General features: G+C 49.3%; 1 long non-coding RNA gene across 1 annotated transcript; it reads left to right on the top strand.

The window, feature by feature from the left end:
• Positions 1–25,603: 25,603 nt before the first annotated feature.
• On the top strand, positions 25,604–26,923 carry LOC119086774. Its single transcript, XR_005090128.1, has 3 exons — positions 25,604–25,828; positions 26,246–26,375; positions 26,500–26,923. It is a non-coding gene; the product is annotated as an uncharacterized LOC119086774 (long non-coding RNA).
• Positions 26,924–72,089: the final 45,166 nt, after the last annotated feature.

The following is a 72,089-nucleotide window of genomic DNA, read 5'->3' as shown; positions in this document are numbered from 1 at the left end:
CAGCTAACAGCACACGCTGCTCTTGCAGAAGACCTGAATTTGGTTCTCAGTATCCACAGGTAGCTCAAGAACACCTGGAACTCCAGCTCCAGGGGCTCCAACACACTCTTCTGGCCTCCCAGGGGACCCACACAAACAGACACACCCTCATAAAATAAGTAAATGGTGATCGCATTGGGTGTGTTAAGTGGGTAGATGTCCTGGGCTAAAACCAGAGGCATCTGCTAGCAAGCTTCTTCCCTTAGTCTGTGTCTTGGGCATCTCTGGTGGGTTGTTCTGGTCAGGGTATTGTGGTGGCTAGTGTGACAGCCGTGGGGAACTCTGAGACACAGCCCTGCAGTCTAGCAGTAGAGACTCAGCGAAGCCCAGGAATGATCAGCATGTTTCTCTCTTATGTGGGCTGTATAAGTTATCAGAGACTTCTTCCCGCTGGCTGTCTCAGCCCCAGGGCCTGGTGGGAAGGATTCCTTCTGACTCAGGGTTTAGAGGGTTCATTCCATGGTCACTGGGCTCCTTTGTTTCTGGGTTTGTGAGGCAGGTCAGAGAGTCTTCATGGTAGAAAAGAAGCAGAGTAAGGGGCATATAGGAAGAGACCAGGGCAGGGATACAGTCACCAAGGACATGTCTCCACTGACCTACTGTCCCTTAGTAAACCCCACTCCTGGTAACACCACCATAGTACAGATCTGCCATGAGATGGACTAGGTCAGACTCCTGAAGACCTGGGTCTCTAGAAATGCTGTCACAAACGCCCAGGGCCGAGCTTCACTCTCTCCCAGGCCCTTCTCAATCCAATGGAGTTGACAGTCAAAGGAGCCATGACACTTGGTGACTTGAGACAGCTTGAATCTGGGGTGGGGTGGTTCAGTGGGTAAGGGTTCTGACAGCCGAGCCTGATGACCTGAGTTTGATCCCTGGAACCTGCATAGTGGAAGGAGAGAACCAATTCCCACAAACTGGCTTTTGACTTCCACACATGCATTGTGGCAGGTATGTCTCCCTCCGGCCCCTGCAATAAATAAACCAACTTATTTAAAAACAACTTGAATCTGTTATACTCCTCAGAGAGTAAAGTCTGAACTTGAATCAAGGCGCTTCCCTGGTTGGTCCTTCCCAGCCCTGCTCCCTTCTTCTCAAGCCTTGTCTTCCTCACCATGAACCTGTCATTCTGGTCTCCACAGTCTTGCTCTGAGGCAGGCACTTGCTGTGGAATATTAGATTAAAATGTGTTACATGTTTATGCTGTGGAACATTTGTTTAATGATGCAAAGATGTGCTGCATTCTTTTATGTTGCATTTGTTTAACTCTGTGAAGCTCTGTTACTTTGCCTGTCTAAAACACCTGATTGGTCTAATAAAGAGCTGAACAGTCAATAGCAAGGCAGGAGAGAGATTGGTGGGGCTCATGGGCAGAGAGAATAAATAGGAGGAGAAATCTAGGAGAGAGGGAAGAGGATAAAAAAGCCCAGAGGCAAAACATAGTTAAAGAGAAACTGGGTAAGTTAACTTAGAAAAGCTGGCTAGAAACAAGCCAAGTTAAGGCCAGCCATTCATAAGTAAGAATAAGTCTCCATGTATTTATTTGGGAGCTGGGTGGCAGATCCCCAAAGAGTAAACAAACAAAAAAACAACAGCAGAACAACTATAGGCATTGGTGATTACATGAGGTCCAACAGATAACCCAGGGATCTCCCATAGAAAGACTTTTAATTGAATTGAGCTACAAACTTCTGCTTACTACATAGAGTAGCAGAGATCAGAATACTGATATCATTGTGGACATTATTCAGCCAACCACAAACTTGCACCCAGTACCGAACCTCAGCTCCAAGTAGGCTGTTTATGGACCAGGTGTCATTTTGCTCTTAAAGTACAACAGCAGCTAGTTATGATGATGAGTCTGAAAGATGGGACGCTGCAAAGGTCATGCAGTGTCTGTGGTCCTGGGAGGTTAATGGCAGAGTCTGTTTCCTTAGATGCTGGGGCCAGTGTCTGTGGAAATCACAGCCTGGAGATGGTTGGCTGTGGGGTGAAGAGCCAGCCTGTAGGTGGGGCCAGGCAGGGGGAGACAGGATGTTTAGGGCAAATGATTTCAGACACAGGTAAGGAAGTATTTGGAAGTAGTTAGATTTGGGTAAAGAACCCACCTGGAGGGCAGGAATGAGTGAGTCTCAGGCTGCTCAGGACACCAGGTGGTGGGGGCTGGTTTCCTGCATGTTGCTCTGGTCCACCTGGCCAACTGCAGGCACTTTTCGAGAAAGTCTGGAGGGCAGAGCTTGTGTGGAGTTGTCGTCCTATCCTGAGGTGTGTCCCCTGAAGTGCCAGGTCATGCTGAGCTCAGGGCAGGCCTCTGCCAGCTCTCTGCTGGCCTTGGAAATCCCGTGTGGCCTGGAGCTGGCTCAGCTGGAGAGGGGTAGTCTGGGAAGAGATGTCAGTCTCTTGCTTTGAGAGAAACGCCAAGGGTCTGAGGTGTCCTGAAGGCCACTTCAGATGCCCCATCTTCTCTTTCTCGTCCGGGTTGACAGGTTGTGGCTCCAGGCTGGGGTGTCTGTGGGACATCATTGCTGTCACTGCCCAATGCTCCCAGTGACAGGCTTTCCATCTATCATATAGGCGACTGGAACCCTCATACCAAGCCCACATCTTAGACTCGATGGAACCGTGGGCTGCCTGCAGCTGCTGCATGGCGAAGAGCCCCCTCCAAGAGCTCTGGCAAAGGCGAGAAGGGAGAGCGTGTGAACCCCCTGGAGTTGAGCCCACGCAGGGCAACTGGAGCAGCTGTTTTTCCTTCCTCCCTTCCCTCTCTCCCCTCCTCTCCCACACCCACTTTTCCTTCTCTCCCCCGCTTTCTGCTTCCCCTTTCCCTCCCTCCCTTCTCACTTCCCTCCCTTCCTTTCTTCTTTCCTTCCTTCCTCCCTTCTCTGTCCTTTTAAAAGGAAGATGGATCCTCTGGGTATAGCCCAACATTCCTTAGCAACTGCAGCCACCGCCCAGTACCACTCACACACACAGACAGGGGCCTGCCCACTGCCCGGTCCCCGGGCTCTTTCACACAAGTCCCCATTCCGTAAAGCCTCAGGTCCCAAAGTGGGTTCAGAATGTGAAGGGAACCATGGGTAGGTATCTTTTTCAGCTCTACAAACATCATTTGGTGTATAAAGGAAGGGAGTGATGGAGGGAGGAAGGAAGAATAGGATCAGGGCAGAAAAGAAGGGGTAAAGGAAAGAAGGAATAGAAGAAAGAGAGAAAGAAGAGGCAGAGAGAGGGAATGGAGCGAGGGAGGGAGGGAAGAGGGAAGGGCAAGTGCAGCATGTGCTGGTTGGATGTGGCACCTGCCAGATGTTGCTCTGCAGCCACTTCTGTGTGCTGGGACTCATGATGGATGCCACGCGCAGTCCATTTACTTAACGAATGCGTACCAAGCCCCTGTGCTGGGTACTCTGGTGACACACAGCTAAATAATAGATCGGGCGTGCCCCTGGGTGCTTTCAGTCTGGCCGGGGGTGAAGGTCTGAGCACAGCTAATTTTAACTCAGGGAAAGAAACAAAGTGGCACCCTCAAGTGGGAAGCTGGATCTGAGCCCAAGCCCCAGGCTAGCCACTTGGCACTTTTTCATTCTTGATTGGCTTTGTGGGATGGTGGGAGGTGAGGAGACGTGGGCAGCAGGGCCGTGTCTGCATTACCTTCCCACCAGTGACTCACTCTGAGGAAGGGGGTAGGCTACAGCACCATCCGGTAAATACCAGTTGAGTTGCTGTCTTGGGAGAAGCAGGCACGGGGTGGCCTGGGATGACAAGGTCCCTCAGCGGCCCCATGCTGCGCTCCCATGCCATCTGCTCCTCTCTGTGCAGGACCGTTCACACTTGTGAGCACAGGCTTACCTGGAGATGCATTCATGGTGTGTCCCCCCCCCCCATTTCTGAACCTTCCTGTGAGTGGTGTGTGTGTGTGTGTGTGTGTATGTGTGTGTGTGTGTGTGTGTGTGTGTGTGTGTGTGTGTGAGAGAGAGAGAGAGAGAGAGAGAGAGAGAGAGAGAGAGAGAGAGAAGCTTGGGCTGGGGAGATGACTTGATCAATAAGTAAAGTGTTTGAGGACTGGCCTCATTCCCCCAGAACCTATGTGAAAAATCCAAACACCGTGGCTCACTTTTATAACTCAGTGCTGAGGAGATGGAGACAGACAGACCCCTGGAGCTCACTAATAATCCAGCCTAGGATAATTGACAAATTCCCAAGTCAAGATGGATGGTTCCTGCAGGGCACTTGAGGTTCACCTTTGACCTCCACAGTCACAAACATATGCACTCACACATGAACATGCATGCACACACCTATTGGAGGGGCACATTCTCTCTCGGAGTTTCCCTCTTGGCTCTCCGATAGGCAGGTTCTTGCTGAGGAGCCATAATCATTAGCAACAAAGCCAAGGTCCGCTGCCATGAGGGTGACGGTACTTGACAGGATAGGGCCAAGATACCGAAATGGGGTGACAAAGCACAGCTGGCGTGCACAGGACCCTCGTGAGCACCCCACCCGCCATGCTCTCCACTGGCCCTAGAGCCAGGTCCAACTTCCCGACATTGGTAATGACTCTTGGCTCTTGGCAGGGTTTAGAGTTAGGATATCTGTCCTTGAGGTTGTCAGTAAGGAGTTGGAAGGTGGAAGGCACTCCAGGTCCCAGTGAGACCAGCTCAAGGGCCATGGAGGGAAGGCAGACAGATCTTCAACTGTCTGCCTCTAGGCTGCATTAAATGTTTAACTCACCCCTCTCCATACTTCTGAGAAGTCTTGATGGATTATTGCATGGCCAGGAGCAATGCCTGGGATACTCTCTGGTTTCCCTGAGGCTACATGCTTGGTGGATCACCTGGTAGGTTCAGGTCCAGTTCTGCCTGGGTCCCTGCCACCCCTACCTTAAGGCACACACGGTTTCTGAGAAAGAGAAATGCTCAGGCCAGCACCTAGGCATCAGATGTTCATGTTGGAACCACTAGGATAACCTTCCCCACCCATAAATTCAGAATACTTACATGTTCATGTAAGTAACCCCTCACTCATGCATCCACTAAGCTAGATTTAGCTGGAAAGTCAGCTTGGGGGTCAGAGCAAGTCAATGAGCTGGACAACACCCTAACCCTAAACAACCCTAACCCAGAGGTGCTCAAGACATAGGTCCCCACCCAGAACTGTGAGATTTATACTGGGGACACCTGTCTCCTATGAAGGGACTTCTATTATTACAGGATAGGGATACAAAGACATTTGAGTCTGAATTGAGAGTCCACATTAAGTTACAGGTGACTGCCTGGAGAGAAGCACTTCTCACAGAGCATCCTCACATGCATTTTACAGAGAGCTTTAAAAGACAAAGAACATAGAAAAACTACATCCTACTTGGTAGTTGGAAGGGGAAGTAAAGCAAGCAAACAGTTTAACAGAAGCCAAAACCATGCAGTTAGCTGGGGCATTTCAACCTGGAGTTTCTAGAACAGGGTTGGGTACTTTCCCAGGGATTTTTCACAGTGGGGGTAGTAAAGGGGGGGCAGTTCCTGATTAAATCAAAGCTGGTTCTAGCTGAAACAAGATGGAGGAACCTTTGCCCTGTCACACTATATTACACTTTGTTTCCGTTGGGATATCTGTGATGTTTTGCCTTTCCTGATGTTTGTAGAGGCAGTGGAGCTATTAAATTAGGCATGTGTAGCTCAGATGCACTCTTGCCTGTACCTGAGTGACTTCCTACTAGAAACACTTAACTAAAAGTCTTTCTTGACCTCAGCTCAGGGAGCATGTCTGGAGCAGCCTTCTTCTGCCAGTGAAGGTAGGGACAGTCAGGGAAGTGTCTTATTGTTCTCACCAAAATGGAAGACAGCTCAGAGGGAGGACTCGCCCAGGGTCTCCCAAGGGTGAGCTGGTGTCCTCAGTGGTCACCAGCTCCTTGTGGTTCTTGGGTCCTCCCTTCCTAACCTCTCATTCTCATTCCACTGTGGGGTCTCCCCAGTAACAGCCTTGTGTTGTCCTCAAATCTTTGGATCGAGTTCTGTTTCTAAGAGACTCAGTAGAAGCAGTCACATGGTAATATTAGGGAGACAGAATCTGAATACAGTTCTCCAGAGCTCACACACAACCTAGACATTGGCCAAAACACATCACCAGTGGTCAGAGTGGTCAATTTTCTCTGTAAAGAAGGCACGCAGTCCTAGGACAACCAGGAACCATGCCATATTGGGCTTTTGAAGTGCCAGTCTTTCCAGGATCTATATCATACTGATGAGTACCTATTTCTTCTGAATTGAAGCATTCTTCCCTAGAGGGAGTAGAGAGGCTCATAAGACTTAGAAATCTAATGAGGTGTGTAAGGAATAGGAAGCTTGTGAAAGCTACGAGATTCACAAGGCGCCTCCCTAAATATGAAGAAATACTAAGTTGCTAGAGAGAGCGCACTCTTCGGAGAAGCTGCCTGAAAAGTGGGTAAGAGGCTCCAGGGACTCAGCTTTCACGAGTGGTCATTTGTGCCAGGTCAGGCCTTTTGGTGATGAGGTTGCCTTTGAGCATACATATTCATGTAAGAACCCCTCATTCATGCATCCATCAAGCTAGCTTTGTCTGGAAAGTCAGACTTGGGGATCAGAACGAGCCAATGAGCTGGACAACACCAGGAGACCGAAGATGCCACAGGCCCTTGTTCGAAGCTTCACAAAAAGCTGAGTGACCCAGAGTGAAGAGGAACCTGAGGGATAAAAAGAAGCCCCATCTCCAGGTCTAAGACATTGTCTCCCCAACCTCTGAAGGCTCTGTGAGGGGTCACTGAAGTCCTCTGGGATAGGAAAAAATGAAGATAATTGGAAGAAGGGAAAAGATGGCTGGACTCATGTTCAAGTTTATATACAGTAAAGTCATACTCGCCCTCTCAATCCTCCCAATCTATATAGTCTGTCTTGCTCCAGCTCTCTGCTTATCATCTCATAGGCTGGGGCTGATAATTTATTCATCCGCCCATCAGTCAATGTGAGGCCCCAACACACAGATGCTTTGGCTGTCTGACTAATGACCATGCTTTCCTGGTTTGGAGGAAGGACAGAGGCTTTCCCCATCGGGCCCCATGAAGCTCTAACATGTAGACAGGGCTGGGTTTATAATCTGCCTGTATTCACTGACTCCTTGGAGGATGAGATGATCTGTTCAGTTGGTAAAGAGTTTGCATGAAGATCTGAATTCCAGAACCTATGTACAAAGCTTGGTATGCTGGAACATGCTGGAATCCCAGTGTTTGGGAGACAGTCAGGTGGATCTCTGGGGTTCACTGGGTAACCAGCCCAGCCTCTTTGGCAAGCTCCAGATCCCAATGAGAGACTGTGTCTCAAAAACTCAAGGATGACTCCTGGGGAATGACATCTGAGGTTGACCTCTAGCCTAGACCAGCTCTCACACTCTGTCCCTCCAATGCACAGTCACATACCAGCACACAAGAACCCTCTCCTTGGGTCACCATTCTCTCTGTATAGATACCACCTCACCCAGAGCAGTGGGGATGTGAGGGATGACAACTTGGCTACGTTGAGAATCCCAGGGATGCTGGGTGCCTGCCATATCATGTGTCATTCCTTCCCACAGATGAGGAAATGGGAGACAATGTGCTAGATTCCCATTACTGGGTAGGTGTCCCAACGGTTGTCTCATACCCTTTCTAGTTTGTTCTCTGTTTGTTAGGCCTCTGAGCATATTGCAGACCTGATATATCTCTTTTCCCTGTGCTCCCGGTGTGGAGGGGGAAAGAGACACCTCGATAATCAGGAGCATGTGGTGTGATGAATACTATGATTGGTGAGGCATGGGACACCCTGGACTGCAGAAGGAGGCCTCCTTGCATCGTCTGGTGCCTGTGATTAATGGAGGAACACTTGCCGGGAGTAATGACATTTAAGCCAAGCTGAAACCTGAAGATGCCATGTGAACTTTCTCTGGGGAAATGTCAACAAATGGCTACTCACCCAGGATAAAGCGCCAACCACAGCCTCAACTAATGACTCCATTTGAGTTTAGCTTGATGGGCCAATGAGTTTATTGAGCTTAGTTACAGAGAGTGGGTGAGGGGTTACTTGCAGCAGCAAGGGTGACCCCAAAGCAGCCACACCCCCAGAAAATCCCATCTTGGCTTGGATGATGATCTCTCCAATGCTGTATGATAAGGTCCCCTGTTAACTGAACACTTCAGTTAACTTTTCACCCATATGCTATAGCATCTTCTAAGACCATATGAAACTGGGGCAGATTAGATGCCACCAGCTGGCAGGTGCAAGAGAGGAAGGCTGGAATCAAAGGTGAGGGTCCAACGACTCCTCCCATAACTTCCTATGAGGGCCTGTCAATAGACCTGACACTGGGGGTCTCTTTTAGGGGGTCTCAGCTGCTCTGATGAAGATGGCAATGGCTTCAGAAGGCAATATTCTGCAACAAATGGTGAGTGGGAATTATCACACAATATCTGCAACAAATGAGGGACTTGGGGATACAATGATAAAATTGGGAGAGAAATATTCCACACACTGGGAACAGAATAGGGAGAAGCATGGTGGTGTGAAAAGAATACAAAATACTGAAGGACTTGAAAAATTCAGTGTGGTTCCCTGACACAGTTTGCATTCAGACTGGGACAATGAGACATAGCACAAGGAAGGGCATTCCTGTGCTAGCTTTAGATCCTTTTTTTTTTTTATTTTTTTGGTTTTTCGAGACAGGGTTTCTCTGTGTACCTTTGCGCCTTTCCTGGATCTCGCTTCGTAGACCAGGCTGGCCTCGAACTCACAAAGATCCTCCTGCCTCTGCCTCCCAAGTGCTGGGATTAAAGGCATGTGCCACCACCGCCCGGCCTAGACCCTTTAAGAGAAAGGACCATGTCTTTTGTCCCTCTTGTGAGTTAATTGAACATCTCAGGGCTGCACATAACCACTTGAAGTTTAATGTTTGAATGAACAAAACTCATGAGGATTAAAAATGACATGCATTCCTAGAAGCCCCTAAAAATTATCAAGCCTTTTTATTATTGACCTAGGGCACAGCAAAACACAATTTCTTTTGGTATATTCGTGTGTGTTGTTGTGCGTGTGTGTGGGCACACGTGTGAGGGTGCATGTGCATGTGTGAGCATGTGGAGGCCAGAGGCTGATGCTGAATGTCTTTCACAGTTACTTTCCACCTTATATATTGAGGCAAGGTCTCTCACTTGAACCCAGAGCTCAAAGACTTGGCTAGTCTAGCTAGTCAGTTTGCTCCAAGGATCCTCTCTCTCGGTATCTCACATAGCGATTGAAGGTGGGCTAGCATACCTACTGGGTATTTACATGAGTGCTGGGATTTGAACTCTGGGCCTGACACTTGCTCAGCAAATGTTACCTATTGAGCCATCACCCCAGCCCAAAGACAGCATTTAAAAATCCCACAGCATTTGAGGTGGATTCAAATTTTGCTAATGTTGACTCTTTTGGTTGAGGGAAGTTGTGGTGATATATTGTGTATCCTAATAAAATTTGCCTGAAGATCAGAGAACAGAACAAGCCACTAAACATAGAGGCTGGGCAGTGGGGCACACACCTTTAATCCCAGCACTTGGGAGTCACACACCTTTAATCCTAGCACTTGAGATCTCACACTTTTAATACCGGTATTTGGGAAGCACACATGCTATTAATCCCAGCACTAGGAAGGAAGTGATGGCTGGGCAGAGAAAGGTATATAAGGTGTGAGGAGACAGGAACTGAGATCTTTTCAGGCTGAGGAGTCCTAGAGGTAAGACGTGGTAGTGGCTTGTTCCTCGGTCTCTCTGATCTTTCAGCAATTACCCCACTATCTGGCTCTGGGTTTTAAATTATAAGACCATTTAGCAATTCGAGCAACAGGAAGTATTTTCCTGCCCCTCTGTGAACCTTGTCCTTCCCCTGCATTTCTGGTTTGTTCTGAGAGGGTCAGTGGTCCCCAGTCCTCAGCTGTCCCCTCCAGCTGTCACCTAGTTATTCCTGTGAATAGTCACCCCAGGGTGGCTGGAGGACCTCCTGAGCACTCTGAACGTTTGCAGGTTTGACTTGAAGAATCCATTATGCCAAGCCCAAAGATGGGGTCAGAAGAGGGATCAACACCAGGTCTGGAGTTCACAATCACCTGCCTCAGTCTTGTTTCCTGATGTGGTGATAAAATGTGCTCAAAGCAACCTCAAAGCTAGAGGGCCAGAGCCATCTAAGCCCTCTGACACCAGACTTGGAGCTGTAGGATCTGGGGTTTGTCCAGCTGGCTTTCAGTCTTGGTTTGGTCCAGTGTTTCCTCATTAGGCCCCCATCCCTCTCTTTTGGACAGTAATGTATATTCTGTGCCGTTATATGTGAGAATCACGTAAGTTGCCTTTTTATTTTATAGTTAAGAGATTGCCTTGAGGATCAGAGGAAAGGTTGGACTTTGAACTTTTGACGTATTGAACCTGAGAAAGACTATGGGAGCTTTCAAAAATCAGACTAAATGCATTTCGCATCATGATATGGCCACAAGCCTGTGGGGACAGGGAGTAGGGTGCAGTAGTTGGAATGAGAATGTCCCTGCATGGTTTAAATGAGAATTGTCGGTTTGGTCCCCAGTTGGTGGCACTGTTTGGGGAGGTTATGGAGCCTGTGGAGGTGGGTTACTGGGGATGGCTGTGGGTTTCTCTCAGCGCGCTGGCCCTGCTTCGTGGTTGCATCCGAGGATGTGAGCTCTCAGCTTCTCGCTTTGGTTGTCTGCTGCCATTTCCCCGGTGTGATGAGCTCATTCCCCTGGAACCATGGTGCAAATAAGCTTTCTTCTCTAAGTTGCTTTTGGTCATGATATTTTAATCATGGCAACAGAAAGTAACTAACACAGAGAAGAGGGTTCAATTTTCTACCAGGATTCAGGTTCCTGTCTATCACAGCTAGGCAGTCACAGCAGCAGGAGCTTGGGGGAGTTGGTTATATTACTTCGATTATCAGGACAGAGAGCAATGGATGCCTGTGCACTGTGTCCAGCCTACTCCTCCATGCATACAGTTCAGAATCCCTTGCCTAGGGAGTGTTGCCACCCACAGAGGATGGGTCTTCCCACATTAACACAGGCAAGGTTCCCACACCAAGACTCGCCCACAGGGTAACCTAATCTTGACACTCTCTCTCACTGAGAGTCCCTTCCAGGTGACTCTAGACCCTGTCAAGCTGACAGTTAAAAACTATAGCACCACCATTAATCTTTATGGTCAGGGACCCTTGCATTGCTCGGATGCCCAAACACACCTACGCCTGCTCTGAGCACAGTGCAGTCTCAAGTCTTCGTCAGTGATGCCTTCTGCTTTCCTTTTGTTACTTTTTTCCAGTTTTCAGTCATTCTCCCTAATGAAACTATCAGGCAGAACTAATCCAACATCAGCCTAATTAATCAACATTTGGCAGTCTATAACTACATTCTCTGGTCCAAATGACTTGTGACAACTTTCTTAATACAAAACCAAAGCACCCACAGGGAAGGCGGCGGCACCTCTGGTTGCCAGGAGATCCCAGCTCTTTAATTCATCTCATAGAGTTTAATAAAGTTCCAATAAACCTTTCACCCTCAGGTGTGAAAGAAAGCGTTTTGCTACCCGAAAATGTCATTCTTTTATTTTTAACACAATAAAGGGGCGATATCTTTGTGGTCTGGGTATGCTTTAGGAAGAGCTCTTCCTGTTTGGAGACTAGCTAACCCTCCCAGGAAACCACGCAGTCAGGCTCTTGGGTGCTCTGGGCTCAGGAGAGTGGTCCTCAGACAAGGAGTTCAGTTCATTCAGGGCTGAGGTTCCTTCCAGAAGGGAGAGTCAGTATGAGAACTTCTCACTTCCTTCCTGTGCATCGCTTTCTCATCACTGAATGCTGTCAGCTGCCCGATGACACCCTCTTACACAGCGTCCTTGGGCATGAGGGGATCCTCTGAGTCTGTTTCCTGCTGGGAAACTGAACTGCACAGGCTGAGTAAAGTATAAGCAATAGGTGTTTATCTGACGTGTGTTTGAAGGCCCAAGCTTGAGGGTCCACATCTGGGGAGGGGTCTCTTCTCTTTCCGAGTTATGTAAGGCCATTTAAATGCTAACATATAGCTTGTTAGTGTTGTTTTCTGAGACAAAGTCTTTCTGTGTAGTCCTGGTTAGCCTCAAACAGACATCCACCTGCCTCTACCTCCAGAGTGTTGAGAATAGAGGTAAGTAGCACCATGTCCGATCATGAATGCATATAATGTATGTTGAGCATATTTTGCCCTATACCCACCCCCCTTCTTGCCACTGGTCCTCTGTTGCCCCAGACATTTCTGTCATCAGTACCACACTGTGTCATGTGATCATGTGAATCAATAAGGTTCAGGAGCCATAGATAAGAAGAATACGTGCTGGGCGGTGGTGGCACATGCCTTTAATCCCAGCACTTGGAGGCTGAGCCAGGCGGATCTCTGTGAGTTCGAGGCCAGCCTGGGCTACAGTAGTGAGTTCCAGAAAATGCACAAAGCTACACAGAGAAACTCTCTCTCTCTCGAAAAGAAGAAAAAGAAGAAGAGGAAGAGGAAGAAGAATAGGTGAGGTTTGTCTTTCTGAGGCCAACTTCACTGGCAAGGGCCTTGTTGACTTTACATGACAAAGGACGGAGAGGTACAGGACAGGGAGGAGACCCAGACAGCAGCCCCCTCCCGGGGACTCACTCCTGAGACTACTGCACTCCTGGCATAGTGGCCTCTTAAGTCCCCAACTCTTACTACTATGATCATCAAAATTAAATTTCAATGTGAGTTTAGGAGGGGGCCTCCATCTTAGTAGCAAGGGGGAAAATTTGTTTCTTCATTCAGTACCAGAATTTCTTCCTGCTCCCAGCCAGGAAGTGGGCTCAGAGGTTGGGGAGGAGAAAGACATGGTTCCTGCCATGATGATCACCTTAACCAACCCTTCCAGGGCCCTCTCCATCCTGCTTCAGTTACCCTTTCTCTGCGGTGGACCTGTGAGAACTGTACCACCTGCGTCCCAGTAAGCTTTGGCCACCAATCAGAGGCAGGGTCCTGGAGAGGAGATGGAGCTCAGAAAGTTTAGTTGACTGGTTTTTTCCCTGCTGGTCTGGAGGCGGGTGAAGTCTACAGTCATCTGCCCAAGGCCACAGCCCCCAGCCACCCCAGGAGAGACCCAGCACTCGGATCTCAGCACCCAGCCTCTCTTCTTGTCCCATCAGCCTAGGAGAAAATGTGAGTCCTTACTTCCTGGGGATGTCTCAACCATCAATAACCGTTTACCCCACGAGAACACGGCATCCGTTTCCTGCTAAGACGCTGACCAGTATCTTTAGCTTTATTGAACATCTAAGGCAGTGGCCACTGATCTAATAATTACACAAATAATTAGCTACACTTATACTCTGTGTTATAGAGGGTGGACAGGTGCTGAGAGAGAGCGAGATTCAAGGCATCTGCTTTACTGCAGGAGAGGAGGAAGGACTTCCCTGAAGCCTTCTGTGTAAGCTGAGCCGCCAGGGTCCTCATGGGGCCACAGGCTGAATGAAGATGCAGCCATGCTCTAGGCGGGGGGTGGGGGGGTGGGGGGTGGGTGGGGGGTGGGGGTGTGTGTAACTTGTGGTGGCCCTAAGGGCAGAGAAAGTACTCAGTACTGAAGAAAGACTTGGAGGACACCAGTGTGGATGGAACCTTCTTGAAAAGGCAAAAAGTGACTGTTGTGGAAGGCCCATGGGTCAACAGACAGAGGAGGGGAGGGCAGGGAGCCTGACCTGGCTGGGGACCCAGGCTGGACCAGGCTGAAGCAAGCTGGCCCTGTGGACACGGAAGATAAATGCTACTGGTGAGATCATGAAATACAGCATTGATCTGAAAGTGGGCACCTCCTTAAACCATGCACACCTCGGGGCGTCACCCTAGGAGCGGTCTCATGGGTCTGGATCGAGCGCCCTGCACCCATGGGTAGGTCCTGACTTCTGCCGTCATCATCCCCTTCTTTCCCTTTGCCTGAGCTTTAATCTGTGTTAAATCTCTTCTGCTGTGTACACGTGTGTGTGCTGGGGAAGGTTTTCATGCACACATGTGTGAGGCCAGAGCTTAACTTCAAATGTTGTTTCTCGGGAACTATCCACCTAGGTTTCTTTTTTTGTTTTTGTTTTTTGTTTTTTGAGACAGGGTTTCTCTCTGTTGCCCTGACTGTCCTGGAACTCACTCAGTAAATCAGGATGGCCTCAAACTCAGAGAACCTCCTGCCTCTGCCTCCTGAGTGCTGGATTAAAGATGGGAGCCACCACCTTCCCCCCTCCCCCCCTCGACACCACTGCCCAGCTCCACCTAGGTTTTTGAGATGGTGTCTTTTTTTTTTATTTAAAAGGTTTTTTTTTTTTTTCCATTTTACATGCCAACAACAGTTTCCCCTCCCTCCTCTCCTCCTGCTCCCCCCACTTCCTCCCCCACCCCCATCCACTCCTCAGAGAGGGTAAGGCCTCCCATGGGGTGCCAACAAAGCCTGGCATATCAAGTTGAGGCAAGACCAAGCCCTCCCCTCCGCATCAAGGCTTAGCAAGGCGTCCCTCCACAGGGAACGGGCTCCAAGAAGCCAGTTCATGCACTAGGGATAAATTCTGGTCTCACTGCTAGGGGCCCCACAAACTGCTTAAGCCACACAACTGTCATGCATGTTCAGAGACCCTAACTTGGTCCCGTACAGGTTCCCCAGCTGTCAGTCCAGAGCCCATGAGCTCCCACTAGCTCAGGTCAGTGTGGTCTTCTGTGGGTTCCCCTTCATGATCCTGACCACCTTTGCGCATAGATTCCCCCTCCCTCTCTTTGACTGGACTCCAGGAGCTCGGCCCAGTGCTTGGCTGTGGATCTCTGCATCTGCTTCCATCAGTTGCTGGATGAAGGTTCTACAATAACAATTAGGGTAGTCACCAATCTGATTAGAGGGGAAGGCCAGTTCAGGTGCCCTCTCCACTATTGCTTGGAGTCTTAGCTGGGGACATCCTTGTGGATTCCTGGGAATTTCCCTAGCACCAGATTTTTCCACTTTGGAAATCAGTATGGCAGTTTCTCAGAAAAGTGGGAATCAATCTACCTCAAGACCCAGCAACACCACTCTTGGACATATGCCTAAGGCATACTCAGTCATCCCACAAGGACACTTGCTCAACTATGTTCATAGCAGCATTATTCATAATAGTCAGAACCTGGAAACAACCAAGATGCCCCTCAACCAAAGAATGGATAAGGAAAATGTAGCTCATTTACACAATGGAGTACTACTCAGTGGTAAAAAACAATGACATCATGAAATGTGTAGGCAAATGGATGGAACAGGAAAAAACCATCCTGAGTGAGATAACTTAGACCCAGAGAGACAAACATGGTATGTACTCACTCATAAGTGGATATTAGGATAACCAGGCTACAAGCCAGAGCTCCGGAGAAGCTAGGTGACAAGGAGGACCCTAAGAGGGACATGCTTGGATTGCACTAGGAAGGGGAAAGAGGTAAGTTCAGCTGGGAGGCTGGGCAGGGGCTGAGGGGAGGAATATGGGGGAGGAGAACATGAGGGAAAAGGTCGACTTGGAGGAGGAACAGAGAGGGAGCGCAAGGAAAGAGTAACTTGATAGAGGGAGCCATTGTGGGTTAGGGAGAGCCAGCACCTTTTCCTAGGCTGCCGCTCACGAAGCAGGCCAGCGAGTCCCTGGGATCCGCCTACCTGTCTTTGCCCTCTCCTCCCCGCACTGGGATCACAAGCACATCTTTCTAATGAAAGTTCTGGGCATTGAACCCAGGTCCTCTGGCAGCAAGGACTTTACCAGCCAAGCTGTCTCCCCATCCCAACGCTGTTTCTCGATAAACTCCAAGTTGGCTTCAAAAAAGAAAGAAAAAAAAATGGAAGCAACAATGTCTGGGGCCAGGATGGGAAGAGACATACTGAGCAGAGGTACAAACTGGAGCAGAGAAGACACGCATGATCACGACAATGTCACTCTTGTCCCGTCAATACTGGACGACGCAGACGGAATCTCCAACGGAGGAGATTCCTCTGAGCCTTTGGCATCCGTCCCGAGTTTTCGATAGGGCTTCATCGCCCCTGCCCGGGGGGCAGATATGTGGTCTCCAGCCCTTTCTACTGGTGGAACTGGTACCACATGGCTCACCTCACCGCTCGTGAATCAAACCACCGACCTGTCCAGTGGCCACAGCACCTGGGCAAATGAGGAGACTACCACTAGGCATCCATCCCAGTGCCCAGAGATCCCGAAGGGCAGACCGATTTGAGCACTGTGTGACCTTCTGTGGAGAACCCTGGTCAGCTGACCTCCACTACGGGTCTATGGGAAGCCTCGGTCTGCACTCTCAGAGCTTGGTGGGCGGATGTCAGCTCTCCTGTGAAGGATGGAGAAGTGTTTAACCTGAAAATACGTTTTTTTAAAAACGTATTTATTGTTTTGTTTGATTATAAAATTAACAAATGTAGGCAGCAAATTTTTCTAACAATACAGAAATGCGTAATAAAGAAAGTTCCCATCATACAACTTAATGTGGAAGTATATATAAAATGGAAGGCTTCCTATAACTCATGAAATAACTGTTTGCTGAAAATTCGGTTTATATTTTTTCCACTCTTTCTATGCATATTTTAACATATAAATATGTAATTACTTTTAACAAAAGTGATATACTGCATTTGGTACTCTGTGGCTTGCTTTTGTTTCTTAACAGTGCATCACAGAGACAACATAGAAATGTCACTGGATACAAATGAGCCTTATTGTTTTCAGTGACTGAAGAGTATTCCCGTGTGAACATGCCACAAATCATCCAGCTGATCACTTATTGATAAGCACTGCTGATTTCTCTTCCTAGGGTAAACCTGCTGAATAAAGGCCCTTCAACATACACAACATGGCCCCGTGCTAATGTTCTGCAGGGCATGTTCTTAGAAGAAGAATGGCTAGATTAAAGGATATGCACATTTTACAATTGAATGGATCTTGGGATCTTGCTGAATTGTGTACTCTGGAAAGTTGGTCCAATTTGTACTTGTATTAACAATGTATGGTAGTGCTGGGTTTCCATTACCTTGGCCGATGAGCTGCCATTAGTCCTTCCCATAAATTTAAATATTTAAAGGGGAAAAACATTACTTCTTCTCTCATCTAGGGAGGTGACTGTGTGTTTCTTTCACAGTGATCCGGGATCGGCTTCTTGGTAGTAAAATCTCCTTGTTTTGTATGCAGCCTGGGAGGATTGGGGGATGGGCCTAGAAAGCAGAACTCGGGAGCAATGTAGTCAGTAGCAATTTATTTAATGTTTTGTCTGGTTCATAGATTTAACTTGGCTCACAGTTCCAGAGGTTTTTAGCCTGTAGTCTGAGTCCATGGTAAAACAGAATATGGCGACTTTGGGAGTGTGCGCGTGTTTGCCTCATGGGCAGGAATTTTGTAGTCAAGGTCCCCACTTCCTTCCTGGTTGCAACTGATGCTCATACTTGGCTCCTAAGGCCTGCCTGGTCCTTTCACATTACAGCTGACTTTTTCAAAACCTGTAGGAAGCTGTCTCTGGCTGCAACAGAGGTCACAGTACAAAGGGCTGAGTGTCTGGTTATCTTTGAGTCTGAGATTTCATGTCTAAGGATTCCCCCCCTGGGGGGCAGTCTGCATTTGTCCTCAAGGTAAGACTTTTAGCTGGTAAAGGCTTAGAACACCCATCCCTGGAGCTCTAAAGGACCCAACCCACACCACTGCCTCCAGGTTGTGGGAAGCTCCCAATGCACACCTCTGCCTCTAGGAATTATGGGATGCTCCCAATGCACACCTCTGCCTCCAGGAATTGTGGGAAGATCCCAATGCACACCTCTGCCTCCAGGAATTGTGGGAAGTTCCCAATTCATACTACTGCCTCCAGGAATTGTGGGAAGCTCCCAATGCACACACACCACTACCTCCAGGAATCGTGGGAAGGCTCATCAATAGATGGAGAGCTTGGGAGAAGAGGAGCTTCTATCTTCTTTTAGGGGACAGGACATACATACTCAGATGTCCATCCACACACATACATGTGACACCTGCCCCAGATCCCCCCACACTCTTCACACACTCCCAAACAAGCATGCATATGCGGGTATCGGTGCACACATCCATATATATGTATATACCTCTATACCTCCAACACATCCAACAGCACCTCCGCCCCCAGCAAAAAATAGCACGGTGGCTCAGACAGTCATGCTGCTGCCAGCAAGCCTCTCCTGGATCACAGGGCAACTAGACAGAGCCTTTTGGCTGCGCAGAGCCCGAGTATGTGGTCTGAGAGGGGCCGTAAGTACAGAGGTGGGGGCACTGAGGGAAGAGAACGTGAGGTTAGAGGAGCCATCACTCCTCTGAGGAAGAAGGCAGGGAAGGGGGTAGAGTGGGTCTGGGGCTCTGAACGCTGGCAGCTGTCGTGAGCCTGACAGCCATGTGCAGGGCTGGCCCCATGAAGCCGTTTTGGAAATGTTGCATCTTCTCAGGGGACACTGTGTTCCTGGTTTTACAAGCAAGACATCATGGGTCTCAGTGTTAGCAACTTGCTGCAGATGACGGGGGTCAGGGGCCCCAGGAGGGTGCTCTGCAACCGTACACTGTCATCTGATCAGCTAACAGTTGGGGACACTTAGATGGGCCCCAGCACCCAGGAATTCTATGCACTTCCCTGAACAAGAACAGGGCAGGGGAGTGACAGAGGCGGGCAACAGGAATGCGTGTGAATGCCTGAGTGGCCAGGGATGAGTGGGGACAACCCGGTGACAGGCTGACAAGAATTCTCAGCACGATGGCCGTGTCTGCTCAGCCCTTGGTGTGGTACCAGGCAGAGTGGAGAATGGGGATTTTTAAAACTCCAGAGTACCTGATTATCATTTAGGAGGGATTCGGACACCAATGGCCGCTCCAAGGATCCATGCCATGCACAGAACATGCCTATAGCACAAGGGATGCTCTGGCTCTTCCCTGGGCACCGCATGCATGCTGCCATGTGCACACACACACAGACAAGCATGCATATTCACCGTCACACAGAGCACACACATACAGGCACACATAGGCACATACATGTATACACATTCACACACAGAGACACATGTACACACAGACAAGTATACACATTCACACACAAGTGTATACATTCTCGTCCATAGACTCCACTCACATAAAGACAGAGACAAAGGCTGGGGAGATGGCCCAGTGGTTAAGAGTGTTTGCTTGCACAAGGCCTGAGTTTGGTTCCCAGCACCCATGTTGGGAAGCTCACAACAGCCTGTAACTGTAGCTCCAGGGGTCTGATGCACTCTTCTAGCTTTTGAAAGCACCCACTTACACATGGGTGACTGTACACATACACCACACACACACACACACACACACACACACACACACACACACACACACGACAGAAGCAGATAAAGGCATAAACATACATCACATTGACACATTTACACAGACACATGTGCATAACACGCACACAGACATGCATGTGCATAAAGACACTCTCACTACTGCCTCCATAAAGACAGATGGAAGAACACAGAGATCATGGCTGCAGGTGACAAACTGCTTTGTCACCAGAAAACACAAAGACGGGAATCTTCAGGACTCCGTTTCCCCGCCAGCCAAAGTGGCTCGTGTGAGTTCTGAGCTCTGATCCAGAGTGCTGACCTTCCTAGGTAGAAGCCATTGGCCAAGGCTTTTGTTTTGATTTTGGAACAAGGTCTCACTCTGTAGCCCAGGTTGGCCTCAAAGTCATGATGATTCTCCTGCCTCAGTCTCCCGAGTGCTGGGATTACAGGCAGGAGTCCCTGTGAGGCCTTTGACCTGTGAGATACGGACAGGATGATCCCTACAGAGCGGATCTCAGGCTTGGCTGAAGTGACCGACGTGAGTGCACACTCAGGAAACCTCAGCATCTGCCGTGGCCGTGGGAAGCCGGGATGACAAGTGTAGCAGATTGTGCAGGCTTCAGCAGCCGAGACTCTGGGGATCGAGGAAACGGTCTGCACGGTTGGGTCTGTTTAGGATGCTCCTTAGAACAAAGCTCCCTTCCCGGCATCTCGGCCAAGCTGCTTGACCCAGAGGCACATGTAATCTCTACTCTGCGGCATCCTTCCTCACCACGACTACCCTTCCAGGGAATCTTGCTAATTACCGGTTTATCCTCTAGGCCAGCCTGCCCGGTGTCTTCAACCTGTGCGCCTTCTCCTCTCAGCTTCCCAGCCTGGGTGGCCTCTTGAGGACTCAGACTGTTGTCAGGCTGTCACCAAGGTCCCCAGGGTGTTGTTCTGAGAAAGGAACAAAAGGAGTTAGCACAAATCTTCTCACGCTGTGCACAAACTTGCTCACTTGCTCGGTCAGCAGAAGCACTTGGGAGCATTTGAGACTCCAAAGCTGCCCAGCTCTGCAATGGGCTCGGGATGCTGACCCTGGCTCTCAAGGAGCACCAGGAGCACCAGGCAGGCAGGCGTGTGTGGGTGCTCTAAGGAATGGAGAGTGGTTGGCCAGCAGTCACTTCATCGAGTTGGGAGCCTGGTCCCTGTGGGGTATTTAGACGCCCCAGTGTCTTAGAGTGTTAGTTTTGTTCCAGCTGGACAGCAAAGTCCTTTTGGGTAGACAAAAGGTATATTGGTATTTTGATCCAATTCCATGTGGCTCAGTAAACAGGAAATATTCTATGGGGATTCCATGATGTTAATCTTGATAATCAACCTGATTACATCTGGGATCAACTAAGAGACAAGCCTATGAGTGGATCTGTGAAGGCATTTACAGAAGGATTAGCTGAGGGGAGGCCCTTGCCTGGAATGAGAGGTACCACCTCTGATGACTGGCCCAGATCAGCAGGCTTTTATTTATTTATTTATTTATTTTTTGGCGTGGCTTCATGTCTTGGTGGTGAGTGCATCTACGTCTGCTGCTGCTGCTGCTGCTGCTGCTGCTACTGCTACTGCATCCTTTACCAGCATCAGACTCTAGCTTTGACCAGAAGGCCAGAGACTCTTCAGGAGTCCTCTTTAGCACCAGATTGGGACTGTGGAGTGGACAGTTAATGGTTTCAGCTTCTCCAGCATGCAGACTGCCATTGCTGGGCTCTGCAGTCCCTGCCGCTTGTAAGACATTCTAGTAAATGATATATATTCATCTATTACCTCTCTCCCTCCCCCACTCCATTCTATTGGTTTTGGTCCTCGACAGAAAACTGCCTAGTCCATGTACTATCTTGTTTCTTAAGAAGAACTCAAAGCCTAGACCAAGAGAAGGCTCCTACCCTAGAGTCTAGGAAGGGAGAAAGATACACCTCTGGGAGCCTGGGGACTCGAGGGTGTGGGGACAGAGGGTGGAATGAGGAGAGCTGGGTGACAGCTTGGAGCAGCCAGGGGCTGTTTCCAGAGGAACGTGTCTAGCAGGCTTGAAATGTCAGTGGGGAGGATGGTGAGAACTTTGGTCTTCGTAAGTAGGAGGGCTGCTGTTTGGTTTGTGAAGCCCTAAGGTTTGAAAATTGAGGGTCACTTCTAGAATAACCATAAACTAGACAAGGCAGTGATGTCAGGGCTAGGGGCTGTTTGTATGTCTCCATCTGTAAAATACGGAGAGAATTCAACAACTAATAACAGCTACAGCCATCTCACCTTAACTGGGGACGAGTCTCTTCCATATTGATGTTATTTGCATATTTTGCATATACTAATGTATCATCTTTATAGCACAAGAGGTTAAGTTTATTCTGTTTTCCAAAGAATTAAGGCACAGAGAGGCAAAGTAACCAGCTTGAGGACACACAGCTAGGAAGCAACAGAGGCAAGGATTTGGACTTGGTCAGTTTAGCTCCAGACTTCACACTCTGAGTGGTGCCTTATTTGTGCCCAGAGGGCAGATGCTATTGGGTGCCCATCTGTTGTTATTGCCTCCCTCTTGGTGACTGTAGGTGAGCCAGTTGAAATGAACGCTCCCACTTCTTGAGGCTCAAAGCCTTCTCCATGCTTACAAAGACACACAGGGTCCTCTTCTTAGACAGTAACAACTGGGTGGGAACCCTCAGGACCCCCACAAATCCCGGATCCCAGATCATAGGTGGAAACGCCAATCTGACCCTTGGGAGACCTTCACTACTCTATAACAGAATCCAGTGCCTGGAGGCCCCGGACAGTAACCTGGTTTCATTTCTGTTACTGTGGTAAAATATCGTGATAAAAACCAAGTTAGGAGGAAGAGAAGTTTACTTCAGCTGACAGTTCCAGGCTGCAGTCTGTTATTGTGGGCAAGTCAGAGCAGCAGGAACTTAACCAGTCGCCTCGCCTACAGTCAAGGGCGGAGAGAAATGAATGCTTGCTTGTCACCGCACAGCTGGCTTGCCACACAGGCCAGGACCCCTACCTAGGGAGTGGTGCCTCCCACAGTAAGCTGGGTTTTCCCAAATCAACTATCAAGACAATCACAAGCAAGCCTGGCCTAGCCAATCTGTAGCGAGCACATACCCCAGTTATGGGGGAGGAATAATCACTCTTGATTCAGACTTGGTATAACACTCATTTATTCACACAGTAAGATTACAAGCACTATTCATCCTGTCTTCCAAATGGAAGCAGGAGTACCTCTCCAGGACTTGCCACGTCTGTTCCTCTGGATCTTGGGTCAGCCTTCCTCAGGACAGCCACGTCTGCACTGGGGACAGGATCTCACGTCTCTGCCAGAGGAGAGTCGTCTCGCGCGAGGGCCTGATGAGCTCTGTTGGTCGGGTCTGAGGCTTCATCTTTTATATTCTTTCCTGGCTGGGTTTCCACACATAGCTTATAGCTTATCACTACTCCATTCGTGGTTTACTTACATCATTCTATTGCTTATCACTCCTGACCAGGGTTGTTCACCCTAGGCCTTACATGTGTTCCTTACACAATCCCTCCCCAGGACCCCATTCCAAGGTAACTCTATACTGTGCCAAATTGACAATTAAAGCCAATTTGCTGTGTGATCTAGGTGAGCTGTCCTTGTCTTCCTTCTTGGAGTCTTAGTTTTCTTGTCTGTCAAAAGATCCAGTGGGGATGCATGTTCCCTAGGGCCTTCCCATTTCTCTGGTTCCCTATGGCTTCTCATCTGTCTAGACCTCTAAATGATTAATGAAGTGGGGCTGGTAGTAGCTAAAGCTGAGGGGAACATTGAGCTTTTTATTCCATGACTGCCTGTTAAAAATATTCTTTTTTAAATTTATGTACATGTGTGTAAATGCCATGTATGTGCAGATACCCATGGAGTCCAGAAAAGAGTGTCAGAATCCCTGGTCTTCTGGAAGAGCAGGGACACTATCTTATCTGCTGAGTCATCTCTCAGCCCCACGGCTGCCTTTCTGTTCTGGGGAAAATGGTTTGCAGCTGGGCATGCTGACACATGTGGTCCTCACATCTGGGAAGCTGAGGCAAGAGGACCAGGGCTCAAGGTCATCTTCAGCTACATGAGTTCAAGGCCAGCCTGAGATACATAAGACCCTATCTCAAACAAAACAAAAACAAAGAAACAGAACTGTGGCTAGGGAGATGGTTCCGTCAGGAAAATGCTTACTTGGCAAGCACGAGGCGTGAGTTTGATCCCCGCCACCCTTTTGCTTGGCAAAAGTCAGGCAGTGAGAGGGAGGTGGGGACAGGAACACCCGTGGGGTTCTCTGGGCTGGCCAGCCTTGCCTATCTGCTGAGATCCAGGCCAGTGAAGGGCCCTGTCTTTATAAATGAGATGGATGGTTCCTGAACAACAATCCCTAGGCATGACTTCTGACCTCTACATGGCATCGGGAAGGCTGTGGGTGTGTAGGTGTGTGGGTGTGGCTTCTGTCTCAATTTCACCAAAGTGACAACTAGACCAGACAAGGGTGTACGATGATGCTCATGGTGGCTCCTCCTTTCTTCCGCCCCCCTCTCCCCTTTGGACATATTTTGTAGATGTTGCCCCTTTGGTGTTGTGTCTGCCCCTCGCTTGTTCCTGCCTCTCACTACTCTTCCTCCATCCAGGATGCCTCACTGAGAAGTGTTCATCCTATACGTTTGCTAACACTGACTTTGCCCATTTGAAATTCCAGGGCATCCAAACTGGTATTCCACATCAATACCAGAAAGACAATCCCATCTAACAAATTCATACCGAATCATGAATGACTACTAGATCTGTGTTGCTAAAATGACATCCTCATTTCTTCCTCCTTTTCCCCTTCATCTCTTTCATTTGAACACTGACTACATCAAATTAATCTATACTTGTTAACAAATGTCAGCTACTATAACAAAAGCAAGGAGGCCACATTCTTTCAGAGTAAAATAAAACATGGAGATGGTAGGATTTGAGACATGTGGTCATATCTTTCTTTCTCTGACTTTTGTAGACCTAAATTATCCTACAGAGTCACTATATACACCTGGCTTACAGGAGTGCAGCATGGGTCCTCAGAATATGAACATCTCCTGATGTTGACACCTGGTCCGGCTGGAATGGAGGAGAATGCCAGCGGGTAGCTGTGAGAACCTCCACATCATGAAGGTAGCACAGGCTAGCACTGCGGGAGAGCTAGCCTGCTGTGCTTGAGTTTTGTTAGCTTGACAGGAGGTAGGGGCAGAGGGGATGAGGAAAGCTCACTTGAGAAAACCCCTCTACAGACTGCGTGTCTCTGGGAGACTGACTGGATTGTTAGCTGATGTAGAAGGGCCCCGCCCACTGTGGGTGGCACCATCCCTAGGCAGAGGGTCCTGAACTGTGTAAGAAAGCTAGCTGACAATGAGCCAGTCTGCAAGCCAGCTATCAAGAAGCGCCTTCCATGGTTCCTGCTGTACTTCTTTGGCTATTAAGTGAGTTCCTTGGTCAGAGGTAATGTAGGTCAGAGGTGGAGTACCAAGCAGGTTGACATCAAGTCCCTGCCTTGAGTTCCTGCCTTGAGTTTCTCCAATCATGGACCATGACTTGGAATTGTAAGTGGAATAGACCCTTCCCTCCATCCAGTTGATTCTGGTCAGTGTTTTGTCACAGCAACAGAAAGGCAAACTAGAACAGGTATGCACAGACGTGTGTGTGTGTGTGTGTGTGTGTGTGTGTGTGTGTGTGTAAACATGTATATGTATACACCCATACACACACACACACACCATGAATGTAAAGAACTGCAATACTAGATAGAAAAGGACATGTGCTGAGTCCAGCCCGACCTTCTGACAGTCCTTTGTATAGTGGAGTGTGGACTGAGAAGTAATAGATCTGAAAAATAGAGACATAGTCATAAAAGAAAAAGACAGAGACACAGAATAGGTTTGGAAGGGTTGAGTCAATACCACAATTGCCCTGAGTTTATTTCTCAGGGTCTTTTTATACCCAAAGGAGTGGAGGCAAAAGACCTCCCCCTCTCAAGGACACTGTGGTTCAAGGTACAAACAAGTGTAAACACCTCCTTATTCTCAAGAAGCCTGGTAATGGTGCCTTTGGTCAAACATCCTGTTACCCCACCTTGAAGAGTACTGATGCCTTTGGAAAAACATCCTGTCATGCAGCCTTAAAGAACAAAGAGAAGTTTGACTCTCTGACCTTGAGTCAAGATGAAATCAAGCCATAAACTGGAGTCCTTTGTGGGCTCCCACAGACATGAGCCACAAGACAGTGCAAAAACAGAGAAAGGAAGAGATTAGAGCCCCCAGTCTGCTCTGAGGGGACATGTGGCTTTGAGCTCCACTTAGATGCCCATGCCGAGGGACACAGCCGCCCCATGGCAGACGCAGAGTCAACAGTGGCCTGGAGATGGAAAAACACGGGTAGGTTTGGGAGATGGAAACAGCCCTGTTGGGCTGGAGCAGCGGGGCCAGGAACTGAGCAAGAAGTACGGCTGGATTTTGTCAGACCAAGCCTGGGCACGGAATGCATCCTGGTGGGGGTGGCTTTAGCGTCCAGCTGCCACGGGCCCCACTGGGCAGGGACTTTCTGACAATGGTGCTTTGGAGTCTTGGTTCTCAGACTGATGCTCCACAGACAAGGTGCCAGGTGGGCCAGAAGGTGCCACCAGGTGGGCCAGGGACCAAAGCAGGTGACCATGGTGTTTGTTGGGCTGTTTGTATTGGCAGATAATATCTTAAAACGTCACTCTTGTACAATACAAATATGGCTGAATGACGGCATAGAATTCGATGTTTGTGCTCTCTCTCCTTTCCTTCATCTCTCTTTCTTCATTTTAGCTAAAAACAAGAGCCTTTGAAACAGACCTTTTTTGTGGACAACTGGAAGGAGGCGGAGCCAAATGTTTAACGGCTAATGGGAGCAGAAGTGGAGACCCCCTCCCCTCCCCTCCCCCCAGGGACACCACAGGTTAACCATTTATTTGCTAGGAATGAGAGGGTTCATTAGAGAGGTTGGGGAAGCAGCAGGAGGGGCCCCCAGGGGACTGGGGACAGCAGTTGGTTGGTTTATCAACTCTGGTACATTATTTCAGTGTTTCCACAGCGGGCTGCCGGGCTGGGCTGCAGCTCAGTTGGTAGAGCGCTTGACGGCAACTCTGGATTCTACCCGCAGTACCACACAACCTAGGTGTGGTGACGCACAAACCTGACGCTCAGGAAGTGGAGGCAGGAGGACCGTGGCTTTGGTCAAGGGACGGCATCATGAGGGCGTCTGTCCTGCGAGGTTAGGGAGGAGATTTTCTGGGATAGGACAGGGTCCCGCAGCTTTTGCAGTCAGAGTCTTCAGAGCCCCCTGCCCTCACAGATGGCCTGGCCTACCTGTTCTAGCCAATACTCACAGAGTCAGGTGACTTCCGTCTCCGAGGGGTGGCCCCCACAACAGTGCGCCCTGCAAGACAGCAAAGCCCACTTTAGAGGCTCCCCGGGTTTTACCTATATGTATTTTTCTTGTAAGTACTTCGATGAAAAAAATAAAGAAAAGAAAAAACAGACTCCTTGCAATACATCAAGGATACTTGAATGCATTTGAAATATAATGAGTGTGTGGCTGTAAAAGACATGCCTCATAAGGATCTTTTGAAAGGAGAAATAAATGATCTTGCCTTTGCCTCTTGCTGCTCACAGGCAGCGAAGAATCCCCGGTGCCTCTCCACAAACCACCAACTCAGGGATAAATTACAATTAGTAATTAGGCCCTTGCTTGGGGCTGCCACGGTCAGGGTTCTGCAGGCAAACCTCCCACTTCAGACTGGGCAGCTCTTTACAAAGACTATCTGCTCAGTCTTGGTGGGGAGGAAGCCACACCCAGCCCTTCCCAGGGGGTGCCACTCCCTTCCCAAAATAAAGCAGGAAAAAGCCTGGTGGGGGCTCCTAGCCCCTTCAGCAGTCAGAGACACTGATGGGATCCAACTCAATGCGATGTAAGGGTCCTGTGCCGAGCCAACGGTCTAGGTAGCATAGCCAGGAGTTGGGAGGCCAAAATAATGCTTGCTTACTATAATCTCCACTGGTTTCTTTTAATGCTCACACTCACATGCTCCAGCACAGATGGTTCCTGGAAACATGGTACTTACTGAAAGGAGCCTGCAGGCAGAGGCCACATAACACGTTATTCCATGTTATTCCATGCCTATGAAGTATCGAGAACAGACCAAGCAATAGTGGTTTCGGGGGGGGGGAGGGGATAGGCTGTGGTGTGTGTGTGTTGGGGGGAGGCAGAGTTTTGGGGTGGGTTGAAAGATCTAAGACTCCAAGACAGAGGTTCTCAATCATGACTGGGCAGGAGGACCAAGTGGCTGATTTTTTGCCTAGATACCAAATGTTCATACTCTGCTCCAATCCAATGCGAAGAGATAAGATCCTCCAGGCCTCAGCAATTCTAAACACACACACACCCCGCCCCCGTGCCGCCCCCCCCCCCCCCCCGCGTGTGGACAGCCAGGGACACTAGCCCACATGCAGGAGGCACAAAGGCGGTTTGTTTACTTGCGTAGAAATAGAAATGTACCTGCACCCGTGGAAACATGCCCCTCCCTCCCTCTTGAACTACTCAGGGACCCCTTAAAGGCGAGCCCACTTAGCTGGGGCCCCTCCTTTACCAGGCACCCTAGGCTCTGAAGAGCAGCTGTGCTAACAGCTGGAAAGATCTTTTCAAGCCTCCCTTCCTGATTAATTGCTGGGTGGGGGGAGGGACCACAGCGGCGCTGAGGGCTCCAGGCTCCCTGCCTTACAGTGTAAGGAAGCATGGCCTCTTGCATGCGGCCCAGCCTGCCCGGGCTGCAGGTGTGCCCAGTCCTGCCCATGGGCAGTGTTAGGTTTTCTCCACGGTCCTGCCTGGCGTTCTGACTCCTTTTCTGTCACTACAGTCTTATGATGCTTTTGGGGACCTTGGCTGTCTGGCTCTTGCCTTAACAGTTTTAATGTAAATATCCCTGAGAGTGACTGTTTCCAAAGTGCATTGTAGGTATCATCTCATTTAAATTCTTCAGGACTCAGTTTACAGGTGAGGATGTTGAGGTTAGAATGGTTTCTACGGCTTGTCTAACTCGACACGCTGGTAAACAGAAGGGCCAGGAGGAACCCCAGCTCTGGGCTGGCTGTGTGGCTCAGCAGGTAGAGTGTGTGCCTGGCATTCATGAAGCCTTGGGTTGTAACCCCCAGCACAGCGTGCACTGGGCCTGGAGGTGCACATCTGGAATTCCAGCTGTGGGGAGGTAGAGACAGGGGGGTTAGGAGTTCAAGGTCATGCCCACTGCATAGTGAGCTGTAGGCTACTCTGGGTCCCCTTTGTCTTGAGGCCTCCAGCCAGTCACTCTTCCTCGGGGGTGGGAAATGAGGGTGAGCTCCCCGGTTTCTGGGGGGGGCAAGCAGAGGCCCCTGCGGTGCAGAAGGTGACCTCAGAAGAACCACAGCAACAGCTGCCTCTCGGGCAGGAGTCCTCCGGAGCTGGCAAGGCTTCCGGTGCTGGCTGGCACGGTGTCCATGATTCATGGCCATGCGGGGACTTTATGAGCCTGTGATAAAACGGTAATCATTGGCTGTGAAGCTGACGTGAGATTATGGGGCTGCGTGGCTCAGATGAGCTGCTGGGCTCTCTGTCTATTCACAGGGCTGGCAGCAGGGTTGGCCCAGCAAGGGTCATGGATGTGGGGCTCCGGGTGGTGTGCCACCTCCCAAGATGCATCTCCTAGGATGAGGACAGATGGAGGCTGAGGCAAATGCACAGTGTCAGGGACTCTGTGTGTGAGCACCTGTGTGTTGCCTACATCCATGTGTTTGTATGTGTCTATATGTGTGTGCATGTGTGCATATCCATATGGATGCATGTGTATGTGTGGCCATGTGCGCACGAGTACATACTCATGTGTGTGTCATGTGTATGAGTGTGTTCATGTGTGTCCATGTGCATGGATGACTTGGGCAGAGGTCTCAGTTAACCATGCTTCTCCATTCACGGAGATACCTCCTCACCTGCTGCAACTGCTCTGTCAGCAAATCCTTTGAGACCGGGTCTCCTCCTCACACCTCCCTGCTGTGGTCACTCAGGTCCTCCCATTCATTTACCTTACCACACACAGGAGGAAAGCCTGGTGATAAATGGCTCAGGCAGGTGGCCCAAGGCAAGCACAGGAAGTCTCTCCCGGACTGGCAAATGGGTTCCAGCTTTCCTGCCCCACTCAAGCATTTGCCTGTGAACTGAAAGTGCCACACACTTTGGTCCCTCATCTAATGTCTGTCTAGTGTGTGTGAGTGGTGAGCCAAGTGCCTTGGGTCACCGATGGCCCTTCCCATCATTGCTGGGCAGGTCTGTAAGTAGCTTGTGTTTGAACTTGTTTGTGTGTGGATTTCTACCTGAGGAGCCAGGGGTCGCTCCTGAGAGGGCATGTTACAGGGAGGGGTTCTGTCATCAGATATCAATGACGGGCCTGCTATGATGGCACACACCTGTAATCCCGAACTCAGGAGGCTAACTAAAGAAAATAAAGATAAAAACCGGACTCCAGTTAGACAGGAACCATCAGGGCACCTGAGTTGTCAATGAATTTTTCAAGGGGGGACCTCTGGTGGCCGGCTATGCATCTCTGCATCAGATGGTCTGGCACGCATTTTAGAGAGCAATGGAGCCAGGCTGCCAGTGCTTCATCCCTGGAAGCCCAGGGTAGCTGGGGGCTCTAAAAACTCTGCAGAGCTCACTGTTGGACTTCCTGGCCCCCCACTGTCGGACTTCCCGGCCCCCACTGTCGGACTTCCGGGACCACCACTGCCTTCCTATGCACCAGCTTACGGGACCCATCCCATGGCGTCTCTGGCACTACTTCCGGCCGCCTCCTGTGGCACTGCATCCTCCACTCTCTCCTGAGCTGCATCCTGGTCCTGCAGCCTCTTCCAGATGTCACTGCTTCCAGGGCATCCAGGAGCCTTTCCTTCTGCTGAACGCTCCTCTGAGGTGACCACAGCTTGTCCCTCAGCAACTGGTCTCCATGGGGTCTGCCAATATAAAATGAAATTGCCAGGCCTGGGCAGACGGTGGGTCAGTGGTTAGGAGCACTGGCTGCTGGTGAAGACCCGAGTTCAGTTCCCAGCACCCACACGGCAGCTCACAGCCATCTGTGACTCCAGTTCTGGGGATCTAATGCCCTCTTCTGGACTCTGTGGGCACTGCATGCACGTGGTGCACAGACATACATGTAGGCAAAAGATGTCCACATAAAATAAAAATAAATTTTAAAATAAAATAAAATTGCGCCACCCTCTGCACCCACTTCTGCCAACCCACACTGCATTTTCTTTTTCCCACTGTTCTTTCCAGCTTCAAACACATTGTAAAACATTCTTATTCTTGTATTAGTTTTTGCCACTCTCCCTCAAGAGAAGAAGTTCAGGAACTCAGGGATGAGTGTGTTTTCTCAGAACATGGGTCTTGAGTCGGAGTTGTGGAGTAGAGGGTTGGCCTCATCCTGGACCCATTCTTGGAGGGACAGAGGAACATTTTCACCACTGAATCAGAAGTTGCTCTAAGTGGAGACACACTGACCCCAGAAGGGGAGCGTTCAGGAGTGGGTTCCCTTGACACCATGTCCCTTCACCTTGGCCAGAACCAAAGACATTTGCAAATGACAGATGAGAGGAGAGCACAGTGTGTAAAGGTCCCCAGGCTGGGGCTGGCGGTCCTGCCGTGACAGCTCGGTCCTGGCCTTCCCCCATCCACCTGCCCATCACTTGCCTGAAATCACTTGATTTCAAACCTTGTGTCGTTCACCAGCCTTGTCCTTGCCAGGCACTGGTGTCATCCAGGGCCTAAGATGACAAATGGCATGAAGAGAACACAGAGACACCCTTGCTGGGTCTTAGAGTGTGTGTGTGTATGTGTGTGTGTATGTGTGTGCGTATGTGTGTGTGGGTGGGGGGGGGGTCATGTGAGCGCCCTGCAACACCAGCTATCGTTTGCTGCCAGCCCGCTCCCGAGGGAGTCCCTATGCTGGGTCACTTTGGAAGGTCCTGGCTATTGTCTAAGATGTCCATATGGCCTTCTTTTACTCAAGGCTCCGACCTACATCCGGGTCTGACAGCACTCCAGCCTGTTACTTCCGGTGGGCACCTGTCATCGGCGTTGAGCCGGTACATCCTGTCTGGTCTCGGGGACTTCTGGCAGGGCACAGATGACACTTCTGCCTTTGGACTGACCTGGTGCAGTGCTGGGACTCCTCAGGGTTGTGCCTGCCCCGGTTGTGAACCACAGCAAAGAACCCTGCCCAGAAGGCTGTGGGAGAACCAGAGGCGCAAAGAGGAGCTTCCTGGGCCTCCGATTCTTCTTGACCCGAGTTTCCGTGGTCCTCACTGAACACTGGAGCTGGGCCCGCTAGTCTTGATTTGGATTCACCAGTTTCAGCCTGCCCTGGACCAGATCAAGAGCAGGGCAAGCCTTGAAGACACAGTCTCCTTTGGCTGTGTGTGGAATTCTCCAGGTACGTGGGTTCCATCAGAACAGTGGCTTCCCATCACCTGTACCCTGGGTGGGTGGGGTCCATCAGAACAGTGGCTTCTCATCACCTGTACCCTGGGTGGGTGGGGTCCATCAGAACAGTGGTTTCTCTTTAAACAGAGTGGCACATTTGTCCTCAAACTTGACTCACCCCATCCTGCTAATGGGTGTTCCAAGTCTGTTTTTTTTTTCCCTTCATTCTAAAAGGGAAATTACTTGCTTAATTTAATTTTTGTTTAATATTCCTGTTAAAAAATGAGGTTCAATTAAGATACCCAGAAAAAAATCATAATGTTCATTTAACACTAGACTAGAATTTGAGTTGAGTTCCACAAATGCATTTTTTTCTCTTTTCTGTTTTTTTTTTTTAACTCAAATCTAGCTAAGTGAATTACTGATCTTCATTAGCTGCTTTAATTACGGGTTCTTAATGGAAATATTATTGGAATTAAACTCCAATGTATTAAGCAAGGAAAAGCTTTATGTGTCACTAAAATAACCAAATTTTAATACTTGTCGATACAGTCAATCGGAAAGGCACCTGGAAAATGAGTCCCCTAATTGTGGCGGGGTGACAGGCTTGCTGCAGGGGTTCGGGTCTCTGGAGCTTTCGGTGGAGAGGCACATAGCCCTGCTGTGACAGAGACCTCGGGTGGGTAGCCTGGCTCCTCTCACACGTGTGCAGGCTCTGCACCAAAGCCCACACCACCAGGATGAGCAACTCTGGAAATGCACACAACCCAAACACACACACACACTTCCAACTCCGCTGGCTCATTGAAGTTTTGTGTAGAAATTCAGAACCTCCCATGCATGTATTCATCAAAACGCCCTGCACTGCCTTACCCTGAATATGTACGAAACCCCAGTTAACAAGATCTGGCTTTGATGGAGCAGGCAAGGCACACTCTCCGGAGGGTCCTCCATGTTCCAGAATGTCCACCTCCCAAGGGATTGATGTTGGCGGGGGATGTTGAGGGTAGATTCCTTTGATTTCCTACCTCATTCCACTGGCCTTTCTGCAGTGGGGCCTCTTAGGGGAGCAAGGATGTTACTTGGGATGTGAGCTGAGGGCTGGGCTGAGTGGTGTGCACAAGCCGGGAGGCTAAGCCCACTTGACTCAAATGACATGAATGTAGGTCAGCTTGTTCTCACTCATCCCTGTGACAAGGGTCAGGGTTGGGGAGGCAGGCTGTCCTTTCAAGTTGGGCTGTAAATATGACTTAGGAACATTGGATTTAAACTACACTAGAGTTGGCTGCCTACACTGGCTGTTTTGGGGTTGCTTTTGAGGTGAAGTTGCCTAAAGGGGGGCCTGTTATCCCATCAGTAAGAGTTACCCAGCTACTAACAAGCCCCGGCTACTAAATGCGGACGTCAGTTTAGGATGGGTGCTAGTGCTGAGCAGTTTTGATGCAGGGAAAGACCATCGTTCTTTCAAGGCCAGGTAGTTACTAACCACATATGCCCAGCTAGCTGCAATTGCAGGGAGCTGTGAGGCTGAAGTAGTGCCTGACCGCACGCGTAGGTCCCTCCACCCCTGCAGGCCCTCATAACACATCACCTTAGTATGCCTCTGAGCACTTTCTCTAGATCGTCTCGCTTGTTGCCACTGGACCACAGTGCGGCTAACAAACAGTGCCTCTCCATTCCTCTGTCTCTGATGAATTCATTCGTAGTCCATGTGTCCCGAAGCTGTCAACACTGTCGCAATCATGACAGTACATATCAGGAGCATCTTTCTGGAAGTCACTGGGTGTCAAAAATACAACAAAACTCCAAATGACCTCCCACCAATCTGTCTCTGCCTCCCCAGCTTAGTTAAAGGAACTAACTTCAGTAGTACCCGCGCTACCACCCGTTCACTATGTCTGAGAGAGGGTCTGAGGATTAAAAACAGAGACAAGACAGCAGGTCATTCGTCTCAGCAGAATGCCGAATGCCGTTTATTAAAGGAGGGAGGAAACCTTAAATACAGGCTTACAGCACAATGGGAGAACCCCGGGGGGCGGGGGAAGAAGTTCACTACAGATGTTTTACAAACTTGCATCCTAGCTGTTTACACCAAAAGCCAGATACACAAACAAGGAACCTTTGGTAAGCTGTTTTAGGAGGAAGGAAATTGGCAGGGAATTAGCATAGGGAGGACATCTGATCAAGGTCAGCAAGCAAGGCAACAGCTACCCAAGGAACCAGGGTCAGGGCCCAACACACCTCCTACTCAGCTACGCTTCTGTTCCCCTCCAAGACTTTCCCCATCTTGTTCCTTTAAAAAATATATGATTTACTTTTGCTTTTAACTATGTGTGTGTTTATGTGTGTGTGCGTGCATGAGTGAGGGTGAGCGTACAGGGTATGTGCATGTGATTGCAGGTGCCTGTGGATGCTAGAAGCATTGGATCCTTTGGAGCTAGAGTTGAAGGTGGTTGTGAGTCACCTATGTGGGTGCTGGGAACTGCACGTGGGTCCTCTGCAAGAACAGTATGTGCTCCTAACCACTGAGACTTCTCTCCAGACCCCTGGTCGCCTTTTAGACTATATTGACCTCATTCTCTGCTTTCAGCCTAACTGTCAATGTCTTGATCTGGGTTCTATCACATCTTAGGTGAAAATCCAGCAGCCTGCTCATCATTCTCCTTGTTTTCAGTCTTAGCCAATGAAAACCTTTGTAGCCAGAGTGGTGCTTCTGTAAGTGATGCAGACTGGACCCACTGCAAGCCTTTCGAGACTGCAAGTCCTTCTAAGGGACTGAACCCAAGCCCTTCAGTGGGTAACACAGGCACCTTAGCTTCTGCTCTGCTCACCACAGCAGCCTCATCGTGACTGAAACACCATGGGCAGAGAGCAGGGAAGAAATCTGGGGTTGCAGAGGGGCAGTATCCCAGAATATCTGCCCCCCCCCCCGCCCCATCTCCTGCCCGCACATTTAACGGGGTATCTGAACTGAGGGAGTTAATCATTCCATAGTCTGGTCCCTCTGGTCAGCTGTCTGCCTGGCATTCATGGTGCTGGTACTTCCCTGTTTAAGGTGTCTGCCACTTCCCTGACAGTATTGTGTCCTCCCAAGACCACCAAGTCCTGCTTTCCTATCAAGGTTCCATCTAGGCCAAAGAGTAACTCAGAACAAAGAAACCATCAGCGGTGTGTAAGTGCCTGTCTATAGTGGTACCTGCAGGTCCTGTTCCTCAGCGTGAAGTAGTACTGTGTCCTTACAATATAGAATACAAAAGTGCCTTCCATGCCCCCTGCCCCTGACGTCATTTCCTATCTCCCCTGCCTCTGTGCTTTTGCTCTAACCTTGACCCTGCTGTAATTTCAAACACAAACTGAATTGTCCACCCCCTTCCCCCACACACACCAAGGCCTTCCGTGTTCTCAACAGGCGTGTCCTCTCCTCCTGGGCTGACGTCACATTGTCAGAAGGGTCCACAGAGTCTATCTTTTCCTTGGTCACCATGATGCTATTCTTGGTGTTAACTTGACCCCATCTGGAATTAACTAAAATCCAAGCAGCTGTACACTGGTGAGGGATTATTTCTTAATTCAATCATTTGAAGTGGGAAGACCCACCTTTAATCTGGGCCACAGCTTCTGGTGGCAGCCTGTAAAAGGATGGGGGAGAAGGAAACTTGCTCTCTCTTTACCCACTTGCCCGTAATGACAAGTCCATCCCTTCCCTGGCATCAGAGTCTACTTCTTCAGGATTCTGGGGTATACTAAAGACTTGCTGAGACATCCAGCCTCAAGGCCTGAACAACTACTGGATTCTTGGACTTTCTGTTGGTAGACAGCCATTGTTGGACTTGTTGGACCACAAGCTTGTAAGCCACTCTAGTAAGTCCCATTTATGCGTGTGGGTATACATAGTTTATGTTGTTTATTTTGCCTCTCAGCCCTAGAACACTAAAATCTTCCTGAAGGAGAGGATTTCCTTCAACCATTCTAGCACTTTCTGTTGGGCACATGTTCGTTGACTGAAGCTGGATGGGAAGCTTTGGCTCAGCAAGTCACGGGATCTCCAGTAATAAGTTGAAGGGATTACAGGGCAGTCTGCTGCCTCCAGATGAAGACTGCTCAGGCTTCCAGAGCGGGTCCTGGGAAGCCAAGTGTTGCTGTGAACTTGCCCTGGCCTACATTTGCTTCCCTAGTCCTCGAAATCTCAGCTGACTAAACCCAGATGAGACATGGAGCCCAGTGCAGAAGACGGTTTATTACAGACTAGAATGAGGTGGCCCCAAGGGTGAGCCTGGCCAGTGGTCACTCGGACCATAGAGAGGAAAACCCTCTCGTGGGGGGAGAGTGGACAACAAGCGCTCATTATGGAGGGCAGCACTTTCAGCAGACCACTGAGTCAACCTGTACTTTAGGTGGACTTTGTACTAGTTCCTTAAATCTCTGCAATAGACACCTTTGGGGAGGGGACATTTTCCTGCCTGGGTAATTGGATTAATTCTTCAGGGAGGCCGGGGGACAGTATGCCTTTGTTCTAGATGCAAAATTACAGACTTTTGAGCAGTTCAAAATGCTCTGTCTCCACCCAGGGCTAGAGATTCATTCAGATCCTACACTTGGCCAGAGTCCTTCCATTTCAAGTTTCTGGTTTCACAGGTTGTGTATGTGAGGGGGAGGGGCTCATTCTCAGGACCTCCAAACCTGCTCATATTGGGCTGATCACCCAGTTGGACCTCACCTTCTTTTCTCAGCCCCATGGAAGAGTTCAGCGCTTAGGAGACAATGGCCCACCAAAGTCTAGAAACCACAGCCGGGTCTCCCACCAGGAGCTCCTTCCAGGCCTCCCTCCTAGTGTGTTATCTTTTCAGGGTTGAAGGAAGCCTTAAAACATTAAACTTCAAAGCTAGAGCTTAGGAATCCACAGGACTGGCTTAAAAGTCCCTCCCTGGCCTATGGCCTTGGCGGTTCCCTGACTTCTGAGCTTGGCCCCTCACATGTAAGCTAGGTGGTTATTATCCTCTCTTGTGTGGATTAAAAGAGCGGAGGGAAGTCAAGCCCATAGCTCTGAGCCTGGCATCCCATGCATGTGCTGATCGGAGGCTAAGTCCAAATCCCATGTCTGCCTTAGAAATCTCTGATGACTCAGAGCCACCCTACAATAGCCTCCATCCCCCACTGGGCATGAGTCTGATGTCAATTACTCATTCTGGCCTGTATCAGCCATCATTCAATGTGTTCATCAGCACACTGGGTGCCCGCCATGTCTCCTGGCTTGGCTTATCTCCCCTACAAAATTCTAAAACACTAGAGGACAAAGATCACCAAGTATGTTCTGGAGACCTTGCAGGCACTACTCCCCCCCCACACACACACTCACCCCCGGTATGAAGCTTGGGGTAGGTGCGGAGGAGGGCTGCTTTAAGAGAGGCCAATGCCTTGAGCTTCCTTGGGGAGGCAATCGAATGCTCTCTGGTGAGCATGGGTGGGGGAGGGGGGTTAACTTTAGGTTCCCTCTTCTGTGATAATCCTGAGGATGGGGGGATGGCTCATGGCAGGCTGCTCAGGAGGTGAGCAGGGCAGTTACTCTCACTTGGTGACTGGTTACAGGTGTCCAGCACTTCCTAGCTCCTAGAGTCCAGGAGGCCAGTGCTGGTTTCCGGAAGGTGCAGTTCCATGGACTCAGTGGAAGGGAACTGAATCGAGGCAGGGCTTCTTTGGAGAAAACCAGAACATTGCCTTTGAGAGCCAGAGTGTGCATGTATGTGTGTGTGTGTGTGTGTGTGTGTGTGTGTGTGTGTGTGTGTGTGTGCCTGTGTCTCAGTTCCCACAGATATTTGAGAAACACAGCTCTCCTGGCTTTCAAAACAAGAGTCCCTTCTCAACAATGGGAGCTGCACAAACCCAGCCCTGGGGAAAACTTGAGACCCTTGCAGCCAGGTAGCTGGCAGAGGGTCAACATAGGCCTGAGCTGGCCTGAGCTTTCCTTGTCCTGGGCTACAACTTCAATGTATGTACCCTCTTGGCCCACCAGCCCAGGAGGAAGGGCCCAGCTCGAAGCTCCCCTTCCTGGTGCACACTGACTCTCGGAAACCCAAGCCCAGCTCCGCTGCACACACCCGCAGCTGAGGACTCCTGCAGCTCCCGGGTGATGGTCAGTGTGGCCTCCACCTTCTGCCAGCCCTCCGTCCCAGCTGCTCTTGTCACCTGCAGCAGACAGAGCCTCCCACGTGCCTTAACTGACTCTGAAAAGTTAAGTCAGGTATAAACGTGAAGGCTTAATGAAAGGAGAGCACTGTGGATTAATTATGCCCTTGTCTGCCAAGGTAACGGCTCACAGCCTGCAACCCTGGGCTCCCCCGCACAGCTGCCGTCACTGCCTGGGCCTTTGCCTTCCTCACAGAAGGCAGATGTGCACAGAGGTGCCTGGGAGCTGGAGCAGAGGAGGCATTCTGTTAATTATGGTGTTTGCAAGAATCAATCCACCAGGGTAATGCTAAAAAGACCTGTGCCGTGTGTGCCCGTCCCCTCCCACTTAACTCCCTAAGTGTTCTTGTCTGCCAGCCTCCCATTGGTGTGGTAGTCTGTCAGCTGGGAGCTGAAGAGAGTTAATGAGCTGTGATGTACTCCTACATCAAGAAGCTGTCTTACTATAGATGCTGATGCTATCACCACCTCCACCATCACCATCTCCTTCATCACCTCCACCATCACCATCATCATCTTCACATCACCTCCACCATCACCATCTCCTTCATCACCTCCACCATCACCATCTCCTTCATCACCTCCACCATCACCATCTCCTTCATCACCTCCACCATCACCATCTTCACATCAGCTCCACCATCACCATCATCACATCAGCTCCACCATCACCATCTCCTTCATCACCTCCACCATCACCATCTCCTTCATCACCTCCACCATCACCATCTCCTTCATCACCTCCACCATCACCATCTTCACATCAGCTCCACCATCACCATCTCCTTCATCACCTCCACCATCACATCTCCTTCATCACCTCCACCATCACCATCTCCTTCATCACCTCCACCATCACCATCTTCACATCAGCTCCACCATCACCATCTCCTTCATCATCTCCACCATCACCATCTCCTTCATCACCTCCACCATCACCATCTCCTTCATCACCTCCACCATCACCCTCATCACCTCCACCACCACCATCTTCATCACCTCCACCATCACCATCATCTTCATCATCACCTCCACCATCACCATCACCATCTCCTTCATCACCTCCACCATCACCATCATCATCCTCATCACCTCCACCATCACCATCATCATCCTCATCCCCTCCACCATCACCATCATCATCTTCATCACCTCCACCATCACCATCATCATCCTCATCACCTCCACCATCACCATCTCCTTCATCACCTCCACCACCACCATCTTCATCACCTCCACCATCACCATCATCTTCATCATCACCTCCACCATCACCATCACCATCTCCTTCATCACCTCCACCATCACCATCATCATCCTCATCACCTCCACCATCACCATCATCATCTTCATCACCTCCACCATCACCATCATCATCCTCATCACCTCCACCATCACCATCTCCTTCATCACCTCCACCATCATCATCCTCATCACCTCCACCATCACCATCATCATCCTCATCACCTCCACCATCACCATCATCATCCTCATCACCTCCACCATCACCATCATCATCCTCATCACCTCCACCACCACCATCATCCTCATCCCCTCCACCATCACCATCATCTTCATCACCTCCACCATCACCCTCATCTTCTTCATCCCCTCCACCATCACCATCATCTTCATCACCTCCATCATCACCATCATCTTCATCACCTCCACTATCACCCTCATCTTCTTCATCACCTCCACCATCACGGTCATCACCACCACCATCTTTCCATGCACACCCGATGGGTGAGGCACCGAAGCAAGCGCATTCCAGGTGACTGGGTTCCACACTGTCAGCTCTCCTATGGAGTAGGAACTCTTGTCCCCTGTTAGCTGAGGAAATACAGGCTTTGCCCTGTCCATGGCTGCACTAATTTTTTCTAGAAATAAGCAAATCCATATTGGTGAGACAGCTCAGTTTCTTGCCAAGGCTGGGGACCTGAGTCTGATTCCCAGGACCCCCATAGTGGAAGGAGAGAGCCGACTCCCACAAACTGTCCTCTGGCCTCCTCACAAGTTCCATGGCATATATGCACACACACGGTAAGCGAATAATATAAAATAAATAAGTAAATATATGATTTTTCTTAATCAGCCGCGCTGGGCTCTGATCTTTGTCTTCTCTGACTGACTCAGCCATGGGCGAGCCTTATGCAGTGACTGCCCGGGTGATGGCGTAGTCTCAGCTGTACACTGAGCATGTGCAGTTCTGTGCTGCAGACAGTCTACCATAGAATAGAAAGACTGGGAGAGATTTTCAAATAGCTATTGAAAATCTCAGGAGCTTGCTTTCTGCTTCCTCCCCCATATCTCCATATCCCAGACATTCACCTTCCTCCTGGAATAGAAGAAACTGACCCAGCAGCTCCTGGGAACTGGGGCAGGAGGCTCTGCCCCGCATTCCCCATTTCCATTCCGTCAGAAGATCCCACCGCAGCGATTGCTCAGTCCTACCTGGATTGGCAGACAGGCCTCCTCACCCGACTCTGAACTCCCAGAGCAGATGGCGGAGAGATCTGCCAGGGTCGGACTCACCCCACAGGCTGTCTGGGGACAGAGCTCTGACAGCACAGGAAGTCTCCGGGGGCAGCCACATCCAGGGACTTTTCTCCCCACAGCTGCTTCTGTGCGTTTGTCTTTCATCGAAAAAGCACACATGGCTGGCTGCTGCTGGCCAGACCCTGCTCGGAAGTCTAGGGCAGCTGCTGTGGTCAGCAAAGTGACCTCCTCCTGATCTAGAGGGCCACAGCTGCATGGGAGGGCAGAGGTAGGGCAGCTGCGTGGGGGACGGCAGGGGGAGAGGCTCAGAGAGGTCAAGAGACATGTTCAAAGTCACAGAGTAATTGAACTGAAGTATAAACTCAAATGGCATTCTGGGGTCATGGCGCTTCTTTCTGCTCCTCGGAGCACCTGCTGAGCTCCAGAAAGATGTCCAGGGAGCAGAGGAAGCCCCTGTGACTGTGAGCTGGTGGGTACCATGGACACACTGTGTACTTACTCGCATGCACTGTGAAGGAGGATTTTGACTTGTTCATTAGTTACCTTTTCCTGTTGCTATAACTAAATAATTGACAGAAGCAGCTTCATTTTCCCTTTGTGTTTAGTCCGGGGCCGCAACCCCAGCTGCCCACGGTCAGCACGCATCTTCCCTTCCCAGTTAACCTCTCTGGAAACTTCCTCACACAGCACCAGAGGCTCGTTTCCTGGGCGACTCAAATTGGGTTAGGATTAGCAGTTACACCCCATTAAAATGTTTTTGCTTGGTGTCTGGCTGTGCAAGCACATGGGGAAGCAGATGATGGAGTAGGGTGCTTGTCCATGGTGGGGAGGCTAGACATTGGGATAGCTTCCTCTACTGTTCTGAGCCTCATAATTTTAAAAATGTTTTTATGAAATTTCTTTATACATGTGGATGACAGAGGAAAACTTGGGGGGTTTATGCTTTCCTTTTACCACGTGGCCTTTATCTGCTGAGTCATCCCACCCAACCCGCCCCACTGCTTTTGAGACAGAGTCTCTCACTGAACCTTCCCGTTGCCACTTGGGCTATACTGGCTGGCAGGCAAAACTCAGAGATCCTCTCCTCCCCACCCCCAACACTGGCATTATAAGTGCACACCGTCACAGATGGCTTTTGGGACAGGTCAGAACTCGGGTCCTCAAGCTTGTCCAGGAGACACTTTGCCCACTGAGCCACCTCCATAGCCCAAACAGTTACAACTCTTTCTCTCTTTTTTAAGTGTGTGTGTGAGTGTGTGTGTGAGTGTGTATGTGTGTGAGAGAGATTGTGTGCACACACTTTCAGGTGGCAAAAGCAGCCAGAAGAGGGCACTGAATGGCCCAGAGCCAGAGTTACTGGTGATGGTGAACTGAACCCCCTGAAGCAGATACTGAAAACTGAATGAACTCTTGTCCTCTGCAAGAGCAGCAAGCGCTCTGAACCATTGGCTCACCTCTCCAGCCTGACCATCACATCTCTTAATCCACACAACTGTTCACAGAGGTACAGATGCTGTCCTCCTGTTAAAGATGCAGGAGTTGAGACTTCGGGAGATGAGCTGACTTGCTCAAAATCACCGCTAATGAGTAGAATGAGCTGGGATGAAATTGTGGGGCATCCAGGGCTCCTATGAAAAGGCGTATTCACTGAACACTTAGCATTTTACAGGGCACCTGCTGCACACCAGGCTGTAGGCTGCTCTCAGAATGCAACACTGAGAAGGCCAGACAGGGTCACAGTGCCTGGAGAGCCCACGGTCAGTCACACGGGACAGATGTCTGAGCAATGGCAGGACTCAGGCCTATGATTTTTGGTCTCTGGGCTCCTCTAGAGGTGGCTCTCCATCTGGCTTCCAGATAGGATCACCCAGGAAGCAACAGAACAGTAGTGATGCCATGATCCCACTCAGACCAGCGCAAGTCCGAGCTCTTCATTTGGGTCAGTAAGTTTCTGGTCATAAGGCCGAGGACACTTTTCTACACCCACTTCGAGAGCACGGTAGGTTCAGAGTACAGTAGGGCTGATCAAATACGTGGGGGGCGAAGTGTGGTGGTGATGCACAGTTATGCCTGCCCTAGAAGGGTTCCAAGTTTGGAGCTTGCCTGGGCTACATAGTCAGGTCCATCTCAGAAACACACAGAAAGAAAAAGAAAAAAAGAGGGTAAGGAACAGGAAGGAGAAGAACAGGAGAGGATGACAGCATGAAGGCCAAGGCTGCAGCTTTGAGAAGGGACCTCAGGAGGCCAGAAGAGCTGCAGGAACGCGTGCCCTCTCAGGTGACAGAGAGTGGGGCGGGGTGATGGGTTCACACCAATTATCTCAAGGTTGTTGGTTGCCATCTTCTTGGGAAGAATTTATTTATTTATTGCAGTTTCCAAAGATGGGATGTTTGCCCGAGTGTCTTGAGATGCACTTGTAAAATTTAAAACACTGATTAAAATGCGTAAGATGTAGCATGGAGCAATCAGAGAGGCAGGAATCAGCATGGAGAAGTTCTATCACTTTCATTGTTTAAGATTGGAAAAAGGCCAGTTTATCAGATGGGACCTTGGCCTGGCCATGGACTCCAGGACTGAAGGGAAAATGGGAGTCTGGAGGCCTCCAAGTTTGATATGGAAACGTGGTCAGTCACTGGGGTCTTTGCAGCCAAGATGAAGACACTCCTGTTCTCAGGAAGCCCCAGGCTGAGAGACATATGGCTAATTCTCAGGGAGTCCCAGTCTGAGGCAAGATACAGTGTGTCCTTAGGGAGCCCCAGTCTGAGGGAAGGCATGCCCAAGTCTGGGGAAGGTTCCTTGTGAAGTGACTGAGTACTCGTGACTGTCTCTGTATTCGGAGGTGTGAGGCTCTGGGTTATTTTGGGTGAAGGCATCCTTCTGGGTATACGCCGTTAGTCACGGTCTCACTAGAGTCTTCGTGTGGAGGCTGGATCACAAACTCTTCTTCTGTGTTTACTATTTCTTCCATATTGGTGATTTTATGCTGTGTCAAGGGTATGGCTTTTTGTTGGTGGTGGTGTTTTTTCTTCCTTCTTTCTAGCAGCTAATGGCCGAAGGGAGACTGGACAGTGTATGTTTACTAGTACAATGGAAGCTGATGCAGCTTTGTGCTGGGCACTCTTCTAAAACCTTTGTCTACCGAAGGTTCTAGGTTCTAGGTTCTGGTTAGTAATCACCCCATTTATACACAGACATCACTCAAGTGCTGACCTTCGTATCCATGACAACACACTGACCCCTTGTTTGTTCAATTCACTGCTCCCAACCCTGGTCTTCCTGAATAGGAAGTGAACAATGTGACCCTTTTTTTTGCAGCTGACTGTGCCAGGGGTAGGCATGTGACTCAGACTAGTCCCTGATCTGGCTGCCTAGCAACCAATGAGAGTTTCTCTTGAGAACTGGAACAGAGAGGACACTTAAAGAATTTGGCTGGTGTGGACCTGGAGTGTGGAGCTCAGTCAGTGTGGGGACAGAGTGGCACCAGGAACACTAGGTTATGTCAATGCAGAGGAAGCCGATTTGCAGGGAGGAGACTAGAAATGGAGATAGAGAAAAGAGAGATCAAGAGACAGATATCCCAGGGAGCCTGCTGAAGCTTTCTGAGGCTCTGTGAGACCAGCGTCCACTGTGAAACTGAGAGATACCCTTTGCACTTGTATCCTTAGGCTATCCCCGCTTCCGAAGCCGTCTTTGCAGTGGGGGTGTTTGCTACAGCATTTGCCTGAGCAAGGATTTTAGGATCAAATCAAATAATGCTTATGAAAGGGCTTGGTGACCTGTGAGGAGCTATGGTGATTATGAAATGTCTGGAAGCAAGGTCTGAATTTAAATATAGTCAGTGGGTTTCTAGGAGAAGAAGTGAGACAGGGGCCGTACTGCCTGGGGACTTTAATGAGGGAAGCCGGCCAGGGAGGCTGGTGGTTCTGGATGGAGATTTGTAGAAGGTATGGGACGGGCAGCCTGAGGAGGTTGGCAGAGCCTGTGAACAGGGAGACAGCTGGGGTGGACTTGTGAAGGAGGCACGGGATGTTTCATGGGGACAGTGGGCAGCAGGGGCTGCCAGAGGCTGTTGCAGAGGGCAGGGGGACGTTGCAGTGAGCAACACCAGTGAGCCCTGGGAAGTTTCTGGGCGGCTGTTTTTAGGAGAGCAAAGAGATGGATCTGGTGGAGGCAGGAACTCAAGAAGGCACCACAGTCTTTGGGCCGGGGACTGGGACAGAAAAGCATTCAGAAAGGGAAACTTGGCGAAGGAAGGAGACCCAAGTACTCATCCATTCAACAAGCGCTGTTGAGCTCTGTCCCAAGCAGAGGTGATGTAGCGTGGTGAGTGAGGGAGCTGTGGTTGTGGTTTGGGTTCTCTTGAAGCTCCCGATCTGCTGAGGGAGCCGGGTCAACACAACAATGATAGAAAACAATGCTCGATTATAAACAGTTGGAAAGTCCTGGAAAGAGTGCAGTTGGCTCAGGGAAGCTTGCAGCTGGGTCACCAGATGAAGCTGCTCCTGAGTTGCAAACTCTGAGAAGTGTTCTCGGGAGCACGAGCAGCAGCAGATACAGCTAGAAGTGGCATTCCAGAGTGTGAGGACACGGGCCCAAAGCAGACAGAAGTGCTGGCAGGAGGAGCCTGGGAAGTCAGGTGGCCCAGGTCCAGAGGCCACGCCACGTGGACCACCACCCTGCTGCTTCTCCCGAGAGCTGTGGCAAGGCTGGGGCACTTTGTGCAGAGAGGCCCACACAGTTGGGTCTGAGATGGTAGAATCCTGTTGGAAACAGGAAGGATGGAAGCGACTCCAGGAGCGTTCTGGCGAGCCAGATGTGCTTAGCTTTTGTCCACTTGACACAGCTGGAATCTCCAGGAAAGAGGGAAGCCTCAGTTAAGGAACTGTTTCTATCAGATTGGCTTGTGGGCTAGTCTGTGCGACATTTTCTTGTTTAATGATTGATGTGGGAGGGTCCAGCTCACTGTGGGTGTTGCCAACCTCAAGCAGGTGGTCCTGGGGTGTAGAAGAAAGCGGGTTGAGTAAGCCGTGGGGAGCAAGCCAAAACCCGTGGTCCTCCATGGCCTTTCCCTCAGTTTCAGCCTCCAGGTTTCTGCCAGTTCCTGCCCTAGCGTCCCACGAACTAACCCCTGCACACCACCCCACCCCTGCTAAGTGCCTCTGGTCCGTGTTATATAACATCAGCAGAAAGCAAACCGGGACACCACGTTCCTTTTCTGTTATTGGGATAGATGCTCTGACACAAAAGCAGCTTAGGGAAGAAAGTGTGCATTTGGCTCAGAACTTCCGGTTACAGTCTGTTACTGTGGGGAGGTTGAGGCAGGAACTTAAAGCACCCCATTCACAGTCAAGGGCAGAGACAAAAGAAACACACAGATCCTTGCTTCCTTACTTCATGCTTATGCCAATCAGGACCTAGAAGGGTGCCGCCCACAGTGTGCTGGCCTTCCTCACGTCAATCAGCAATCAAGAGGATTCCTCACAGAAGTGCCCGCTGACCAACTTGATCTGGATAGCTTCTTATTTAAACTCTCTTCCCATATGCTAGGTTATGTAGAGTAGACAGTTAAAGTCAGCTATCACGCTGAGCAAGAGGCTTTGGCTTGGAACTAAGACCAGGAGAATGACAGGGAATTGCTAGGCAGGGGACTCCCTGAGGCAGAGGAAGGCTCTGGTGCCCTGGTGATGACTGAATGTGGGTGCTGGAGGCTTCTCTGACTAGGCTTCATGTTTCTAGGTCTCTCCTCTCAATGGGCACATGGTTGACAGCGGCTGCTGAGTCGCCTCAGGAAAAAGAGAAAAAGAAAGACTCAGGCCTGCCCTGGGACAAAAGGATCTCAGGAGCATGGGCGACTGGGGGAACCTGCTACCAGGAGACAGCTGAAGCAACATGGCCAAGCAGTTCAGAAGCAGACGCCTCATGCTGAATGGCGGTGGCTGGGTGGGAATCTCGTCTCAAGAGTGGTTTCACCCTAGTGGCCATGGAGAAAGGGTAGGAGAAAGAAAGAAGTCAGGCAGCAGGGGAAGACTCAGAATGTCTGAACTCGGTGAGAAAAGCCTTGGGCTCCATGTGTAGCAAAAAGCACACACTGCAAACGATCTGTAAACGGGACTTTCATGGCCCGCGGCTCTTGAGTATCAGCCCTTTCCTAGCTCTCTGGTCCACTTCCATTCTCGAGCGCCTTTCTATTCCATAATAAACTGTCTGCTTCCATTGCTTTCCTTGTGTCCCCTGGTCCCATTCTTTGTTTCAGGCCACAAGAATCTGGACATCTCAGAAGTGTCCTGAAACGCAGACCTACGATCCTAACGCGGTCAAAGTAGCCCAGGCAAGAAAGGGAAGGGATCACCACGGATCCAGTCAGCATGTTCCAGAATCAGGTCAGGCCATTTTCTTTATTTTTGCAACCATATGACCCATTTCACACTTGAGAAGGGAGACTCAAGGAAGGGAGGCTTAGGGCTGGATGAAGCTCAGTCGGTAAGGTGCTTGATGCACAAGCTCGGGATCTGAGTTCAAATCCCCAGCACCCTCATAAAGCACTGAGTATGGTGGAGCATGCCTCAGTCCCAGTGCTGTGGAGGGCAGAGTCAGGAGGATCTCTGGGTCTTGTTGGTTCTAGGTATAGTCATGGAGGCACACTCCACGTTCAGTGAGAAATCTCTGAAAAATAGATGTTGGATATAGTAATAATAGCAATAAAGCAGCAGTCCATCTGGGAAGGAGACTGACAATAATTTCCTCAGAAAACGTAGCTGAGGAGGAAGAGTGGAAAGGAGAAAGGCCTGTCCCTCCCTGAGGCCTCAAAGTGAGAGGCCGCATCAGACAGAGATTGGTGGGATGCATGCAAGAGGTAAACATGGCTGGGCTTAGCGGGAGAGAAGCGTCCCTCTAGAACCTGGGGAGGAGGTGTGAGATGGGGAGGGAGGGAGGGAAAGAGGGGCACTGAGACCCTGTGAGCAGGATGTGAGAGGAAGTTCTTCAGAAAAAATTCCCCAGAGAAATCCCCCCAAGTAATTTCAAGAGCAAAGGAAATATCATGTTTTTATGCATTTATTTATTTACCTTCATGTTTTAGATTAAAATAGAATTACATCACTCCCCCTCTCCTCTCCTCCCTCCAACCCCTTTCTTGTCCTCTTCACTCTCAAATGATAGCCTCCTTTTCTTTATTAATGTACACACACACACACACACACACACACACACACACACACACACGCTGGCTCCATTTTTTTTCTTGCTTGTGTGTATATTGTTTCAGGGCTGTCCATTTTGGATTAGATAACCAATCAGGAGTCTCATCTCTGGGAGAGACTAATTTCCCCTCCTTCAACAGCCATTAGTTGCCTGTAGTTCTTTGTCAGTTCACTAGACCAGCACAGTTCCTTAGCTACAATGTAAATCTTATCCTTAGGTCCACAGACAAGCGTAGTTATTACCCTCATCAAAGATGCTGCACTCCGTAGTAATCGGTGACCATTACAGAGAACTACAATTGGCCACAGTGCAAAGGTCAATGGATTGTGAAGAGCGCAGGCCCAGTGGATGCTCTTCTGTCATGGCTCCTGTGCTGTGACTCAGGGGACAGCACAGGAGGGGGGCAGGAATGTGGTAAGAGCAAGCACCCTGGGAGTCTGCTGTGAGAACGCCTTCCTTAGAAAGGAGGCATAAACAACGACAGTGTTGACAGAGATCCTAACATTTGTACCTTTTAAGGAGTAGGGGTACATTTCCTATCACGCGATTTAGTTCAATACAACATGTATGACAAAGAGCATGGAGGAGTCAGGTACTGTTAAGACTATAAATTCGGACCATTCTTAACTCTATGTCCCAAGGAAGCAGCCGCAGGGGCTTGGGTCGGTGTCTTCAGGCTGTGGGGTCTGGCTCCTTCGGAGGACCACTGTCCTAATGGGCAGGCTCCTCTTCTAACAATAGAGCATGGCAGAGGGAGGCGCCCAGTGTCAACCTTCAGCCTCCGTAAGGATGTGCACACATGCGCACACAAACACACGTACAGACACAGAAAAGAAAGGTTGCTGACTTAGGCTTCCTCAGGCACTCAGTGGCAAAACTGGAAGTCACTCCAGGGTCTGGGCTGATCCAGATCCCCAGCACTCCAGCTCTCCTTCTCTCTGCCCCTACCACCCCGATTTTTTTTTTAAATTATGCTTATGAGTGTTTGGTTTGCATGTATATAAGTGTACTGTGTACATGCCTAGTGCCCTGAAGGCCTGAAGAGGGCGCTGGGTCCCCTAAAACTGGAGTGGTGGAAGGTCATGAGCTGCCACATGGGTGCTAGCCACCACACCCAGGTCGCCTGAAGAGAGCAGGTGCTCTTGACGGTAGAAACATCTCCCCAACCCTCCCCACCACCACGGTGTCTTGTATCCTAAGGGGCACTTTATTGGAGATGGAGTTTGGGAGGAGAAAATCATGTTGGTCTTTGACACCGACTTCCCAATTACCAAAGAGAACAGCTGTGGAGGCAGCTGGAAACTCAGGCTGCCAGAAAGGCTTGAAGTCCGGGCTAGATTTAGAGGCTGAGGGCTGATGAGTTGGCTCAGCAGGTAACTTGTTGCCAAGCCTCATGACCTGAATTCTGTCTCAGGGACCCACATGGTAGGAGAGGACTGACTCCTGGGGCTGTCCCCTCCTCCACACGTGCACTGTGTCATGAACACACGCACCCTTCCCATACACAAATAAACACAAGTGTAAGTACAATTATACACATAATATATATGTACATGTATGCTTTGATGTTCAAAGGTCACCCTGGCCAGCTTTGAGGCACTTGGCTCCCCTGAGAACAGACCTATCTCTGTGGACTGTCTGGCTCCTTCTTTTCCCTTCCCTCCACCCAGATGTGCTCACCCGACTGACCCGCCTTTTGCTGATCTTCTAATTAACAAAAGAGCCAGTCACTCCATTATTTTATGATCATAGTTTAAGAAAGGAGGTGGGATGGCTTCGCGCAGGTCTGTCTGATTGCCGGATTAGCAGGCGGCTTCCAGCTTGCTTAATCCTTCTTTAATTCCTTGATCAACTTGGTTCAGCTCAAAAACAGCGAGGCACCTAGGAAATTCGGGATAAAAGCTGTGTTGTCGGAACTTAAGCACCATTGTGTTTGGTCATTAATGTGAGCCAACTGTGTTCGCGCCTGTAATGAGAGGACAGGTACACAAAGACGCGCGGCCAGGAACAGAGCTCAGAGAATAGCAGCTGGATTGGGGACAATAATGCCTGGGAGAGATGGAAAGGGACATCCACTTGGGGTGGAGCCAGGATAAGAACGTGGCTGGACACAGTGCCCCAGGCCCTGTCAGCCCGGGGCAGAAGCACAGACTGCTCAGATCACAGGGCCCAGGCAGAAGACACACTCCACATGCAGAGTGGGAAATTGGCAGAATTTTATAAAGAGCCCATGGAAGGGGAGCAGAGAAACTGTTGAAGACGATTCTATATTCAGAGCCATTTCCTACCCTTGGGTATGAAGAGTCAAGGAGGGAATTGTCTAGAGAGGCTAGAGAGAGCTGTTTTATAAAGAGGAATCCCACGGGTGCGAGAGGCCACTTTGTTAGCCGGGGCCACAGCACTTTGTGCAGTTCTTCCGTCTTGGTTGCAGGTGACAGTTCAAAGCTCGTCATTCGGTTTCCAGAACTAAATTGGTGACTTGTTTTTGTTTTTTGTTTTTTGTTTTTTGTTTTTTTTTTTTTTTACATTCTTGTCCTCCCACCCTCAAAGCTGATTCAGAGACAGCTTGACTACAAGCAAGTATTATGGACTAGTCATCAACCACAAGGCAGGGAACTGCCCCCATCCCTCTGAAACCTTTAAGAAGGGTCTCCTACTGTCCCACGTGGGCCTGATCTCTCCTCAGAGAGCCTACGGTGCTACAGCCTGCCTGCCTGTCTAGATGGCATTGTTGTGTAACAGTTTCCTCTGAGATTGAAACATTATATCCTTCGGGGAAGTTCTTAAGCAGAGAGGTAAACAACTCAAAATAGCTTCAGGAAGTCCCTGAAACTGAGCAAATTCACCAGGCCCCTTCCTGCCACAGTAAGCAATAAAAGCAGAGAGTCCTTCTCAGAAGAGCAAAGCTAAGTGGCAAATAAGACTCTCAGGCAATCTGAGTAGCAAAGAAGACTCTCAGACCACACCAGCTGCCTGGCAGAGGTGTAGATCAACTGAGGCACCTGGAAAGGACACTCTCCAACCTGTTGAGCTATGTGTAGGTTGTGCGGTTTGTTCCAGGTTCCCAGCTCTGTGAACTGTCACCCATGCTGGGGTGAGCTTTGGCGATGCAGCTGGCTGTGAGTCATTCTGCTTCTATAAGCGACCCCAGTAAAGCTCACTGGTTCAAGCTGGACTTCGGTGGTATCCCTGCTTTGGTCTGTTGTGGGCTCTCTATCTGGGTGAGTAGATGTGTGCTGCGTTTCTCCAGGAAAAGTCTTGTCATACAGCAGATGGTAACAGCCCTTCTAATAAATCTTGTATCCCAAAAGAGAATCTGTCCCATGCCCTTTGAGCCCCAAGTCAGAAGCATTTCACAGTTTCATTCGGCTCCCTACACCTCCTCCAGAATGGTCAGGGGGCCTGCTGGTTCTGCTTGAGCATACTGGCAAGGACAGCGAGCAGCTATGGAATGTCCAGTAGAAGCTCAGCCTGCAGTCTGCAGCCACCCTCTTGGTCTCTCGTGCTCTGTGGCCTAGTTTACACTAGAAGAGTTAGGATGTCTGTCAAGCTTAGGCCTCAGTCTTTGCTGACTGTCTGGCCCTTCTCTTTGCAGCCTGCTCAGCAGGCCCAGCTAAGACTCCATCTCCTCTTACTTTCTTTTCCATCTTCAAAGCTTCCCCATCCTATGCGTTCTTGGTAGAGGAAACCAGTTGGACAGAATGAGCCTGGTTTAGATGTTTTCCTACTTGGTCTCGTTCCTTTGGAGGCCATGCTGAGTCCCATAGGGCCTGCTTTGGGTCTCAGAGGAGTGTGAGACCACCTACTTGAAGGACAGGAAGAAAACACCGACTCATGTCAGGGTGCCAGGATGAGACACGGGCTTCTTCATCCCGTAATGAGAGTGCCGGAGACTCACAGTAGCAAAAGCTGGGAGTTATTTTACAGCTTTGCCAGGTGGGTATCAGCCTGGTATGGCAGGCATGTTAATGGGTGCAGAGACCAGGTTGGAAACCCTAATGTGAGTGGCCCCTTTCTTTCTGCCTACTGAGGAACCCGGAGGGGTAATCTTACTCGAACATCTGGGTTTTGTCTTTTCCTCTGTCACTCACTTTTTTTTTTTTTAAACAAAAACATGTGTGTTCTTCTCTCTGTTTTACATTTTGCTTGTTTTAAAGTTCACTGGGCACATGACCTTGCAGGCGAATTTGGCTGTCAGTAATTTTCCACGCTAAGCTTTTAGTTCAGGTGAGTAGTGTCCGGAGTGTGACAGGGTGAGTTCAGGTGAGGAGTGTACCGAGTGTGACAGGGTGAGAGGAGGGAGTGGTTACCTAGCAGGCGTTAGTAGGGGTTTTGAGGTACCATTGAAACTGAACCATAAAAATTCCTTTCTTTACCAGGCTTGCCTTGCATGAATGGGTTCCAGAATCCCAGAGTCTGTCAGGAGGGATGCTGCCCCAGCTCACTCTTGACCTCACAGGCCTCACCTTCCCTGGTTGTTTTCCCAGGAAGTCCTTTCTGGTCACCCACGCATGTCATGTCCTCCCTTCTGTCCCACAGGATCTTATCCCTTACAGGATCAAGCTGTTCCTGGGTCTGGATCTCAAATGTGGGTTCTAGGCCTACTGGGCTATGATTGCCCTCAAGGATAGGCTCATTGGACCATCCCCAACTCCTCCCTCAGCATCTGTATCAGTTCCACCAGCATCTGTGAAAGATGCACATGGCTGGTGGGAATGCATACTGCTCTACAGACTCACGCCCCACCTCCCAAACTCAGAAACACAGCTAAGAAGTGAAATGCAATATATTTATAGATCCCTGATTCTGGGGACTAAGAGAGGTCATTGAGCCAGGGTATTATTTTCATAATTTTCAAAAGACTTATTTTATTAATTTTTTAAGTTAGCATGTCTGCACACCGAGTACAAGTTCCTGTGCAGCCGTAGGCATCAGATTCCCCTGGAGAGACACTTACAGGGTGTTGTGAACTGCCCAACTTGGGTGCTGGGAGCTAAGCTTGGTTCTTAGGCAAGAACAATATGCAATCTTGACCACTGAGCCATCTTTCCAGCCTCAGTTTTAGGAATTCAGAATCTAAAATTGTTAGATTGGAAAAGTGAAGGTATCACACAACTCAATAGTTTATATTAATTTTAGCTATGGATTTTTTTTAAATGGTCGCATGGAGCCCAGGCTGACCTTGAACTCTTGACTCAAGCACTCCTTCTAAGTGCTGGGATGTCAGGCAGGTAACAACACTGTGCCCTGCAGTGCTAGGATGACATTGAGGTGTGCTAGTGAGCACTCTACCAACTGAGCTACAGCCCAGACCTTCAGAATCGTGTTCCTCTCAGGTGAACTCTTCCATGGACTCTAACAGCTAAATGATCAATGGCAGCTTCCTGGGGAGGCAGGAGTTGGTGCTTCACCCAGCTGCTGATGTTCCTGGCACTAAGAATCAAGGGCTCCTGTGTTCGAGCTACAGTTCTGAGTGGGTCCAGTAAAGACGGATACCCTGAAGCCAGGTGACTTAGTTGTGTTGGCAGAGGAGGGTCTAGAACCTGGGTTTTAGCATCCCTTCTTGCTTAGCTCCTAGGAAGGGTTGTCTGCTTTGGCCCTTCTGGCCGCGTCTTCTCTCGTGCTCACCAGGCGTGCCCCAGGAATCCAGAGAGTAAGCCATGAAGCTGCACTTGGCCACCGGGTATCTGGGGCCAGAATGAGGCTGTGAATCACTTCTTCCTTCCTTATGCTTCCCTTGCCGAGCAATGCACTTGCCAGGTGACTGGGAACCTGAGGTCATGAAAGTCCCAAGTAGTTTCTCTACATCCTTGCTCCTTCCTTTGGGGAACAGGATGGTGACCTGCCACTTTCTCTGCCTGAGACCTTGAATGAAGTTCAATTAGCATGCAGATCCTGTACCGGCCAACTCCACATATTGTTCAGACAGGTTAAAGTATTCCTGATAGGCCTCTCAAATCAAAAGGCAGAAGTGAACTTAATTAGAGCTTGGAATACTCAAGGTAGAGATAAAAGGAAAGCATCCAGTTCTCTGCAGCAACAAGCTGGGGCGGGGAGAGGAAGGAGGGAGAGAGAGCTCAGAGGAGAAAGGAAAATTGGTCTCAGAACCTCCGTGTCAATGTTAACCTGGCCCTTCTCACGCTTGTAAAAATCTAGTGTAAAAATCTGAGGAGATGTAGGTTCCTGGCGTCCTGGAGCCGGGACACAGCTGCTTGTGTCTGACTACAGGGGTGAGGCTCAGGAAAGTCAGGAAGAGGCTGCCTCGAGTCCATGGTGCTCTATGGGCTACATCAATCTCTGGTCAGACTGACAAAATCATCATGGACCAAAGCTCCTGATTCCGTAAGAAGCACATACCGGGTCCAGACCTGTCATGACCCATGCAGGGGCTGTATCATCTAAGTATGTCAGGAATTGCCTCTGGCTCCTCTGGACCTTAAAGACATCCAGAATTTAGGAGTCTTAGGCACTAGAGACTCATTCCTACCATAAAACAGAGGGAGACACTGAAGCCAGTGCTGGAAGACTATGAATTAACCCGTTGAAGATGTCAGAGCATTTATGACCCAGTTGCTTTCCAAGGCTTCTGAACTCACCACCGAGCCTTTGAACACATGAACCTTGGAGGTGCATTTCAGATGCAAACCATAGCAGACCGGAAAGATCACCACCTTACCCCGAGAAGCTGCATGGCTTTCTCAAAGACAGAAACAGTGGGTCAGACATCGAGTGCTGATTGGCTCTGACTTGGTTCCCATTTCCCACAGAACATAGGAACATGCTAACAAGCTGTTGAAGATACAAAGAAGTGGTCTGCCGCACACTTGAGTGGGCAGAGAGTGTATCTATGACCTTTCTTGATTTCCATATGTGCTGATGGCCGTAGCTGGGGCCAGCTTAGAGTGACCTTACAGCGAGAGCAGCAGAGGCCATGTGTCTGCAACTTTAATCATTACACTTCTACAGTGAGCAGCTCCAGAGCCTCCTGTTCCTACCACTGCTGTCCTCTGCAGGGGCTGAGCTGAGCTGGGTTTATCTAAACAAAAGTAGACATAGACTAAGGTGGATGAATACTGCATGGGTAGAAATTTTTGTCCTGTGACTGGTCATATGACCTTAAGAAAACAATGTCACCTGTCTTAACTGTAGCCCCCATGCTACAGTCTGGATGTGACAATACAGATGTCTGTGGAGCATTAACACCACGTTCTAGAAATAGTTAGTGTAAGGATTGTTTTGACTGTCAGCTTGACACAGTCTAAAATCACCTGGGAAGGGAGTCTCAGCAGGAACTGTCTAGGTTAGGTTGGCCTGTGGCACATCAGTGGGGATTTTCTTGATTACGTTCATTGATGTGGATTCAACCACCTTAGGAGGCATCATTCCCTAGAAAGGTGATCTGGGATTGTGTAAGAGTGAATTGAGTACAAGTAAGCAGGCATGCGTTTGTCCATTAATCTCTGTTCTAACAGCTACTGTAAAGTCTCTGCTGCCTTGATTTCCCCATAACAATGGACTGCATCCTGGGACTGCAAGCAAAATAAACCCTTTCTCCCTAAGTGTTTGTCAGAGTATTTTTATCACAGCAACAGGAAAAACAAAACAAACAAAACAAAAATACCAAAAACAGTTGGTATTCAGTAAAATATGCAAATTGAGAATGATTGGCTGGAAGAGATTGCTTGTCTGTAGAGTGCTGGTTACACAAACCTGAGGACCCAAGTTCAATCCCAGCACCTATGTAAAAGGAGGTGTGGTGCAGTGTGGCGTGCAGTGTGCGGCGCGAGTGTGGTGCAGTGTGGCAGCGCAGTCTGGTGCAGTGTGGTGGTGCAGTGTGTGGTGTGCAGTGTGGCGCAGTGCGGTGGTGAGGATGAAAGAATGAATGGGGAGCTATTCAGATGGAAACACGCAGTCATGGCTCCTATGCTGTACCCCAGGGACTGGTTCTAGGAACCCATGACTACAAAATCCATCATGCTTAAGTCCCATGTACATAATGACAGCATTTGCATGTAGCCCATGCACATCCTCCCAAATAGTTTAAGTCATTGCAACATTATCTGATATCTACAATACCTAATACTAGGTAAGTGCTTCACAAATTGCTAACATCCTGGACTGTTTAGGCAATAATGAAGAAAAAGCCTGTATGTGTTCAGTGTGGACGTGACTTTTTTCTCCAGTGTTTTTGATTCACAGTGGACTAAATCCACAGACACACAAAGCTGGCTGTTTAATGTGGGTTTAGGAGTGAGGGCTCAGAGCACAGTGGCCCATGTCAGGGAAGCTTCCTCTCTATGTCCCTGTGGGAAAGTTACTTAACCTCCATACGCCTGCGCTCCCAGTCATGGACCCTGAGAGTGAAGTAATGCCACCTTCTCATGGGGTTGCTGGGAGGATAAATAAGCTCTGATAGTTGACAAGTCCAGGGCCTCCGAAGAGGAAGCGCCTATCCATGTCAACCAGCGTTGCTAGGACACTTTAGATTCGTGTGAGTGCATTCCTTTCTGTGTGCATTCTGTGGAGGATATATGAGAAACACTGGGTGTCATCTCATGGAGGAGGCGAGATGCTCATTCTTAAAGCAGCCACACTCAGGCCAGCATGTGACCAGAGTGACACCATTATAGCCAAGGATCCCCGAGACTTGGGGGTAGGATAGGTTTGAGGGAGGCGGGGGTGAACACAGCTTGAGCGGCCATGTGTATCACCCTGGAGGGCCAGTGAGGTGTCCTGGAGAGGACTGTCTTGGAATCCAGATACCTGGGCCTTTCTCTCTACTTCACCTTTTAAAGACCATAAGATTGGGGTCAAGTCATTTGCTGCCTGAGCCTCAATCTCCTTAACATGAAATGAAAGAAATGGAAACAGAAGCACCTTGACTTCCACTTTCTTGGGCTTAACCATATGCTACAAGGAGCTCGGAGGAGGACCACCCAGACCATCAGAAACTTCCTGTGAACCATAGAGGGAGGACCACCCAGACCATCAGAAACTTCCGGTGAGCGCCTTCAGTTTGCCCACCAGTCCTTAAAACTACTAGGAGAGAATGACGCAAGTGAATGACCCTCTAAAGCAGTGGTTCTCAACCCGAGGTTGTGACCCTTTAGCAGTTGAACGACACTGTACGGAATGGCGTATCAGATATCCTGTAGAATCAGATATTTACATTATGATTTATAACAGTAGCCAGTTATGAAGTAGCAACAAAATAGTTTTATGGTTGGGGGTCACGACAACACGGGGAACTGTATTAGAGGGTCACAGTGTTAGGAAGGTTGAGAACCACTGCTCTAGAGCATGACTTGGGAGGCTGGGGAGATGGCTTATTTGGTAAAGTGTTTGCCATGCCAGCATGAGGGCCTGAGTGTGGATCCTTAACACTGATGTAAAAGCTGGGGCACGGGACTGGTGTGTGTAATCCCACACAAGCAGCTACCTGACCTCCTTGTCCTGCCAACCTCTCCGAATCTCACACAGTGAGAGACTGTGTCTTGAAAAAATAAGATGTAGAGATGAAGGAAGATACATGAAGGCAACCTATAGATTCCACACAAGTGTACACAAATACACTTGTACATGAACACACACTCATGCAAGCATACATGAGTGTGTGCACAGATACACACACATACACACACACAACCACACACACACACACACACACACACCACACACACACCCAATCACCTGGGGAGGGGACAGTCTCCACTCATCTCACCATACACCCGGAGGTTCCTGTCTTTGAGTTTAAATTCCCACTCTCACACTTGATTGAACCTTAAGGTGAATAGCTGGCTTTGTGTCCCAGCCCCAACACAGCACTCTGTGTTCCGGATGCCACAGCTAGTGAGGACCGAGGTCATGAGCTCTGTGGGCATTCAGGAAGAAGACAGTCCATGCCAGCCTCTCCTCTAGGTGATGATGAGGTCTTTCTGCCCTCAGGTTCTGGCCTCCTGGGTCTCCTGCGTCTCTCTGAACTGTTGCTGAGCCCCACCTCTGCTCATCACGCCCTCACAACTTGCTCTCTGCTCCTCTCTGCCAGGAGCCACGTAATCACCTTGCATCCTTCTGCATTGTCACAAACAGTAGCTTGCGGTGTGTTTCTGAGAAGAGGAAAAAAACCAGTGTTTAAAATGTTGAGCTCTCAGAAATTATTATTCATGAAGTTTTGTGCAAGCATTAGAATTTCCCTCTAGGCTGAGAGTCCCTGCCGGAGTGAACTTAGCCGCAATGTGGCCTTTATTTCCCACTATTCTTATTTTTTCTTCCACATTTTTTCATCCGTGTATTTTATGAGTACTGAACATATTCAGGATCTAACGTGACAAACACTTTGTGGATGTCATCAACAGAAGGAGATGTCGGAAGGAGACACATGTGATGTGGCTGCTGGGACAAGCGAGCTCATGTAAGGGGTGGGCTTCCTCTGGGATGGGCAGAACAGCCTGTCCTCAAGAAGCCCCGCTCTGAGGGGTCACATCTTCTCTTCAGGAAGCTTCTGTTTGAGAGAGCCTCATCTTGAAGGGAGATAGTCCTCATCCTCTGGGACTTCAATTCTTGTTTTACAGATAAGTTGTTTGTTTGTTTTAATAATGCCTTTCTCATGGGCAAACGTGTCTACTGGTCCCAATTTACTGGGAAATTGAGTTGATTGACTAATTAATTTGACAGATGTTTGTTGAAGATGTTTCACAGTCAAGACTCTGGCACTGGAAGGAGACATGTTCCTTAAAGCTACTGCTCCAGCATCGCCATTTTGCTGTGGAGCCCTCCAAAAGAAAGAAAGAGGAGGCAGAATGAGCACTGAAATCAGAACACAGGAGCCTCTGAGGAGGCTGCTTCTCACCCATTCATCTTTGCGTGTATTCAGTGAGTAGTTCTGGAAACCCTCTTGATTATGTTCAAGTTTCGGAGGAGATGGCAGGAGACATAATTCCTGCTCACAGCAGCTCTGGGTCATGTAGAATGTTCGGCATCCCCACTTTGGGAAACTCCAGAGTTTAGAGATGAATTCACTGGAGTCTGTGGTCTTGGCCCCACCCCAGAGTAGCATCTGCTTTGGCAAAGACCAGGTCTTCTAAGAAGACTCCGGAACACCCGGATCTATCCAATCTCCCTCACAGGGGCTTTCCTTTATATTTATTCAGCTTTTCTCCAACCTCCTTGCTGCAAATAATCTCATCTTTATTTATGGGTGCTCCGTAGGAGCTGTCCATTTCTCACACACCCGCATAGATTGCTCCTGCCTTGCTGCTTCCTGCAGCTCAGAAGTCCAGCCTTCCCTGTGATGTTGTGCTGGCAAAGCCTGCTGTTGATCACAAGTGAGGCTTCCTGCTGTCCAGAATCAGAACCTGTGAGGTCTTCATTTCACCTGCAAAGCCATCCCACCCTTGGGGAGCTGGTGGGCCTTTGAACACTGCAATAATAGCCGCAAAATCTGACCCGCGTGAGGGGTCAGGATGGGGTGGACTCACCTGTGGTTGGACCTCCTGATCACAGCAGTGGACTCCTGAGTGATGGGGAAATGCCTCGGTGGGTGAGGACCTGCTCTGTGAGGAGGAACTGAATTTGCATCCCTATCGCTACAACCAAGCGGGGCGTGGTGGCACAAGCCTCTAACTCCAGCCTGGGATGGAGAGGATAGGATAAAGGTGAGCAGAGTCTTGGAGCCAGAGTCTAGCCATCAGTAAGTCTGGGCGAAGTGAGAGACTGCTCAAGAGATCAGGGGGAGCAGACGGGGAAGCAAGACTTGATGTCAATCTGGCCTCCAGATGCACATGCATACATGCTCACTCACATGCACACACATACACGTGAAACAGTCTCTTTATAGCCAATATGAACTGAACTTCAGGGCTGTCTGGGTAATAATACAGGTCAAGTTGCTGTAACAGAGATCAGAAGAGAGTGGTTGACATAAGAAGGGGGCCCATAGCTCTCCAGAGATAGGCTGGGATCTAGTGACTGACTCAGGTGTATTCAACCATATGACACTGTGACATCATGTTTTCATCTACAAAGCTGACATTGGAGGATTCGGCAATTTAGTAACAGAAAGAGTGTAAACATATTTAATAATATGATTTTAAAGATTTTAAATTTGTGTGTGTGTTTGTGTGTGTGTGTGTGTGTGTGTGTATGTGTGTGTGTGTTTGTGTGTGTGTTATGAGTGTTTTTCCTGCAGGTATGTATGTGTACCATGCCCAGTGCTGAAGAAGGCCAGAAGAGGGTGTTGGATCCTTAAAACCGGGGTTACAGACAGTGTGTGCTGCATGTGGGTGCTGAGGATGAATGGATGGCCAGAAAATGTCCCATTAAGTGAGTTAATCCACTAATGTCTGCTCTGTCGCGAAGTTGCTGTGTGACTGTAGTTGAGTCTCTTTACTTCTCTGTGCCACATTGTCACTGTCCACCAAGAGCAGCAAGGTTAGCAGCTGCAGATGAGCCTTATTATGTTAATGCCCTCCGAGTTGAAAGGAGCAAAGCTTAGAGAGCTGCTCTTACCTTCTTTACTGCTTTTCAAAAGGCCCGACCAGGAACAGTCCACGATCTAAAGAGCAGCAACGATTTTCTCATTGAAATGCTTTTATTCAGCAAAGTGGATAATCTTGGGATATACATTGTGTTTTCTGTTCGTATTCATTAAAGCTGTTTTCATTTTGGATTCAACACGCAGGTTCTGAGTATTTGTTTGGAATTGGCACTGTGGGGGAAAACAAAATAAGTAAGATGGGGGAAAGGAGAAAAGGAAAAGAAAATAAGATTATATCTCAGCTGGTCATTCGAGGGCTAAGAAAATGGAGAAGGGACAGCCCCACCATCTGTGCTGGGTGTGACTGGGCCTTGGTGCCAGGAAGTGGACATGGTCCTGCGTTCATGGTCTTGATGGTTACTGTGACTGCCAATGGAAAAAGCAAAGGCATCCAAAGAAACACTGTTTCATCTCAAGTCAGAAATGTCACCTGCGAGGGGAAACAGGTAGAACTTCTAGAGACTCATGAAAGTGGAGAGACCAGGGGAGTCCTTGGAAGCCATGTGTGAAATCACAGTGCATGTATTTTTTATGTCTCTTTTACCCAAAATCACTTTACAAATATTTATAAAGAGCATAGAAGTTGTACAGTGGACACTCACCATTTTGATTCATAATTAATAGCCTGCTCTATTTGTTTGATTACATAATCTTTCCTCACTCTAACCCTTATCCATCTATTAATTCCACTCCATTCTTACATACTAAATTTAGAGTTAGTTTGGATGGCAATGCATGCCAGCCCTAAGCACGCACACCATGCCACTGGCACATGTCTACAGTGGTATAACACATGTCCTTATCAAAGCTTGCCATCTTCCTGCTCCTCTCAGTTGACTCCACACAAACTACAGGCAGTACTGTTTGGGGTTGGTTACCACAAGGATGTGTCCATTCTAGAGTGGCACACAAATGGATCGCTCAGCACGTCTGTCTTGAGCAGGGCTGCTTCAGCTGAGCAGAGCGGCTTCGACCCTCATCCACACTACATCGGTGGTTTCTTCTCTGCATTGTTGGGAGGCACCTGCTGTCTGTGTATTATAATCTGGTTACCCGTTCTGCACTAAAAAATAATTTGGACTGTTTCCAGTTTGAGGTTATTAAGAAATGCTCAATGCTGAGTGGTTTTGGACAAATCCTTTTGAGGTTTATGCATTTTTGTTTCTCTTGGATAAACACCCAGGGAATTATTGGGTCATAGGTTGATGCATATTTGGTTCTATAAAAATCTCATAGGCTATTTTCCAAAAGTGGCTACAGCATTCTCATTCCCATCATCCCTGGAGAGAGTTCTAAGTTGCTCTCAAAACCTCAGTAGGTAGCATTTGGTAGTGTTGGCCTCCTTCGTTTTTAAAGGTTTGTTTTTATTACTTTAATTTATGTGTGTGTGTGTGTGTGTGTGTGTGTGTGTGCCTGTGTTTGAGTGTGTGCATATGAGTGCAGTGCCCACAGAGCCAGAGGAGGTTGCTGGGTCTCTGGGAGCTGGAGTTGCGGGCTGTAGTGAGTTACCTGACAGGCATGTTGGACCAAACTCAAGTCTCTGAGGAACAGTTTGTACTCCTAACTTCTGAGCAGTGTGCCCAGTCCCTCTTAATACTGAGTACTTTGTCACTATAATCACAATGGTTTTAATTGCTTTCCCTGGGGGTTAATTGATCAATCACTTGCCCATGTGCCCACGGGTCATCTCTATTTTTCTTCCTGAATGGTTAGCCTCTTTGTTGTTTGTCAAAATGGATTGGTTAGTCTTCTAATGGTTGGACTGCAGCCTTCAACTGTAGGCAGGTTACTTCAGGCGTGTCTTCCTTTTCCTGTTGTTGTGACAAACACCCTGACGAAGAAGACTGAAAGGAGAAAGGCATTTAGTTCACAGTTCAGCCTACACTCCATCATGGCAGAGAAGTCGAGGCAGCCGAAGCTTGGAGCAGCTGGCCATGTGGCACGGGTGAATGCCGGCTAGCTCCTTTCTCCACCCACACAGTCCACGACCTCAGGAGGCAAATGGTGCCACCAGAATGGGTGAGTCTTCCTACCTCAAGGCAAGAGAGATAATGTCCTGTAGCTGGAGTTTTCTCTCCAGGTCCGCCAAGCCCGGCAGTCCTTAACCCACTTATAAAATAAACATACAGACGCTATATTATTTAAACTCCTTGGCCATTAGCTCAGGCCTACATTGTCTAGCTCTTACTCTTATATTCAGCCCATTTCTATTAATCTACACTTTGCCACCCACGTGGCTCGTGGCTTACTGGTACCTTACATCTTCCTTGTCCTGGCGGCAGCTGCAGGCAATCTCCCCTTCCCTTCCTGTTCCCTAAATTCTCTCTCCGTTAGTCCGCCTATACTTCCTGTCTGGCTACTGGCCAATCAGTGTTTTATTTATTAACATATTTGCCAAACAGAACATCCCACAGCAATGTCTCCCAGGCATGCCAGAGTCCCATCTCCCAGGTAATTCTAGAATCTGTCCAGTTGACAATCTTATTATGACCGTCATGAGGTAGAGGAGGATTTCATTATTAAGAGACTGAAAAGGGAACAGTCCCCACCAGGGAATTTCTACCTGTCTCAGACATCATCCAAACAGAAAAACCCTCACCTCTTGCTACCCTGTGAGCCCCACACAGACCATACTTCACTTCTGGAATCTCATTGACCAATCAGAACTGCCCTGATTGGCATGGTCCTCATTCACATGGCAGGGACCGCACGATTGAAAATGTCCTGCACAGCTTCTCACACTTACCTCCTTGGACTACACTACTCTCGTTTACACAGTGAGAAGCACACTCGGGGAAACCACACTGAAAGTGGTTCCCCTGCCGCCCCAGACCCCTGGCCTCCAGTCCTGCCTGCTCTGGGCGCACCCAGTCCACTCCCTGCCGCAGTCCTCCAAACAGAGCAGTCTTCCTGTTGTGCGCCTTTGGGGTGGATCCTTCTCCACCGCCAGTCCTCTTTCCCTATCATAATCTGTGGCGTGGTACAAACCTGTCTTTTGCCAGTATAAGCAGCAACCCTCTTATTCAATGAATTAAATCTTTGGTCTTGGGTCTGGCTGAAGGAACTCTAGATTTTTACCTTTCCTCCATCTCTTGAGCCAGAAGCAGGGCAGGCTATAAACTGGGCACTGGATGACCTGTTCTAGAAAACCCAGCTCAGCTATTGATTTATGTGTGATCAGGAACAAAACCTTCAAGTTCTCATTTACTTATCTATAAAACACACATGCACACACCACCCAGGTTAACTGTGAATCCTTAAGGAGGAGAAGCCTCTGAGCACACCCAGGACCTCAGCCTGGATCAATTCCTTTCTCTCCCTTCCTCTGGGACAGGAGACTGTCCTAATCCTAAGTCGGCTTGCTGAGCTCTGATGGAGGCCCCAGATGCTGTGACAGTACAGAGTGGGTCTGCTCATCCACTCTGGGGCTTCTGCTTCCCTGAACTAGTGAGGCTTCCCGACTTCCTGTCCTGTAGCAAAGAGTTCCTAGAGTCCCTGCCTGACTGGTGGGAGCCGGCCCGATGGGTCCTGGCTGGCTTTTCCCTCGAACCCATGACCCGCTTGGAGCAGGCCTTTCCTTCCTTTCCTGCAAAACCAGGAGGCAGCAGAAACGTGTTTCATGCTTTCTTTCTAGATTTATTTATTTATTATTGTGAGTGTGTGTGTGTGTGTGTGGTGTGTGTGTGTGTGTGTGTGTACACTTTAGTATATGCACGCGCACCCACTTGTGAAGGTACTGCAGAGGCCAAGAGGGCATTGGATCCTCTGGAACTGGAGCTTTAGGCAATTGTGATCCACCTGATGTCTGGCTGGCAACTGAACCAAGGCCCTCTGCAAGAGCAGATGCTCTTAACTACAGGGCTGTCTCTTCAGCCTGCCTCCTTCCCTTCCCCTTTTCTTCCTTTCTGTTTGACAGGGTCTCATGTAGCTCAGGCTAACCTCAAGCATAGCCAAGGATAACCTTGAGCATTTGATCTTCCTGCTTCTCCCTCCTGAGTGCTGGGATCGTTGGTGCTTATCAGCCCAGCTGGCTCCACGGAGGAATTTCTAAGATCTTTTCTGGCTCAAACATTTGGTCTTTGTAAGTGTCTGGGGCCCTGATGAACACTGGACCACAGCAGGGAGAGCCAATTTCAAACAGAATCGACCATTAGATTGGCAGGAATTTCTGAAGCATTTTATGTGTTCTGATGTTTGGAGAGGTGCGTGCATGGGGTGTGGGCAGAGCTCAAGGATGGATTAGAGGATGCACCACCACTCAGTCTTCATCAGACCTGGAGTTTTATAACAGGAATAACCTTGATGGGGAAGGCATTAACGTTCTTAAAGACAAAACGAAAACAAAGCCACTGCATAACCATCCAGCCAGATACCTCTGGGCTCAATTTTTCATTAGTCAACTTCTTAGCGGGTGTGTCAGCAACGAGTCTCTGAATTTACCCGTTCCTGGACTATGGGGAAGGCTTCCCCTAGGCTTTTGTCTACTTAGAAAACATCTCTGCTGCTGGGAAGGTGTTGGAAATCAGTGAGCTGAAACCACACCCTTTCTTTAATTTGCCCATCTGAGGCCTCCAGAGAGGAGGATTTGTACTGACTGTCCCAGCAGGGAGGGTCCCCAGCAGGGAGGGTCCCAGGGGAGAGACTTCTCCGATGTGGTCCTGAGACCTGTGGGCCCAGCCTGGGGAACTCCTTCGGCCTCAGCTAAGTGAGGCCAGTCTCTTGCCAGTAGGGGTTTTTGGGGTTCTGTGATTTTATGTCCAGCATCTTTGTGACTCAAACCATGAACTGAACAAGCACAGAATGGCAAAAGTGGAAGCATGAAATTCTTAAGAATGAAAAGGAAAGCCAGGTACCCATGAGGAATCTGCCTGACTCCATCCCTTGAAGGCAGGAGCCATTATGCTGTATTGTTAAAAATAAGTTTCTATTTACTGTAAGAGATCAGTTGCTCTCTGGTTCCTGGAACGTGACCTTCCTAGACCCATGACCTGGACTTGTTTTTGAGACTATCCTTACCCTCCCTGATCACGTGGGGGTAGCCACATGATGTTTTTTTGAGATTTTTTCTGTGTTTCCTTATTGCCCCATTGTCTCTCTTCTGTAAAACTACTGTGATTTTACTGCTTAGAAGAGGCCAAGAAATGGATTGGGGCTGCTTTCTTTAACCTGATTTAAGAGGCAGTCACTGGCCAACTTTTGGGTGCATCCCAATAAAAACCAGGCTTGGCTCAAATTTGGCTCAAAATGTGGTAGTGGTCCTCTCGCCATTGGGATTAATACCCGCTCCAGAGCAGAAGAAGGTTAGAGAGAGACTCAGGAGTTGGGTTCTCTGGGTTCAGGGAAGGACACCATTCTCACAGACTTTTCTCTGGTGTCATAGGTGTCTGGTTTTTCTGTTTCTTGGAGTTGGTTTGCACCAGGGCAGACATGGGCAGTTTACATGCAGTGGCTGTGTCTCAGAGTTAACCTTCCTACAACTCATGGGCCACGTCTGGTCCCATCCTCCCACCTCAAGCCCCAGGCGGCAGTGACAGCTGCTCTTGTCCTGCCAAGGATGGCAGAATTGTTCATGGAGGTCTTGAGCGTGCTACTTTGAAGTCTCAGTTTCTTCCTCTGTGAAGATGAGGAGGTGGTTGTTGGGGTCCACAGAGGTTTCCTAGTGAGATCTGAGCTTGCTTTACACAGCAGGGCTGCATAAGGAATGAATTGACCACGTGCGTGGTTACCAGGTGTTTGGAAGGATCTGCACTTGGCTGTGCTGTGCAGTATGCTTTGATCTAGCAAGGAGGAAGTCTTTTGCTCCACTCCTTGGCATTCTTTAAAAGCCCTTTAGCAGAAACAGAAGGGGCTGGTAGGTTTTGACCCAGGCTCCTGAGGCTATCCTGTGTTTCTATCTGTCTCTCTCCTCTATATGTCTATCTAAATATTTCCCACTTCTTCCTACTCAAGAGTACCTGGGGGGGGGGGGAGGGAGTGGGGGCGGGTTCCCCACACATGGTGGCAGTGCTGGCCCCAGAACGCTGATGGAGGATCTCATCAGGACAGCAGCTGGAAGAACACAGGCTCCACACCTCTAACCCAGTCATGGCCATCCTTGCCACACTGTCCATCTCAGGAAACATAGTGTGGGAGGCCACTCAGCTTTTGGCCACGTGGACACAAAGGTGTGACACATGAAGGCGGGTCTCAGGGTCTGACTCTCAGTTCTCTTTCTTAGGGAATTCTCCTCTTCTGGATTTCCCCTCAGGTTTTATCCTCTAGCTAAAAATTCCCCAAATCTTTTCTCTCCGAAGCTCCTGGTCTCCATTTATATGTAAATTGGATGTCTAAGTTCCTGAGGCTGAGGAATTTGTTGAATCTGCCTTTTACATTTCCCTGGAGCTGGGAAGCCAAAGAATACAACAGAGGAGGCAATTTTTCTACCCAGGTTAGATTTTTCTCTTCCCAGACTTGACTACTCTCCCATCTGATGACTCTAGAATGAGAGGTCATGGATTTCCTGTTCTAGGGCATCATTGGGATTGTCCCACCGTGGCAGGGCAAGACATCTTGTATTCTTGCTGAGGCCCTTTCAGGTTTAACTAGAATTTGATCTCCTTGATGGAAAGCCTGGGTGAAATTACCCAACTTTAGTTTAGGAACTGGAGGTCAAGATGCCCCAACTAGCTTATTTTAGATTCTGTTAAACTGCCTGCTCATGCAACCTCCCCCTCCAGCTAACCACTTAGCTACTGTTAAACTGCTTGCTTGCACAAAACCACCCTTGCAGCTGCCAAGTGAGATAACAAGATGTGGTTTTTGCCTTTAAAAGCCTCTTACTGTAAACACTCAGCACTTCACTCCAGTCCCAACTACTGGAACACCGTCCCTGCCAGCTGAAATAAAGACTTTCAGTTGGCTGCAAACTGTGTCTGAGAGGTCTTCTCTGGTGGGCTGCCTGTAACACCACAAGGGGCTCATTTAGCAGGGGTGCTGCCACCTCCTAATGTCTCTGCAGGGCTGGCACTTCCTGGCCCCCCCTTTTGTACCTTCAGCAGATACATAGAAGTAGGGGTAGGGAGGTAAGGTCGAGGCCTTCCTGAGTAACCTTGACCACAAAACAAAGTCTTCCAGATAAAAACCAGAGGTCTGCAGCTGGAAGGAGGAACTGATATGTAATTATCCTCCAGAGATGAGCTCTATGAGGAAAGGGGTCCTTGAGACCATGGGAGCCATGACTGGGACTTGAGAGGTGAAGAGACAACATAAGTGGAGCCCTAAAAGGAAAGGGGGGCCCCCTTAAAACTTGGAGAGGAGGCAGGAGATAGCTCTGTGGTGGAAAGCACAGGTTGATCTCCCAGAGAACCCCAGTTCAGGGCTCAGCACCCACACTGGTGGCTCACAACTGTGACTCCAGCGTCAGGAGATCTGCTGGTCTTTTCCGGCTTCTGGGGAACCTGTACACAAGTAATATATACACAGAGAGACACTCGTGTGTTCAAATGGGCATGACCTATGTGACAAAGAGCATGGAGGAGCCAGACACCATAAGGCAGGGGTTGTTAGGCCACAGCACAGAGTGGCTTTTAAACTCTCTGTCCTGGAGAGAGATGCCATTGACACGGTGTCATTGACAACTTAGAGTGACAAATGTCTTAAAGGGGCGGGGTCATGATCTAACAGGGTGATAGAGGAGTGACTCCTAGTAATTGGCAGCAATGGAAATGCTGTGGAAGAGCTTGTCAGATGCCAGGCCCATTCTCTGTGCTCTTTATCCCCACTCATTTGGTTGCTAGGCGTCTTGGGAGTGTGGCTGGAGAGGAGGGCATCCAGATTAGTGTGTGAGGGGCTGGGAAGATGGCCTGATGAGTAAAGAGTTCGCTGTGCAAGTGTGAAGAGCTGAATTTGGACTCCATGTCATGTCATGTCACGTCACGTCACGTCACGTCACGTCATGTCCACATCCAAAGACAGATGTGGCTGCGTAGGCCTGCCATCCTAGTGCCTCTGTGGTGAGATGGGGGGCAGAAGTAGGAGAATCTCCTGAAACTAGCCTGGCATATGCATTTAATGATGGACAGTAAGAGACTCCGACTCAAATGAGATGGACGGTGAGGAAAAACTAACAACAAGCTTGTCCTGTGTCTTTCACTATGACAAACATCACGACCAAAAGCAGCTTGAGGAGGACAGGGTTTATTTCAGCTTACAGTCCTTCATGAAGGGAAATCAGGGCAGGGATTCAAGGCAGGGGCCTGGAGGCAGGGGCTGATACAGAGACCACGGAGGGTGCTGCTTCTTGGACTGCTCACCAAGGCTTAAGGCTGGCACAACCTGCCTTCCTTTACACCCAGGACCACCTATTCAGGGTGGCACATAGGGAGTTGGGTCCTCCCACATCAACATTAGTCAAGAAAATGGGCCATGGGTCAGTCTAGTGGGGCATTTTCTCAATTGAGAATTGTTCTTCCAAAATGACTCTAGGTTGTGTCAAATTGACGTGAAATCTAGCCAACATACTGATCTCCACACACTTACCATGGCGGGCACACACACACACACACACACACACACACACACACACACACACACACAGAGTTTAGAAAGATTAGCGTATGAAATAAACCCATGACAGAGAAAAATCCCCACTGTTAGGATTCTGCCACTCTCCAGCCGCATGACCACACGTGCGCAGTTCGGTAGTTAAGCAAGGGGTCTCATGTCTTACGTCATCCATGTGCTGCGTGATTACATAATGCATGCAGTATTGTCATGCAATTTGCGCATGCGTGGCATAGCTTCAGAAGCCCACATGCGCATGTGCAGGGAAATCCTTAAAAAGCCAGACACAGACTTCTCCCCTCTCTTCTGCTCTCTCCTCCTCGCCCCTCTCTCCCTGGCCATGCTCTCTTCTGGGTTTTGTCGTGCCTCGTGACCTTTCTTGCATGGTAACAGCCCCGATCATTTAAAACCAGTACCCATTAACGAGTACATGTTCCTGTGCAGCAAAAGTGAGTGCTGTACACACGTCCCTCTGCTAGGAATGGCTGCCATCGAGCTGCTGGCCCTTCCCGGCTCCCCAGCCTACTTCCTCACCTGGCATTTTTCTCTTCCTTAGTAACAGATCTCTTTTGAATCACCATCCTTGGGTCTTTGGTTCAAATCCTTGTTCTAGGACACAGGAACCTAGGAAGCCCAGTGTTATGACCAGATGGTGGGGTCCCCCAAAGACCACCAAGGAGTCCAAATCAGCATGCAAAAGCAAAGAGCATTTATTCAAGCAAGCTCAGGCTTGGACCCTCCATGTGTCCGAGACAGCAGTACCATTGGAGAGTCCCAAGCCCAGGCACAGTGGGGATTTTATCACAGTAGAGGTTAGAGATGAGAGGAATTCCAGGGCTCAGGACCTTGGTCCCTGATTGACTGACATTTGTCTAGGGTCTTTGGTAAAAGAGAGGTGGTGTGTGCTGGGCTAAAGGACACCTGGTGATATCTTATAATGGTTGTAACATTAGGTGTTTCCTCTGGAATGCTGATTGGCCCATTCCTGGGTGGTGCCAGTTTATGACTTTTCCTGGGGACCGGGTGGTACCTGCCAGTAAGCCTGTCATGGAAGCTGTGTCTGGGCCCCTAAGCCTGTCATGGTAGCTGTGTGGTCAAGCTGTTTTGGGCCTCCCCACACCCAGCAGGTGCCCCCTGGACCCTGACCACCCTTAGAACAAGAAGCAGAGAGTATTACAAAGCCCACTCTTCAGGTCAGCAAGGTTCATGAATTTGCCTGCAGAATGCTCTCTATTTGTGGTAGAGGTGGGTAAGTTATCAGATGAATAAGACAGCAACCCCAGAGACCATCCAGACTCTTTGGGATGCAGTTCACTGTGTCTAAGAGATTGGAGGAGCCCGTTGGGCCCATTCAGGAATTCAGAGCCTTGGCACAGTGTTGATTGCCCTGGAGATGGACAGAGCTGGTGATGTCTATCTGCCAGGAAGGAGCTGAGCTTCCTGGACTTTCCCAGTGGGTCTTCTTATGGAGATACCAATTTTATTCAAGTCACAGAGGGGTGAGGGCCCAAGGATCTTTGGAGTATTGTTGAGTAATAATGACACTGTGAAGACATGTCATTCTTATTGGTTTAATTCAAAGCTGAATGGCCAATAGCTAGGCGAGATTTTCAGGCATGCAGGATACTGGGAGGAAGAAAGGATGAGCTGCCAGCCAGTTGCCGAGGAAGCAGGGTGGGCAGTACAGAGTCAAGTTAATAAAGCCATGAGACAAAAAGTAGATTGATAAAAATGGGTTAATTTGAGTTGTAAGTGCTAGTTAGTAACAAGCCTAAGCTATCAGCCTAGCTTTGATAATTAATAATAAGTCTCCATGTGGCTATTCGGGAGCTGGTAGGCAGGACAGAAAAGTCCATCTACAGGGCTTGCTGATGGCTTGTCCTGTTCATCAACTAGTCAAAGAAGAGGGCACTGAATCTATCTGCTGAGCAGGTCTTCAGCAACACAGACCTACTTCAAACACCGTGTCTCGTCCCTGCCAGTGGGTCTCTGCTGTCTCCTGTAACAGCCTGTGTTCCCTCAATGTCAGGAACCTTGATTCAGCTGAAACCTGATCCTTGGCTTCTCTTAGAAAAGAAGTTCAGGTCCAGTCCATATGAAACAGAGTTGAAGTTTACTAAAAGGCAATTTTAACAGATTTTAAGCACAAGGGTTAAGAGAAAGAGAGGCTATGGGAGAAAGGAGACTCTCCAAGGTCATGGGTGTGGACTTCTCAAAGAACAGTTGCTGTTAAGTGACCTCATGGTGACTGAACATCTCACTGGCCCTCTGTTGCTCCTCTCAGTGATGGAGATTATAATGTGGCTTTGGAGCTGACTTGGATAGGATTTGCACCTGGAAAGAGAAAACCAGGAGACACTAGTCCTACACGGATCAAGAGATGAGGTCATATCCTTTTTACCATAAATGGTGCTTTTGGTGAGATTCCTAGAAAGTTACTGGTTATGGCTGAGATGAGAGAAAGGCCTTAAGCAAATGCCCTTATTGTGCTGGATTCTCAGCTGGGGCTGAGAGGTCTCCAGTGAGGGTTCAAGAGAGACACTGAGGTGCACTGTTAGAGGGTATGGAGTTTATTAAAAGAGTTATTGATGCCACGGACAGACAGACGGACAGACAGACAATGATTTGTGGGCTCTGAGGAAGGCTAAGGCCCTGGTACCAGAGACAGACAGCATGGTGGGTCCTCCGAAAAGAAGAGTCAGGCCATGTGGCGGAAGTAGGGGTCTCATGTCTTTCTGAGGATGGGGGAGGCCTCACAGAGAGCCCAGGTAGGGGAGGGGGGAGGAGAAGCTGCCACCCCTCCCCCCACCACGATATAAACCCACTCCTGTGTTGGTGAAGGATCCTGGCTCTGGGAAGTCTGTCCGCTAGGGGCTCACAGTGTCTCCTCAGGACGCAGTCTGTGTCTGCGAAGGGGGAGGGCTTCTCAGATCTGTGGCCTGAGCAGCAGCTGGAATCTAACATCACATTCTCACGGGCAAGGGGCTTCACCCGGACTCTGGTGTGCCAGGGTTCTCTTCTTCCTGTGTCCCCATAATTCCGCTGTGGTTCTCTTCTGACTCCCTTATGGGTTCTTAAACCTACGATGTGGACAGGTTTTGAGTTTATGGCTGCCCAGGGAAGTTTGGGGTCACATGGCTGGCCACTGGAGGCCTCCGTCAGGGGTCTGGGGGGCCGCCGTGGAGTTTCTGGATTTTTGTGCCTCTTTC

Source organism: Peromyscus leucopus, chromosome 16_21 (genome assembly GCF_004664715.2).
Source record: "Peromyscus leucopus breed LL Stock chromosome 16_21, UCI_PerLeu_2.1, whole genome shotgun sequence".
NCBI classification, from domain to species: Eukaryota; Metazoa; Chordata; class Mammalia; order Rodentia; family Cricetidae; genus Peromyscus; species Peromyscus leucopus.
The sequence above is the reverse complement of the archived record's forward strand: the minus strand, read 5'-3'. Positions and strand labels throughout refer to the sequence as shown.